Source organism: Mesoplodon densirostris, chromosome 2, assembly GCF_025265405.1.
Source record: "Mesoplodon densirostris isolate mMesDen1 chromosome 2, mMesDen1 primary haplotype, whole genome shotgun sequence".
NCBI classification, from domain to species: domain Eukaryota; kingdom Metazoa; phylum Chordata; class Mammalia; order Artiodactyla; family Ziphiidae; genus Mesoplodon; species Mesoplodon densirostris.
In genome coordinates, this window is record NC_082662.1 from 110393101 (window position 1) to 110443959 (window position 50859).

General features: G+C 43.8%; 8 protein-coding genes across 8 annotated transcripts; 4 read left to right on the plus strand and 4 right to left on the minus strand.

Annotated features, from left to right (window-relative positions):
• Nucleotides 1-1607: 1607 nt before the first annotated feature.
• LOC132482075 (histone H2B type 2-F) lies at nt 1608-2055 on the minus strand. The gene has a single exon (XM_060087111.1). The coding sequence runs from the start codon at nt 2038-2040 to the stop codon at nt 1660-1662; it is 381 nt and encodes a 126-aa protein (XP_059943094.1). The 5' UTR covers nt 2041-2055; the 3' UTR covers nt 1608-1659.
• Nucleotides 2056-3077: 1022 nt separating this feature from the next.
• LOC132503595 (uncharacterized) lies at nt 3078-23299 on the minus strand. The gene is given in 6 exon segments (XM_060120173.1): nt 3078-3496; nt 10922-11058; nt 15877-16044; nt 18970-19164; nt 22451-22825; nt 22882-23299. Coding segments are annotated over 6 exon segments (1698 nt in total). The 5' UTR covers nt 23287-23299; the 3' UTR covers nt 3078.
• Nucleotides 8907-9218, plus strand: LOC132484191 (histone H4). The gene has a single exon (XM_060090435.1). It carries the CDS (start codon nt 8907-8909, stop codon nt 9216-9218), a length of 312 nt encoding a protein of 103 aa, XP_059946418.1.
• LOC132484188 (histone H2B type 2-E-like) lies at nt 22486-27369 on the plus strand. The gene has a single exon (XM_060090433.1). The coding sequence runs from the start codon at nt 25213-25215 to the stop codon at nt 25591-25593; it is 381 nt and encodes a 126-aa protein (XP_059946416.1). The 5' UTR covers nt 22486-25212; the 3' UTR covers nt 25594-27369.
• LOC132484187 (histone H2A type 2-A) lies at nt 24360-24896 on the minus strand. The gene has a single exon (XM_060090432.1). It carries the CDS (start codon nt 24860-24862, stop codon nt 24470-24472), a length of 393 nt encoding a protein of 130 aa, XP_059946415.1. The 5' UTR covers nt 24863-24896; the 3' UTR covers nt 24360-24469.
• Nucleotides 27370-32186: 4817 nt separating the features above from the next.
• Nucleotides 32187-35675, minus strand: LOC132484190 (histone H2B type 2-E-like). The gene has a single exon (XM_060090434.1). The coding sequence runs from the start codon at nt 32946-32948 to the stop codon at nt 32568-32570; it is 381 nt and encodes a 126-aa protein (XP_059946417.1). The 5' UTR covers nt 32949-35675; the 3' UTR covers nt 32187-32567.
• Nucleotides 33265-33801, plus strand: LOC132484186 (histone H2A type 2-A). The gene has a single exon (XM_060090431.1). The coding sequence runs from the start codon at nt 33299-33301 to the stop codon at nt 33689-33691; it is 393 nt and encodes a 130-aa protein (XP_059946414.1). The 5' UTR covers nt 33265-33298; the 3' UTR covers nt 33692-33801.
• LOC132484185 (histone H3) lies at nt 34862-35335 on the plus strand. Its single transcript, XM_060090430.1, has one exon. The coding sequence runs from the start codon at nt 34875-34877 to the stop codon at nt 35283-35285; it is 411 nt and encodes a 136-aa protein (XP_059946413.1). The 5' UTR covers nt 34862-34874; the 3' UTR covers nt 35286-35335.
• Nucleotides 35676-50859: the final 15184 nt, after the last annotated feature.

Here is a 50859-nt window from a genome sequence, read left to right on the forward strand (position 1 = left end):
CTGTATATCCCCATCACCTAGCACAGGGTCTGGCACATGTAAATTCTCACTTATAGAGTGATTTTTCCTACCATAAAGTATGTTGTATAATGATTTTTCTTTCAACTAGAAATTTTAGATTCTCAGTTGAGTCATCTTTCCCTGGTCTCTTGTCTGATAGTCTCTAGGGAAAGATGACTCACTGAGAATCTTAATTTCCCAGTGAAAGAAAGAAATCACATACAGCCCACTTTATGCAACTTTTAATTAGATGTAAATTCGAACTCCTACATTATAAATGAATAAAATTCATTTTAAGCATTTAAAAAATTCATTTTAAATTCCCCCAAGTTTAACCAGGAATGGCTTAATTTCAAAACTCGACTGTCAAGTGAATTGGAAGCTAAGATTTTTCCTTTTGCCTCAAGGGTATATTTTATTTGGTAGAATATCCAGGCTTTTTCGGGATTGGTCTTGAGTTATGCAAGTTTTGAACTGAGAGGGCCTTAGAAATTCATCCCACATGTTAACTGCCCTTTTGTACACCTTGCCCCCAAAATCTGTTCTAAAAATATACACCTGAGAACATAAAAACCACCTCACCAGTCCCCCACCTCCAACAGGACCTTATCAGGGAACTTCAGGAGAGGCACCTGGAAGTATGTTTAGCAAGCTTGGAGGTGGGCCTTATAACCAGGAAAGTTACAGAACCAAGACAAGGTCCTTGCCCTGGAGAAGATAATTTTCCTGTGGAGGAGTGTAAACAAGCACAGTAAGTTAAGTGCTGCTCAGTTTTCACCAAAAGCAGGGTAGGAGTGGGGAAAGGTTTGACCTAAATGAGGATTAAACCCAGAAGGGAAAAAATCCTGAAGGAAGGGAAGTCTTTGGGCACTGGGTCTCTCAACCTTGGCGCAAGGGTCAACGTCATTCACCAAATCTTGGTAGTAGTGGCTCTCCTAGGCATTATAGGATGTTTAGCAGCATCCCTGGCATCTACCCACTAGATGCCAGTAGCGTCCCTCTCCCCAAGTGATGACAATCAAAAGTATCTCCAGATATTGCCAATATCCCATGGGGGGGTGATGGAGGGGGTGGGGTGGGAAATCTATCTGGTTGAGGGTCACGGGGCTAGGTTGGGATTTACAGGTAGACCAACGTACTAAAGCATCTGGCGATGTTGAAAGTTTGTGACAGACACCTAGAGATATATGTTAAAAACAGATTAAAACATTAAGAAACAGCGGGAACTGGGTAAACCATAGGGCTATCTGTACGCTAGAATAAAATAAAACCCAGCTCGCTTACTAGTTTAATAATAAGGGACAGCCCTTCCCCGCTCCTCTGTACCTAAACTCCCATTGAGAACTCAGACTAGGTAGGAACCACCTTAAGGACCAATCACTTGTTACCAGCAACATGACACATACCACTAGGTGGCACCACTGGACCATGGGAGGTCCTAGATTTTAACAGGGCAACCTTCAATCACTGTCCCAATCTAGCCCCAAATCCAAAAGCACTAGTGATCAAGACCCACCCTACCCAACAAAACCCACCCTACCCAACCAACAACTAAACCCACCTTTTATCAAGTGTTTACAGCCACTTCCCCAATAACTTAAGTGGCTCTGAAAAGAGCCTTTGGGGTAAAATAGATGTTTTAGTTCGTCTCTTGCACGCTTACTTCGAACTGGTGTACTTGGTGACCGCCTTGGTGCCTTCCGACACGGCGTGCTTGGCGAGCTCGCCGGGCAGCAGCAGGCGCACGGCCGTCTGGATCTCCCGGGACGTGATGGTCGAACGCTTGTTGTAATGCGCCAGGCGCGACGCTTCGCCCGCGATGCGCTCGAAGATGTCGTTCACGAAGGAGTTCATAATGCCCATGGCCTTCGACGAAATGCCGGTGTCCGGATGAACCTGCTTCAGCACTTTATACACATAAACAGAATAGCTCTCCTTCCGGCTGCGCTTGCGCTTCTTACCATCTTTCTTCTGCACTTTCGTGACAGCCTTTTTAGAACCTTTCTTAGGAGCAGGAGCAGATTTTGCTGGATCCGGCATCTTCACACAGGAGAATCCCCACACGCCAGTAGAAGTGATCCCGACTACACCGAAGCAGCCTGGTTAGGCGCTACTTATAGAGCCTGTATGCAAATGAAGACTAGCACAGTATTACGTTTTTATTGGTTAATATCCAACAGTGTCGCCATAGAGGGGCGGAGTCCATGTAAATAAGGTTCTGCTTGCGCTCCCTCAGAGGCCCTTAGAACAAATGTCTTGTTAACCAATCAAAATGTTCCATTTCACACTAACCACTAAATTATGTAAAGTAGTTTAACCTGTTTGTGGTCTTTTCTTGTTAATTGGTTTTCACTTTTACATGGAGATCTGAAGCGCCAGCTAAAGACAAGTTAACTTTCTCTTATTTTTGCATCATTTTACTCCTCTGTACTACTTTGTGGAAGTTTGATTCTGGTTTTTGCAACAATATCTCAGCCCACATTTTCTTTTTCTTTTTCGCGGTTTGTGCCTTCTGTCTTATGCAACGAGGAAGATGGGTTCTTACACATCCATTCTTCTTAGTTGAAATCCCGAGTAACTACTTGGGGATCGAGGATTTTATCTAACATCCGGCCTAGTTCCAGTAACTGTACAATCGGGCTGAAAACCCAGATTGCCATCCCAACAGTTATCACATAATGACGGCCTTCTAAAGTGTCACTTAATTTCAGTATTCAGATTTGTGCTAACGTTTTGTACTAGCATTTTGGAACGCGTTACAAATGACTGTTAGAACAGATTCTATCCTGTTGCAAAGTTTAGCAAGGTTGGCGCTCTGGACTAAGAAATCAAGCCAGCAAGTAAAAGCAGTACTTGACCGACACGACCCAGACCTTGGCTCTGGTGGTCCCTCTAGCGTCTGTCTGCCTTAATTCCATAACCTCACCACCCAACACGTGCGAGACTCCCCGACCCACTTTACCCTTAACACTTGTGCATTAGGAACTCACCAAACTTAAAGCTGGCACAGCTGCTCTTTATGAAAACGTGGGTGGCTCTGAAAAGAGCCTTTAGATCGTCTAGTTTAAAACGCGTGCCTTAAGCCCGCTCCCCGCGGATGCGGCGGGCCAGCTGGATGTCTTTGGGCATGATGGTCACGCGCTTGGCGTGGATAGCGCACAGGTTCGTGTCTTCAAACAGCCCCACCAGATAGGCCTCGCTCGCCTCCTGCAGCGCCATCACGGCCGAGCTCTGGAAGCGCAGATCGGTCTTAAAGTCCTGCGCGATCTCGCGCACCAGCCGCTGGAAGGGCAGCTTGCGGATCAGCAGCTCGGTCGACTTCTGGTAGCGCCGGATCTCCCGCAGGGCCACGGTGCCCGGCCGGTAGCGGTGCGGCTTCTTGACGCCGCCGGTGGCCGGCGCGCTCTTGCGGGCCGCCTTGGTGGCCAGCTGCTTTCGCGGGGCCTTGCCACCGGTCGACTTGCGGGCAGTCTGCTTCGTACGGGCCATGATTTTTCACTGGTTTTATTCACCCGCCCCTAGGCAGTCTTATTTATAGACATAGCCTCGTCTTGATTGGGCCAGAAAAACTAGGAATTTCCGAAATTGTAATCTCATTGGCTAGAAATCAATCCTATTTATTGGGCAGAAGATTGTTATGCTAATCTTTTATAACCTCCCCTTTCCAGTACTTTTCTATAATCTTATCGATCACAGATTTTTCTTTTCAGACCTTTTCTTTAAACTGCTGTAACGTTTGTAAGAGCAATTTATAAAGTGTTTTTACACGCTTGGGATTTATATATTAGCAGGTTCTTTCGAAATACAAGCATGCCCTAGGTTTCAGCCTGCATTTCCACTTACTAGTTACTGTAACTCCCCTCCCATAGCTAACATTTATTTAGCTTCTGACACCGAGCTAAGCAAGTTAGAGTTACATTATGACTGAGGTTCAACAAAATATGTGGTTGAAGGAACCAAAAACTAAACTTAACGTTTACCTGATTCGGATCTCCGCCAAAGCTGTGTGCTGACCCGTACCAATTTACAGAGTAGAGCCTTCAGCCTTTTCCCCTTGGAATGCGGTTTCCTCCTCCTCAATCCATCAATGGTTAATTTGGTCCTATAGATGGAACGCTTTAAGCAACGGATAAGACCAGAAATATTCATTTCTCCTTTACAATGGTGAAGAGTTTTAAATAAAGTTGCTTATCAGTCAGATTTAAATTTAAAGTGTCAAAGCAAATACATTTTTCGTTGATTACTGAGTTGCTAGCATATTTTCTTCAATAAAGTGTTTTCTAACGCTTAAAGTTTCATATCTTTTCTATTCTCGGTAAGGAAATTGAAGATCCTTTGCCTTTTATTTCATATGCTTTGAAGAATTTCTCGGAAAATTACATGTAATAAAACAGCAGTTACGGGCTTCCCTGGTGGTGCGGTGGTTGAGAATGTGCCTGCCAATGCAGGGGACACGGGTTCGAGCTCTGGTCTGGGAGGATCCCACATGCCTCGGAGCAACTAGCCCCGTGAGCCACAATTACTGAACCTGCGCGTCTGGAGCCTGTGCTCAGCAACAAGAGAGGCCGCGATAGTGAGAGGCCCTCGCACCGCAATGAGGAGTGGACCCCACTTGCCGCAACTAGAGAAAGCCCTCGCGCAGAAACGAAGACCCAACACAGCCATAAATAAATAAATAAAAATTAAAAAAAAAAAGCTTAAAAAAAAAAACAGCAGTTATGTAAGGTTACCAATGCTTTAAATTGTAATAACTGACATAAAAACTTTTACTCGTATGCTTATTTGATTAAAAAAACATTATTGCATCCAAATCTTATAAAAACTCAAGCCTGAGAACAAAAGCAGCCCCAAGAGGCTCAAAACTTACCTCTATGGTGTCAGTATGAATGACCACCTTCCTGAAGTCAAAATAAAATAAAAGTGATTTTGAGGGCCTCCCTGGTGGCGCAGTGGTTGAGAGTCCGCCTGCCGACACCGGGGATACGGGTTCGTACCCCGGTCTGGGAGGATCCCATATGCCGCGGAGCGGCTGGGCCCGTGAGCCATGGCCACTGAGCCTGCGCATCCGGAGCCTGTGCTCCGCAACGGGAGAGGCCACAACAGTGAGAGGCCCGCGTACGGCAAAAAAAAAAAAAAAAAAAAAAAGTGATTTTGAAAGGATTTCCTGAACGTTAAACACAAGGTAGAAACTTATCTTTATAGCAACCTGTGATGTATGGTTGCCTTAGAAGTCACCTTTAATAAGAGAATTCTGATTCATATTAGAAGTCTCCTTAGGCAGCATCAATCTCCTGCTCTAGGGAGAAGAGCTAAACTGTCAGCGCAAAAGTAGCTGATGTGAACAACTGTTACCCCCTCCTGTGGTGGTTTTGTAATAATGTCTTACATATACAGAGCACTACTCAGTATTGTAAAACTCTCTACATACACTATCTCATTTAATCCCAACTGTGTGAAATAGATGTTATTTTCCTCATTTTACAGATAAATAAACTGAGTCTCAGAGAAGTTATGGCTCATCCTGGATAAGCAACAAGGCCTGCGTAATATTCTAAAGCAAAAGAATGAAATTATAATGGATTTCCAGTTTCATCAGGCTTGGGGTATATTTTAAAGCACTGAAGAATCTTCACAACATATGATCGAATTACTCAACTGAACTATTCCCATCAGAAGAGGAAACTACCCCAGGGCAGGTGTCGATGACAGCCCAAAGCTGCCCAACCAAATGACACATTGCTTTGAAATGTTCTTTTTTTTCCTTTCTTTTTTTTTTTAATGTATACACTCTTAGCCAAGCTGTATGGATGTGTTCATTTAAATAAGAAAAAGATTCTCAAGCTATTTATATAGAATCTAACAGTAATGGGACTTATATTACCTTTATAATGCAGAGAATAAGAAAATTCCAAGAGTCTTCCTCTGGTTTAATAAAGAAATTGATAAGAATTTCTACTCAAAAACAGTGATGCCAATTTAAATATTAACTCCAGGGCAACAAATCAAATAAGATAATCAGAATAGTATATCATTATAGGTCATAGGTAACATTTCTCTGAATATAACAATCTGATATATGGTTGCCTTAGAAGTCACCTTTAATAACAGAATTCTGATTCATATTAGTTCAACTTCACCTATTCTCCACATTGGACAATAGAGTGATACTCCTGTGAGCATTCTCAATACACCACTTTATCAGAAGCAAGTTTATAATAAAGAAGAACCTCTGCTTTGCTGCAGCTGTGAGGAAGACGGAATATTTTTCTCCTTTAAAATTTCTGAAGTTTCTTTCATCAGAAATAATAAGAATCTGCAGTTTTGAGACAGCACTGAAATTTCACTATTTAGTACTGAGGAGGGGAAGAAAACAGGGATAAGAAGCTTAAATTTTGCCATAGGGAATAAACAGGCAAGAGAAAATGTTAGTAAGTGAATTATTAGGCATATAATGTTTTATATGCGCATGTGTTTCTTTTTAATACAAAAGTAATGAACTAAATTAAAATATATGTTTCAGGACGACAGTTTGTGTTTAGTTTTTGACTTCAAGCACCGCCAGGGCTTCAAGTACCCCATTTTGAGACTGAATCTTTGGTTTGTGGGTTAGTCTGGCCATGTGCCTGCTTTCCTTTCATTTTGAGTAGCCTGCAGCCCTAGACCAAATTGAGAAGTCATGATTTTGAGCTTTTTTTCTTACCCCATTCTGAGCTAAACTCATTCCCCCAACATCCTACTCATTGATAAACACTTCCTCTTTTCTACCAGTCCTTAACACTACTGCCTGTACTGTACAGTGAGGGGTTGTGTAGGGGAGGAAAATTTTTCCTTGACCCCCTTAGGGTCCCTGGCTGGGTCTGAAAATTAACAGACAGATTAACAGGAAAGAGGGGTCAGGTAGGCCTCTTAGGGAGAGTAAATGATTTCTAGGAAAGATGAATGGACCCTTAGAATAGATGGGAGGTACGATAGTTTGTGACAAAGTTTGAGTTTGGTGTTGAGTTCTAGTCTCCTTTCCTGTGACAAGAGTCAATCTTTCCTGGTTGATGAAACCACCTGGGGATGGGATTTCTGTCAATTGAGTTCCTTTCCAAGGATCTGTCTTTAGGCAGATAAGGGGAGTTCAAAGAAAGTCTGTCCCTGCATTTGCTGTTTTTCAAAGTATTACGGCTCAAAATAATCAATACACCAAAGCAGCATATTTTGAGGTAGCATGTCCTGAATTCCTACAGTCATGTTTTGGGGTGGCATATGCTACTACCCTTCAACACCTATTGTGAATTCCAGGGTGTTGATTTAGGCATGTGATGCATGGTGGCACCATCTGAAGAGCAGAGAGAGACCCCCATTCTTATGGGGTGGGGGAAAGAGAATATATTCCCTCAGCCCCCATGAGAGTCATACCTTGGAGACTTTAAGTTTAAACATTTTGACTTTTGAAGATTTTGAGTTTAAAATGACTAAAGAACAACCAGGAGAATCTACATGTCTGGAGCCTAGAAGTTTGGATAAAGATATAGATTTAAGATTCATTAGCATATAGAAGGTTGAGCTAAAGAAGAGCTGAAAGAAGGAACATAAATTGTTTTTTGTTGTCGTTATTTTAAAAAAAATATCAAAAAAATAATGTCACAGAAAAACATAATTATTTCTGATGCAGAAACCACATCTCCTCCTGTATTCTACAGAAGGCCCTGGTAATGTACATGTTATCAGTAGAATCCCAATTTCATAAGGAAGTTTCTGGTAATGACTCAACATGGAGCAGATGTCCTCTTGTGAAACCCAATCCAGCAAACTTTGCTAGCTCCATGTAGGGCCTCAGTTTGGGCACTGAATTCTAGCTGAAAACAAGGGTCGGATTTAGAGGATCTGTAGAAACGGAGGTACAGAGGCCCTTCAGTCTTCTTTCTATATATATTGCTTCTTTCAGCAGAGCTTTGGATGACAGTGAGTTGGATTCACTGACCTCCATGTTAGAAGTCCTGCAGTATACAGACCAATTTTCCTAGGATCTGATTTCTCCTAGGTGAGGTGAAATTCCATGCCTCATATCAACAAAACAGAGACGAGACTCGGGAATTACGGCGCTCTCCCTGCTTCCCCCTCCACGCACATCCAAGGTGCCGCTGCTCTTAAGATCGCCTACTGGGTCTGTCAGTCTAATTGTGGGAACCACCTTTGCTGCAGTTTTATGTAACCGTGGTTCCGAAGCCTGGGATCCTTCTGTCGGTGTTGTACGCGGCGCTGGTGTTCCGTTCTCCTTTCCGTCTCTGGATTCCATTTGCTCTTCCTCTGGTCATCTCCACTATTCCTTTCTTCCTAGCCTAAATTTAATGCCTTCTGGGGGCACACAGGGAGAGAGACAGAGGCGAAAACAGCGACGGGATCCGGAAGTTGGGATCCGAATTCTCCCGGGGACTCTGGCAAATAGATCTTTTAAAAGATTGGAGTCCGAGAGGGGAGGGGCAATATAAGAGTTAGGGGATTAAGAGATACAAACTACTATATATAAAATAAATAAGCTAGAAGAATATATCGTACCGCACAGAGAATGTAACTGGTATTTTATAATACCTAAACGGAGTCTAATTTATAAAAATATTGAATCGCTGTCGATACACTTGAAACTGATATAAAATTGTAAATCAACTATACTTCAAAAATAAATAAGTTAAATAAATAAATAAAAATAAACGGTGAGAGTCCGTTGGAGGGAGCTGTGGAGGGTGAAGGAGGGATAGGGAAACAGCAGAAAAGAAATGACGAAATGTCGAGCGGGCTGGGCCCATTTAGACAGCTTCCCGCCCGCGCGCTTTCGGTTTTCAATCTGGTCCGCTACTCTTGTATATCAGGGGAAAAGCCGACCTTGCTTGTCTCAAAGGTGTTTTCAGACCTCATCCACGATGTCGGGGAGAGGAAAGGGCGGCAAAGGCTTGGGCAAGGGTGGCGCTAAGCGCCACCGCAAGGTTTTGAGAGATAACATCCAAGGCATCACCAAGCCCGCCATTCGGCGCCTTGCTCGGCGCGGGGGGGTCAAGCGCATCTCCGGCCTCATTTACGAAGAGACCCGAGGTGTGTTGAAGGTGTTCCTGGAGAATGTCATTCGGGACGCGGTCACCTACACGGAGCACGCGAAGCGCAAGACGGTCACTGCCATGGACGTGGTGTACGCACTCAAACGGCAGGGACGCACCCTGTATGGCTTCGGAGGCTAAGCTGCAGCTTCTGTGCTACGTGACAATCTCAAAGGCCCTTTTTAGGGCCAACCACACAGTCATCAAAAGAGCTAGACACTTGCCTGAAGTATAGGTAACTTTGAGTTTGGGGGTTGGTTAGTAGTGGGATCAGGAGTCTAGGAGGTACCGATGCCCAAAAGTGCTAACAGCCCTGAAAACCCGAGTCACTTACCAAAAGCTGCCTTTCACTTGCCTGCGTCAATTTTTGCCAGCCTGAAAGGGCTATACGTGCTCCAGATTTAAAGCATTTTTCAGTTTGCTTTTGGGCGTGTATCTTGTAATCGTTGGACCAGACTGCGGAAAGTGGTGTGTGTGGGCTTCACTTACCAGGTCTACAGTGACGGAGTGCGCTGGGCGGCTTAACGCTGTGTGCACATTGGGTAATTGTGTCATTACAGTCACTTGGAAAGGTGTAAAAGCACTAGCAAAACCAAATCCAGTCACCAACCATTCAAAACTGAAACAAATATAGGTTGTTAGACCAGAGATGAGCTCATTATTACAATACTTAAGTACATCTGGAAATTATCTGGCTAGTGTATGAAAAGTATTTTTGGTTTCCTGTGTTTTTGGTGTTAAAGGCCCCTCCCAATTATCTGCTGAGAGTAGAGTAGTGCCTGTGCATGCACGCGTACGCTACATTTAAGGGAGAATTTAGTTTATGAGGTTTGTCTTTCAGTGATAACATTACAAAGAGACAAATGCAGAAGCAACTAAGTATGAACCTTATATAAAATCTGAGCAAACTATATAACCTTAATGTGAAAGCAAGTCTTCAAGAAACAGTTCGGGTATGTAACTTTTCCATCAGGGCCTGTTGTAGCCTAGAGTAAGAGACCAGCAGAAACATACCCACCATCAATACAGAAAGCACAATTTAATTTTTGACGAGGCAAAAGTAAATTCTCCTTTATATATATATGTGAAGCCATTCTCTATACTCTCACTTCTAAATCGCCTTGATTTGAATTGAAATGTAGGTCCACGCCTCTGATCCTTAAACCTAATTATAGTTTTGCAGCTATTACATTTGCAAGTAAAAGATTTTTTTTTTTTTAGTGTTCTATCTAGGCTTATGATTTTACAGCTAAATTTGGCTTGTATGTAGCCAAGAAAAAATTCTACAGAAGAAATTCTGTCAGCTCCCAAAAGATAAGCCAGCTATTGCTTTATTGGTCACATTGGCAGCTCTCATTAGCACCAAACACTTGGTGAGCTAGGTTTAAAACATGGTGCTTAGCAATGGAGATGCCAGAAAGTCAAAGCATGTGAGACTTGCCTGTAAGAGCTTATTATCAGAATAGAGGATAAAAATAATACATAAATACATACATATACATACATATATAATAACATACACAGCCCAAAAGTACATGGTGGCACATATTCGATATGATGAGAAATGTAGCCGATGATTACTATAGGAGTCTTAACACTACAGAAGTCACTGGCTGCTGGGACATGAGCAAGCTTGGCTGTGGAGGTGGGGCTTGTGTCAGACTGTTAAGAAGGAACAGACGGACTTCCCTGGTGGTCCAGTGGTTAAGACTCAGCACTCCAATGCAGGGGGTCCCTGGGTTCGATCCCTGGTCAGGGAACTAGATCCCACATGCTGCAACTAAGACCCAGCACAGCCAAATAAATAAATGAATAAATATTTTTTTTAGAAAAAGAAGGAACCAAATGCCTGGTATCCTATTAAGAGATACAGTAAAGGTGAGGGGGAGGATCAAGGGGTGAGAGGCAAGAAGAACATTTGTGAAGATGTCCAAGTGAGAAATAAATAAGAGGATTCAATGGTCAAGATGTTTCTTCGTCCCTTTAAATTAAAATCTCAACTGCAACTGATGGCATCTGTATTTCAAATATCACTGTGATTTTTTTTTTTTTTTTAACTTTAAAGGCAATGCAGATTGAATATATCTGATCCTCACTGAGATACTCTGGAGAAGCAGATACCAAAAGTTTGAAAAGAAACCAAAGAATAAAGGAAGGGGGTGGGGGAACATGTCCATTATCTAAACTAGTGGTTCTCAAAGTGTGGTCTCTAGTCTAGGAACATCAGATCACCTGGAACTTGTTAGAAATGCAAAATCTTGGACTCACCCCAGACCTATTGCATGAGAAACTCTGGGAGGTGAGACCTAACAATTTGTATTTTAACAAACCTTTCAGTTGATTCTGAAACACATTAAAGTTTGAGAATGACTGATCTAGGTAACAGTTTTTCTTTAAATCAAACAAAAATATTTAAAATCTGAGTATATATTACCCTAATTTTTTACCATAATGTTAAATTTTGCTTTTTTTGATGGAAAAGAAAAACATTAGGTGAATGATCCTAATAAAATTTTTGTAGCACAAAATATTACAGGAGGAAAAAGTTAAAATAGCTTATTTCCTAAAAGCATTTGGGACAAAAAAGAAGTATGAATTAAAAATGTAGTTAGCTTGTTTTACTAAATATTATTGGTTTGTGGGATTTTTTTGAATATTATTTTATTTATTTTTTTATACAGCAGGTTCTTATTAGTTATCCATTTTATACATATTAGTGCATACATGTCAATCCCAATCTCCCAGTTCATCACACCACCACCCCACCCCCGCCGCTTTCCCCCCTTGCTGTCCATACGTTTGTTCTCTACTGGTTTGTGTTTTTGACAGTATTGAATTTTGTAATCAGTGGATATGTTTCTTTTTTTTATTCCTAAATTTCTCCAAGATCTTGTCCTTTAACCATTAATTATACATCTTCTTTACAGTGATTTTAATAGTGATCCCTGTTCCCACCTCGTCTACTCCACTAAATACTATTATAATAGGACATGACCAAATCCTCTGTTAGCCATATCCAGCCTGTGAATATTGCCGAATTACAGTATATGCATTATGCATATTTTTGTGTTAATAAATGGCTTTTTTGTTGTTGTTCTTAACTATCTGTAACAGTGAGGAATTAATGCTCTGATTTGCTTTTTTGTTTTGCTTGTTTGTTTTTTAATTTTATTTTATTTGGCCGTGCTGCGGGGCATGTGGGATCTCAATTCCCCTACCAGGGATTGAACCCGTGTCCCCTGCATTGAGAACACAGAGTCTTAACCACTGGACCACCAGGGAAGTCCCAGTGCTCTTATTTGCTAACAAAATAATTTCCTTCCCATTTCTACCCCTGAGTGGTTCAAATACTCTCTGTAAGCCAGCCCTGGCTGCCAAGTCTTTCCTTCCCTGGGTGAATTCAGGACTTCCACTAGGATATATGTATACAAATGATTCTTGCCCAGTCTGCATGTCTACTTCCATTACCATCGTCATAGAGGCACTTCAGTGTCCCACTGGCTAATCAAACTTCACAATGGACCAGTTTGAAGTCTTACCTTTCCTTTCCAGGCTCCCTGTTTCTCTGAATAGCAGCATTATCCTCTAGAAGACTGGATGCTCCTGTCATCTTTCACAACATTCTTATTTTCTTCCTTTGAAACCGTTTATTCTGAACTCTATATTCTATCTATTCATGAACATGTTATTTCTCTACTTGAGCCAAAAGGATAGAATTATCATTAATGCAGAATATTACTAGTATATATAAATATGTATGGATGTATAGAGAATTATCAGGAAGAATGTTCACAAAAATTTGAGTGATTTATGGATGTTGGTTTTTGTTATATTCGTTGAACATTTTGAATTTTTTGGATGTCTTAAAATAAGAATGTACAATTCCCCCCATCCCAGATAATCAGAAATATAGATAGATAGATAGATAGATAGATAGATAGATGACACATAGATAGATGATACATAGATAAATAGGAAGATAGCCTGGGCTATATGAACCATGGCAAATCTTAACTTTGCCAAAGTTCAATTTCCTCATGAGTGGCCACCAGCCTTTCATTTCCTTTTCTACCACCTCACAATGCAATAAGACTGAATGCAATAACTTCCCAACCATTAAACACAAAATCCAAGTAGCAAAGGAAGAGATGAGGGGGGGAAATCAATCAAAGAAACACAAATCCAAAATCAAAACCTGACTGAGGAAAATTCAATCGTGAGTTCGCAAAGTTTAGCCCTGAGCAGGGATTCTGATTGGTTGGAGAGGGCCCATGGCCTTAAGAAAGAAACTTTGCAAGATCAGGAAACACCTAACATTTTGCTCATCCTGTCTAAGAGGGACCGTGAGATTTAAAACTAAATTACAAACTGACCAAGTTTAACTGCTAATGTCCAGAGTCAGTTGTACCAAAACTTTTAGATTGGAAGCTTACAGTTTAGCAATACCTATCAAAAAAAACCCTTCAGATATATTGAAAATGTACCCCAATTATATGCACAAGGATAATAAGTTGTAACAGTGTTTTTAGTGGCAAAACTCTGGAAAATACTTAAATATTAATTAATATGAGTCTGAGTAAATAAATTAAGAAATATCCATTAAATGAAAGCTGTGCATCCTTTAAAAAGAATAAAGCAGATTGGTTCAGAGACACTTTTATATCTGTAAGGGTTGAGATAGAAGGACTTCATATATGTATCTCAAGGTCATGCCCCTTGCTTTTTTCACTTTTATATTAAAATATATATATATATATATATATATATATATATACTTTTTTCACTTATATATTTCACTTATAGATAAAATATATTTTTAAGGAAAAAGAAAACAAAGGGCAGAATAGTGTGTCTTCTGTGTAAATTGTCTTAAAAGAACATTGGTAAATAAATAGAACTGTATTGGTAAATAAATAGAACATTTTTCTGGAAGTACATATAAGAAATCTGTAATAGTTATTACCATTATGAAGAGAAAATAAAGTAGGAGACTGGGAAGAGGAGGATTTTACTTTTCATTTTGTTCCTTTCTATACTGTTAGATTCTCTCTCAAGTAAAGTATCACTTTTATTGTGTGTGTGTGTGTGTGTGTCAACAGAAGTAATCTAAAGAGTAGGATTATGAGCCATTTTGTTTTTCCTTTGTAAGTCTTTATTATAAAAAACACTCAATGTTTTAAAAATATAGGAAGGGGGATAAACCATCTCAAAATGGCTAGCATAGTGCCTGGCACATGGCAGACAATAAATATTAGTTAAATCTTAAAAAATAGAATTTTATGAATTGAAAAGGAAAAGAATTTGCTAAAAAGAATTCAATTTTATAAATTGAAAAGGAAAAGAATTCACTACACATATGTCTATTTTTCAGCAGGCAATCCTCTGGGTGATTTTCCATACCAGTCTTTTTTTTTTTTTTTTTTTTTTTTTTTTTTTAGTTAATGAGGGCTGATAATAGGTCTGCTTCTCAGCTGGGCTCACCACACCCTAAAGAGGTGAATCTTGGAGAACCTTGAAATCAGGCAGAGGAGATTAGACACAGTAGAATAGAGCCTGGAGATCTCTGTTGATTCTTGAGCAAGTTGAGGGTGATATTTTGCTAAGGTTAGTCTGGCTGAGGTGTGCAAGGTGGACTGAAGGGGACAGAGAATTAGAAATTGAAATGAGTTAGGAGGCTGTTGCAAGCCTTATAGGGCCCTGGACAAGAATGGCAGCAGAGGATTGAAGGAGAAAAATAGATGGAGATGGAAGGAGGCACAGTAACCTCTGGTTTCTCTAGCCATGAAGTGTCCATTGACGTTGAATTTAGATACCACTCTTTGATTTGAATTAATTTTTATTTTTTTAATTTATTTATTTTTAATTAATTTATTTATTTTTGTCTGCGTTGGGTTTTCGTTACTGCGCGTGGGCTTCCTCTAGTTGTGGCAAGCGGGGGCTACTCTTCATTGCAGTGGGTGTGTTTCTTATTGCAGTGTCTTCTCTCTTTGTGGAGCATGGGCTTTGGGCATGGTCTTTAGTAGCGATGGCGCGAGGGCTCAGTGGTTGTGGCTCATGGGCTCTAGAGCACAGGCTCAGTAGTTGTGGCGCACGGGCTTAGTTGCTCCACGGCATGTGGGATCTTCCTGGACCAGGGCTTGAACTCGTGTCCCCTGCATTGGCAGGTGGATTCTTAAACCACTGTGCCACCAGGGAAGTCCCTGAATTAATTTTTAAACAAGAGAATAATGTGTAATAGTTCCCATTTATTGAATACCTACTATGTACCATTTATATTGTTTTCATAGTTTACAAATCTTCAGAACACCACCAAAAGGTAGTTATCCCCATTTTCAAAGCAAGTAACTGACGTTCGTGCACTTTAAATAACTTGGCATTCTCTGATACATTACGATGCTCCTGAATCTTACTAAAACATTTGCCTAAAATTTGAAAACCCCAAAATAATCTGAGGATCTTTAATACATTTGCTACATTTATTTAATAGAACCATATAATATTGATTCTGGAAAAGACCCAAGAAATCATCTGATCCAATTTCCTCATGATATTTTTCCTCTGCTTTTAGGACAAAACTCTACTCATCTTCCCTTCCCCACCAGATCCCTAAGTGGTGTAGATTCCTGAGAGGCCCCTCCTTTGATCTCCCTATAAGCTCTTCCCAGGCACTCCCACTGGTTCCTCTAGCTCCTCTGGGCAGTTAGGAAAATCCAGCTGGTCTCTAGCTCTGCCTCCCGATCCACAATCCCAGCTGCCTGAAGGACATGGCCACTTGCTTCTTCCCGGTGCCAGCTCTGACCCAGTGTGGCCTGAACGCTTCAGCAGCTCCCCGTCCCAGCCTGCCTATTCCTGTGATGGTGGCCTCATCCTCCCAGTCGCTCAGGCAGGAAGGCCTCAAGACACCTTTGATTACTTTTTGCCATAACCACCTCCTTCTATCCCCATCCAGGTTCAGGCGATCTTCTACCTGCAATAACATCAAAACTTTCCCTCCAGTCCATTGCTGTGGCTGCTTGCCTTGTTCTCCTCATGCTCAGCACCTCTCATCTGCTACATCCCTGAGGCCTGGGACTTGGCCGCCTTCCTTGGCTGCTGCTCACTTCTGACTCCTTTTGCACCCCCACTATGGATTAACCCTCTGTGTACACAGCCCTGATTATGTTACCCACCTGCTTAAGGCATTGCCCCGTTTGGGCATTCCCCACTTTTCTTACTCTTTTGTCCCCATTTCCCTATCTTTTCCCCATCACCCCCCACAGAAAACCATTCTACTATGTTTAAAGTATCTTTTAATTTCTGTGTGTGATTGCAGAATCTATTAATTTTTTAAATTTTCATAAATAATATTCTATTAGATCTCATTTCCTTATTTCTCTCAGAACTATGTTTTTAAGATCTGTCCTTATTGTTATGTGTCCATATAATCCACTGTCTCTTACTGCTGCAGAGCGCTCCATGGAGTGTGTCTACCACATTTTCTCTATCAACTCTTCCAGTGATGAATGCCCACATTGTTTCTAATGTTCCATCATACTCGTCACGGTCTCTGATAGATCTGTGTGAGAATTTATTTTGGATGAATAACTAGAAACAGAGTTGCTGGTTCCCATGATGTGTAACCTTAATTGGTCTAAGAAGTACCAGGCTGCTCTTCAGAATGGCTGCCCTAGGTCACACCCCACCAGCTGGGCACCAACCACCTAAGCCATCCTGGCCAACCTTTAGCATTATTCAACTTTCCATGACTGGCCAGAGTATCGAGTATAAAGTGATTATCTCATTATTGCTTTAATTTGTCTTTCTCTGATTACTAGTATTTATGAGCATCTCTACATATGTATGTTAATTTTGTTGCTTCTTCTTCTATAATCCCTCTCCCTACACTGTTTACAGAGTAAAATTTACCCCCTCCCCAGTTTGGCATTCAAGACCCCCAATAAGCCGGCCTCAAAATCCCACCCCTGAAAAGTCATTTCCCATTTCTGGCCTTGGATCCTGGGGACCAGCCACCACTCACAATTCTCCTTGTCTTTTTCTTGAACCCCACCTGAAGTTGTCCTACAAGAAGAGTTCCGTGGATCCCTCAGTTAAAATTGACCTTTCCCTCTGACCTTCCAGATAATTCATCTGCACCTTTCTCCACTGCCTACCACGGCTCGCCTTCATTATAGTGCACGTCTTCTCACAGAGCTAAGGACCTGGTTCCCATTTCTGCAAACTCATATACATGCCTCCAGCTAAGAACAGTTGCCAGGATTCTTGTTTGTTTATTTATTTATTTATTTATTTATTTATTTATTTATTTATTTATTAAGCTGCGCCGAGTCTTTGTTGTGGCATTCAGGACCTTTTTAGTTTCAGTATGGGGACTCTTAGTTGTGGCATGCATGTGGGATCTATTTCCCTGACAAGGAATCTAACCCAGACCCCTTGCATTGGGAGCACAGTCTTACCCACTGGGCCACCAGGGAAGTCCCAGCCAGGCTTCTTGTTGAACAAAACAGTAAGAATTTTTTAACTTGAGTGATGATTTTACTTTATTCTTTGTAATTTTCTCTATTGCAGTGGTTTTCAGTTGCAGGTTGTAACCCATGAGCAGATGATAAAATCAATTTAGAGAATGGGAACCAGTATCTTTTATTAATGAAACAGAATAGGATTGAAAATATCAAGGTGCATCCCAAACCAAGAACATATCCTTTTGTATAACTTGTTTCAATTTTTTAGATATGTGTGAATGTGCAGCAGGTAGTAATATAAAATTATATCTTTCTATAGTTTGGAGTCAGCAGAAATCAGAGCTACTATACATATATAGTGATAGTGTATCTCTACATGTAATTATTGTGTGTGTGTGTGTGTGTGTGTTTCTTCTGACACAATGAATCTAATACAAAAAGAAAACACAAGACCCAGGCTCAAGTTCCACATCTGCTGTCTTTCAGCTGTATGACCCACGTTCCCAGGTGTCTCTCCCTCAGCAGCTTTAGTTTCTTCAGCTATTCAACAGAAATTTTAAACGCCCTTCTTCCCATCCTGTGATACTGTGAAATTGAATGAGAGTGAAAGATGAGCCATAAGCCATCTAGGAACCTGGGTATTCTTACTTCCTGGGGTGTACAGTCTAGAAGCTGGCTGTGTGTTGAAAATTATTCACCAATTTGTATGTGTGCGCGTGTGTCATTCTTTTTTCCATGACATGATTATTACTGTGACTTACATCAATTCACATTAATGTCACTAATACATCACTGATATTAATGATGATACTAATATTGATTTATGACCATATGTAAGGCTCTGTTCTAAGCACTTTGTATGAGCTGTATTATCTCTTTTCATTCTCACAGCAATCCTGAAGTGGGTGCAATTAGGATCCTGCTTTACACATGAGGAAATGGAGATCGCAGTCTTTTCTCTTTGCAGCCTTTTCCTGGTTAAGGGTCAGGAGCCCTGGCCCTATCCTGTAAGGGGTCTCAGGTATCAGCCCCAATTCATTGCAGTGAGGACCCTAGACTTCTGTTTCCCAACCCCTTTCTCTCCTCTACTATCCTTCCTCCCCTTCCTACTGCTCTTTATACATACTTCACTCTCTGCTCCTGACCACATCCCAATCCCATACCATATCGCCAAAAATCCTGTCAGTAGGGCTGAATCTGATGTCTTTGTGGGTATAGAAACAGATACTCCTCCCCAGATGCTCTGCATTCAGGAACAGCCTGGGGGCACTGGCGGGAATGTAGCTCAGTGAACTCTTCTCTCAGTTCCTGTCACCAGGAGCAGGCTGTCTGGGACTGTGGCCATTCATGGGCAAGGGATACCTGGGCTTTCCAGGCATCCTGCCCACAGACAGTTTCCTGCTCCCATGTTCTGGGACAACCCCCCCCCCCACCACCAAGGACTTCAGAAGTTCTTCCCAGATATCCAGTCCAGGCCAGCTCTTGAGCTGTAACTTCAAGTACTCCAAGAACTGGGAGCATCTTCTGCTCAGCTCCCTCATATAAGACAAAGAGTTGAAGACCAGGAGAATTGGTCCCTCATCAAGCATTTCTTGACCATCTATGGTGTTCCAGGCACTGCTTGGGTACTGGTGCCACAGAGATGAACAAGGACCAGTCCTCACCCTGAGGAATGATGCCAGCCTAATGCCAAGGGTAGGGAATAGGAAGGGGTGTTAGGATAGGATGAGGGAGAAGCAAGGAGGAGGGCCTAAAGAGATAAAAGCAAAGAGGAGAAGGGGAAGAAAGGATAAGCAGGGATTCTCAGCGTTACCAAAAAAGGGGAGGACATTCTGGAGAGAAGAAATGGAGTGTGTGAAGACATTGTATTCTTGGGGATTGCAGATGTTCTGAGGGGCTAGAAACTTCTGTTCAGTTGGCAGGGCACCTGAAACCTGGGGAGGCTCTGGGAAATGCCAGGAACTAGATGTGTATTAAAATAATTTTTATTGGGATTTTTAAATTTAATAACTATTAATAGAGTAACTAAAAGTAATTGAATACTTATTCTGGACCAGACACTGTGCTAGCTACTTTATAGGAACTGTCACTTTTAATATTTCCAACAACATTATTAGCAAGATACTGTTGTCCCCATTTTACAAATGGGAAAATGAGGCTTACAGAGATTTACTTGCTGAAGTCAGATACCTGTTATATGGGCGAGACCAGGATTCAAACTCAGGTTTGTCTAATTCCAGAGTCCCTATCAGTTATTAACCTGCACTGCTCTGACTGCCATGCAAAGGGAGGTGAACTTTATTCTGAAGGGAATAGAGAGGGAGGCAGAAAATTTTTAAGAATGAAAGTGACAGTCTCAAAAAAAAATGCATTTTAAAAAAGACAGCTCTCACACAGCGTGGATGCTTAGTAGCAAAGCAGAGTCAAGTCTGAATATTTAATCCTCTAGAACAGAGCTGGTGAGGGTGTCAGTTAAGACAGGGACCATAGATGGCTGAAGAGAGGGTAATAGACTTGAAAGTCAGATAGAGGATTTGATAATACTTGCTGACCCATGAAATTTGGACAAATGAGAAAAAAAAAGGAACTGCTGACCTGAACAGATGGGGGAGAAGGAGTGAAGGTGCCTTTCAGTAAGATGGGGAATATAGGAGGGAAAAAATAGCTTTGGGAAGCAAGATGATGCAGTTTTGGAAAGAAGCTGAGTTTGAAGTGCCTATTATCCATCCAGAAGGACCTGGCCATCAGGCAGTTAGAAATATTGGTGTAGAGCTCAGGACAGGGTTCTCAGAAGATACCAGTTTGGGAGCACTTGGCAGAGAGCAGAGATATGGAAAGCAGGGAAGCTGTGATCTCACTTTAGTTTCAAGGAGAGAAGAAAAAAAAAAAAAACAGCCAAGGTCAGCATGGGTGAAACAACCAGAAATATTGATGCGGCCTGGAAGAGAAAGAGAACATGAGAAGGCTGAGATGAGGACCTGGAGAAGGAGAAGGATGATCAGGAGAGGGTATGAACCCGAAGGCCAAGTGCTCTTCCAAGGAAGCAAAGGTAGAATCAACAGGGCATGTAGTTCCTCTCTGCACACACCCATGCACCTGTCCCCACTACCCTCACTAAGGCAGACTTAAACCTGAACAAATACTGTTTTCTATTCCTAAAAATCCCAGGTTTGGGGCAGACTTCCCTGAAACCAATCTAACCACATAGAACCTAATCACTAAAGGAAAAGCATTTATTTACCTTGCCCTTAATTTTCCTTTAACTCTCAATCTGAGAGTAGAGAATGATTTAAGTACAGAAATGATTAAATGTTAAGACTTACATTTTAAATTGTTCTCTTGCATTGATGAACTTCTTTTATGCTGGTCTCCCAAACAAATAGATTTGAAAGCTTGCTGTGAGGGTAGGCCTCTACAGTGACAGGAACACAAAATTTTATGCTATTCCTGACTGGATATCAAAAATGCCACTAAACTTCCCTTGAGATTCATACAGAAAGATTTCCTGGATGTTAAGGGTGCCCAGACTGGTAAAATAAAGCAATGTGATCTCAGAGGCAGGCAGAGTATGTGGAGCAGTGACACCTGACACGAAATTGCAGTTTCCAGGGTCTGCTCGGCTGCTCCTGAACCTGAGATGCTAGACAAGCCACTCACCAGAGAACCTCAAGCTGTACCTCAGAGCGCCCTATGTCTGTATGTCCCTGAAAGTTTTACCATGAGGATGGATGAGATGATGGGTGCAAAGTTGGTGCCCCAAACACCCCTTGAATTCACTACTTCTTAACTCAGAGTACAGACCCAGGCCCTGGGTCCACCCTGCATTGGGGGCCTAAGCAGGTAATAAGGGTCTAGGCAGAGACCCAGAGACATGCTCTGGAAATTGCTGTGACCCTGGAACACTGCAACCTGTAGCAGGAGGGGCCGCAGTCCCTACACTGCTCCCCCCTTTTCTGACACATCTCAAAAGACATAACTAAAGCTTAAAAAACAAACAAACAAAAATAAATATCCTTCCTCTTCCCTCTCCTTTCTGTGAATTCTCACTGATCTCTATAATGAATGCTTTTAACCTGGCACTGTGCTGAGACAAAGCAGAAAACATAAGTCTTGGCCTTTTCCAAGTTCAAATAAGTGACTGAGAAGGTTAAGAAGAGGTGTCACCTAAGACCTGTACAGCCTTTGTATCTGAGCTCTGTGGAGATGGGCTCTACAAGACCTTGCCCCACGCCACTGCCCACTAGAGGCCTTGCACTTCCACCTCCCAAATGGTACAAGAATCATTTCTAAGGTCTCCATTCTCACTGTTTCCTAACAGTGGGTAACTTCCTCTCCCCAAAGGAGGACCATGTTCTGCCTGTTTGATCTCTTCCAAACTTGAACTCAGAGCCCCACTTCTGTTCTTTCGCTGAGTAATCCAAAACCTGAGGGCCGACTTCCCACATGGCTGAATAAAATATGTAGAGACACTACCAAATCTGGGCAGAGAATCCAAACACAGGTTGAAGCTTTTAGAGATTACTTCGCGGAGTAGAGTGAGTCTCACTGTAAACTCGGCAGGAAAGAAGCAATACGTTTAACGCCCAGCTCACCAAAGTGGCCTTAGGATCTGTACAAACACCCTTCCATCCAACCCCCGGGTTTTGATTAGAAGCAGAGGGTGGGAGTGAGGCCCCAAATTACCGACACTTGAACCCCAGAAATACCACACTTTCCCCGGCAGAAAGGGGGCGGGAACGACCGACGTGGCGATTTCCCTCCGGAGCCGGAGAGCCACGCGGGGCGGGGCCCTTTCCGGCGCGAGTGAGGAGGTCAGGCCTGCGCGCGGCTCTCAGCTGCCTGAAGGCCAGCGCCCGCGCGCTCAAGCCCGCGAATCCTGAGCGTCCCCTAGTGACTCCGCCTGGTCTAACCTACCCCCCCCCACTCCCGGAACAGATTACAGTTCTGGGCCAAGGTCGAGTACGAAGACGCCCTAGAAGAGCCCGACCCTACGGGAGGACCCGTGGCTGCCTCCAAGAAGCGAAACTGGGCGCCCCGTCCGCGCCCAAGAACGCAGCGGCAACCTCGCCAGTCCAGAGAAGCCGACTGACCAAACTCAAAGATCCTGACACCCCGGAAGACGGCCAGTAAGCAGGGGACCAGGCCGGATACCTGGCCTTTCTTTAGCCTATCTGTCGGAGCCCAACGCTCTGCCCGCTCTAACGGCCTCTCCTCCCGGGGCATGCGAGGGTCCGCCGGGAGAGCACGGACAAGTGGCACAGCTTCTTCCAAGTGCAGTTGTGGGTGGCTCTGAAAAGAGCCTTTGGATATGATGGAACCTCGAGCCGAGCGCACACTTCTTAAGCCCGCTCCCCGCGGATGCGGCGGGCCAGCTGGATGTCTTTGGGCATGATGGTCACGCGCTTGGCGTGGATAGCGCACAGGTTCGTGTCTTCAAACAGCCCCACCAGATAGGCCTCGCTCGCCTCCTGCAGCGCCATCACGGCCGAGCTCTGGAAGCGCAGATCGGTCTTAAAGTCCTGCGCGATCTCGCGCACCAGCCGCTGGAAGGGCAGCTTGCGGATCAGCAGCTCGGTCGACTTCTGGTAGCGCCGGATCTCCCGCAGGGCCACGGTGCCCGGCCGGTAGCGGTGCGGCTTCTTGACGCCGCCGGTGGCCGGCGCGCTCTTGCGGGCCGCCTTGGTGGCCAGCTGCTTTCGCGGGGCCTTGCCACCGGTCGACTTGCGGGCAGTCTGCTTTGTACGGGCCATAGCGAACCGACACACGAGCTCACCGGCGCAGCGATGCGCAAGGAGAGGAACCGGGGTCCGGCCCGCCGCAGCGGTCTTTATAGGCACAGTCTCTTTCCCGATTGGGCGGGACAATAATTGAAAGTCCCGCGCTGGCTGTCCATTGGCTGTGACGTCATCGGCCCTAGCGCCACTGATTGGCTTGGGCGGAATCCCCCCTACCCCCGCCCACCCGCCTCCCTTTCTACTTTCCGGTTTGCCAACGGTTTTCCCTGCCTTGCTTTTCCTTTCTTTCAGGGTGAGAGTCAGTTTTGAGCGTAACTGTGTCAGAATGTTCCCCCTCAACCCTTCGCTCCCTTGGAACGCGCTACCCGCGAAACCCTCTTTCTACGCTTTCTAGCTCCCGAATTGAACCTCAACCTTCTGTTTGGCCCCGCCGCCCCCGGAACGCCTTGTTGCCTTCTCAGAGCCCCCTAGCTTAGTTGGCATGACGGATCGTTGTGGGGTTTTTTGTTTTGTTTTGTTTCCGCCTTTCGGTGCTCTTCGGATCGGAAAGTTATCTGCGCACCCCTCCGGGCGCAAGATTCCGCCTCCGAATGCCTAAGTGGGTACCTGTATCTCCGCTGCGAAGGCGCCTTTTTTTCCCCCTTTGAGACAGTCGACTCACTTAAGCCAAACCCCAGGTCCGCCACACTCCCGAAAACTGTCCGCTCCCCTAACCGACTGGGGTGAACGGGGCGTGTACGTGTGTGAGAGAGGGAACGTCCCCTTGGTACTAGACCTCAAGTGTTGGGCAAAGGCCTGGGGGACAACTATACTATAGAGTTGCTCACTAGGCATCCGACTCCGAGTTAAGGCATCGCGGGTCGCCTGACGGAGTACTTAGAACTGAGTCGACCCTGGCGCCCAAGAGGCTTGCTCCCTTCACCTGAGTTAATTACCCTCCCGGATTTACAACCCGTCGCCACCCACCCACGCATAACACCGGTAAGGTACTCAAAGATTCCAGAAGGTGGGTGAATGGCACTCCCTCCCCCTCTGTACCCCTGGGCCGCACGTCTACTACTGAGAAAGCTGAAATTGAGCAAACTAGGTGTTGGAACAACCCTTTTTATTTGAAAAAGTGGGTGGCTCTGAAAAGAGCCTTTGATTTCACAGGTGCCCCTTCGAGTAGGGGGCTTGAGAAGGCTTCCGGAGACCAGCCTCACTTGCCCTTCGCCTTGTGGTGACTCTCCGTCTTCTTGGGGAGCAACACGGCCTGGATGTTCGGCAAAACGCCGCCCTGGGCGATGGTGACTTTGCCCAACAGCTTGTTCAGTTCCTCGTCATTACGAATGGCCAGCTGCAGGTGACGAGGAATGATGCGCGTCTTCTTGTTGTCTCGGGCCGCGTTGCCCGCCAGCTCCAGGATTTCAGCGGTCAGGTACTCGAGGACTGCCGCCATGTATACGGGCGCGCCGGCCCCCACCCGCTCGGCATAGTTGCCTTTGCGCAGCAGGCGGTGCACTCGCCCCACTGGGAACTGCAGACCTGCGCGGGACGACCGCGACTTGGCTTTGGCACGGGTCTTACCTCCTTGTTTGCCACGACCAGACATGACAGCCACTGGCAATACAAACCGCTCTCGCTTGACGGCTAATAAATTCGCTCTCAACAGCGCCGCTTCACCCTTTTATAGGCAGAACGGCGATTGTCTACGGAACAATTTGATTGGATAAAACACCTCTTTGTCCTGATGACCAATAGGATAGCTCAACCAGAATCCTCTCATTTACATAACCTCGTCCCCCTCGCAAGAGAGCCACTGAAAACTCGCGAATCGCAACGCGGCGTAATCCGAACCCTAATTTGCGTACAGCCTCTATAAGTACCGAGTCGCTTCCGGTAGCCTCGGTGCCGCTGCTGTGTTTGCGTTCGTGGTGGTCTTTGCAGCTCGTGCTTCCCGTTATGCCTGAGCCGGCAAAATCCGCCCCGGCGTCCAAGAAGGGCTCGAAGAAAGCTGTCACCAAAGCCCAGAAGAAGGACGGCAGGAAGCGCAAGCGCAGCCGCAAGGAGAGCTATTCTATCTACGTGTACAAGGTACTGAAGCAAGTGCACCCGGACACCGGCATCTCGTCCAAGGCCATGGGCATCATGAACTCGTTCGTCAACGACATCTTCGAGCGCATCGCGGGCGAAGCGTCGCGCCTGGCGCATTACAACAAGCGCTCGACCATCACCTCCCGGGAGATCCAGACGGCCGTGCGCCTGCTGCTGCCCGGCGAGCTGGCCAAGCACGCCGTGTCCGAGGGCACCAAGGCGGTCACCAAGTACACCAGCTCCAAGTGAGTCCCTGCCGGGATGCGGCGCTCGCACGAGTCGCCGAGCCGCTTGACTTTCCAAAGGCTCTTTTCAGAGCCACCCACCTTCTCAGTGGAAGAAGCTGTTATCCAATTTATTTTCATTTTCTGTTATGGTTCTTTTCCGTACCACTTACTCCTTTCGTGGTGTAAATTTGCCATTTTCCTTAGGATGAAGGGCAACACCCAAGGTAGGACCAGATTTTGTCTATCGATCAAGAACTAGCTAGAGTAATTGTTCATTCTCATGCAAGTAACTTGCCTTTTCCAGTGAAACGGTTAGCGATGGGTGATGATCAGTGTAAATCTATCTACTCAGGAGGATGGGGTAAAAAGTTAAGCAGTGGTTGCTCTGCAGCAATTAGATTGGGTCGATACTTTGTAAATGCATTTTTCTTGAGCTCAGAAAACCAAATTAATGTTACTGTTAAAAAAAAAAAAAGCAATACTTTGAGACCACGCCCCAGCACGTATAGAAAATCTATACGTCGACAAAAAAAAAAAAAAAAACAATCTGCGTTAAGAATCAAGAATCAAGTTTTATTCGGTGACTTGCTGAGGACTAAGCCCAAGAGACAGCCTTTCAGATACCTCTGAGGGTCTGTTCCAAGGCGGTATGGGAGGAACCAGAATATATACCAGTTTTGCAAAAACAAACCAGGTAGTTGAACGTCAAAAGAATTCTAATTAATGAAAAAAACACTAAAGTTAATGAATTTAGCACTTCTCTATGTGAAGGTGAAAGAGTGGGCTGACTGAATCATTCATTCGATATGCACCTTAACTGTCTAGGCCCAGTATCCTGTTTTTCTCCATCCTGAATCCCCTCAGGGTGCACAGTTGGGGTAGCTGCAGTGGCTGATGGCTTGATGGCCACAACATCCTTTGATTACTGATATGGCAGGTGACATTTTTCATCCACATTTCATCTAGACAAATTTTAGTCTAGACGTACGTCGTGTCTCACTTTGCTATTCCTTCTGGTTAATATTTGAACAGAGGCCTGAATGAAGAAAGTGAGCCATAGGATATCTTGGAGAAGAGTATTCTAAAAACAAAAAACAGCAAGTGCAAAGGCCCTGAAGCAGGCACAAGTTTGAGGAGTTCAAGGAATAAGCAAGGCCACTGTGGCTAAAGCACAGTGAGCAAAGGAAAGATCTGCAGGGAGATGTGATCAGAAAGGTAGTTGAGAGTCATTATGTATGCCATTGAAGGGCCTCTAGGTCATTGCAAAGATTTTGTCTTTAATTCTAAGTAGGTTAGAGAGCCTTTGGAGAGTTTGATCAGAGTAATGACATTATTCGACTTACGCTAAAGCTCACCCAGGATGCTATGTTGAAAAATAGACTATAGGTGAACAAGAGTAGAGGCAGGGTGAATATCAAAAGGGCTACAGTAATAGCTCAGGAGAGAGATGGGTGGTAGCCATGGAGATGGTGAAAAGTAGTCAAGATATATTTTAAATGAAACATGAATTGTATATAGATTATGACAGAAAGAGAGAAATCAAGGATTAATTGCAGGTTCTTGGACTGAGCACTTGGAAAGAGCTGCAATTTACTGATACGAGAGGCAAGTAGGTTTGGAGGGGGAAAGCCTAGAGTAATGTCTTGGACAAAATTTTGAGACTACTGGTAGCTATCCAGGTGGAAATATCAAATAGGAAATACCAAATTCCCAGGTTGGGAATACGAAATATGAGAACTGGAGTTCAAGGAAGAGAAAGGACAAAGGGGTAGATTCTAAAACCCCGATTCTTGCTCGTTTGTAGGTGATCTATCGTTTTTTTTTCTGGATGCTTTTAGAATTGCTATAACATGTCTAGATATGGTTTTTTCGATATCTAGCTTTGGTCTCAGTGTTTCACTAAAATCCCCTATCCAACATCAGTTTCAACCTCCAACCTTAGAAGGCAGAATAATGAAACGTCTAAATCAATGTTAATTGGGCATCCCTTGGCTATTGCAACCACATAAATCACTGTTACCTCTAATAAGTGTAGCAAAATATGAACAAAGGATATCATTAAGAGTTCTAGTTAATATATAGATGATCACTCTCAAACATACATAAGACTTAAATATAATGGAGTAAAAAAATCTTATATGTTCATATGTTGAAATTCTATCAGTTAACATTATACTGTAAAAATAAAATGGAATAATTAACGTCTATGAAAGTTTTCTGTACTAGCTTTTTAAGTCTGATTACAAGTTTTTTAAATTTTCTCAATTTTTTGTTTTGTAAAATTTAAACCTATAGAAAAGTTGAAAGAAATTGTACAATGACCAGCATTATCTTCATCTAGTTTCACCAATTGTTACTATTTGCTGCATTTGCATTTTCTGAACGATTTGAAAATCAGTTGTAAACATCTTGACATTTTTCCTTACTTAACATTTTTTAAAATTTTTATATAATTTTTGAAGTTTATTTTCCACTTACAGTTATTACAAAGTATTGGCTATATTCACCGTGTTGTACAATACATCCTTGAGCCTATCTTACACCCAGTAGTTTGTACTTCCCACTCCCCCACCCCTAAATTGCCCCTCTCCACTGGTAACCACTAGTTTGTTCTCTGTATCTGTGAGTCTGCTTCTTTTATATTTACTAGTTTGTTGTAATTTTTAGATTCCACATATAAGTGATATTATACACTATCTTTCTCTGATTTATTTCACTTAGCATAATGTCCTCCAAGTCCATCCATGTTCTTGCAAATGGCAAAATTTCATTCTTTTCCCTAAATACTTTACGTCTCTCTTAAAAATAAGGACAGTCTCCTATGTAACTACAGTACCATTATTACGCCAAAAATTTAATATTGATTCAGTAATATTAACCAATATGCAATCCATATTCAAATTTCTCCAGTTGTCAAAAAAGTATCCTTTAAAGCAGCGGTCCCCAACCTTTTTGGCACCAGGGACCGGTTTTGTGGAAGACAATTTTACACGACGGGCGTGGGGGGCGGTTTCAGGCGGTAATGCAAGCAATGGGGAGCGGCATTTGAAGCTTCCCTCGCTCGCCCGCCGCTCACCTCGTGCTGTGCGGCCCGGTTCCCAACAAGCCGTGGACCCCCACCGGTCCGCTGCCCGGGGGTTGGGGACCCCTGCTATAAAGGTGTTGCATTAATTTCCTACGGCTGCTGTAACAAATAACTATAAACTTGGTGGCTTAAAACACAAATTTATTCTCTTAAAGTTCTGGAGATCAGAAGCACAAATATTAGTTTCACCAGGCGGGTCTCAAAACTGCTCTCTCCAAAGGTTCTAGGGGAGAATCCTTTTCCATGCATTTTCCAGGTTCTAGAGGAGCATTTCTTGGCTCATGGTTCCTGCCTCCATTCTCAAAGTCAGCGTCGTACCATCTTCAAATCTCTCTATGCTTCCATCACCTTCTTCCTCCCTTGGCTTTTTTTTTTTGCCTCTCATGAGGACACTGATGATTACATTTGGGTCCACCCAAATAATCCAGCATAATCTCCCTATCTCAAAATCACACCAGGAAAGTCCCCTTTGACATTTAAGGTAATATTCACAGATTCTAGGGTTTAGATGTGGACGTATTTAGGAGCCCTATTCAGCCTACCCCAGCTGTTGACTACTGTTACAGGTTGAATTGTGTCCCCTCAAAAGATATGTTGAAGTCTAACTCCCCAGTGCCTTAGAATGTGGCCTTATTTGAAAATAGAGTCTTTGTAGATGTAATCAAGTTAAAATAAGGTCATTAGGGTGGGCTCTAATCCAGTATGACAGGTGTCCTTATAACAAAATGTAGAAATGCACAGGAAAAAACTGAGACAAATGTCAGGGTTTGTTGTAAACCAAATAATACCTGGGGCTACCAGAAGCTGAAAGACAAGGAAGGATCCTGGCCAAGAAGAGCCTTCAGAGGGACAGGGGCCTGCCAACACATTGACTTTAGACTTCTAGCCTCCAGAAATGATGACAGAATAAATTTCCGTTGTTTTAAGCCACTCAGTTTGTGGGAATTTGTTATGGCAGCCCTAAGAAACTAATGCAAACTAAAAATTTTAATAATAGAATTATTTAATTTTTAAATAAAATTTCAGACTTTTAAAAATCCTAGACTGTCCTTCATTTTAATGGTAATATTAATCTTTGGCCCTGGTCAAATATTGATTTTAAAACGTGGACATTTAGTCCAAATGTGTAGTTGGAGCAGCTCTATTTTTCCTTATCTACCCTATTTGGCCTCTTTGAGACCTTCCAAGATAAAAGGTCTATCATCTTTCCTTTTATTCTGGGAAATTATTTCTCAAATATTTCAAGATCCAAGTAGGGCTCTGTAGGGCTCTGAGGCTGGCTGAACTCCATGAGTGGCTCAGCCTTCCAATTCTTCCTCTCAGCAGTTGCCCTCCTGTGGTCTACAATCATTCTTGCCTTCACACCCACATAACACTACATTCTGCTGCAGCCTCTTGAAAACAAAGAAGATTCTTTACCAAAAGATAAGAGCAATCTACATTCCCAGTAGTTCAATTTCTGAAATGTTTGTGCTGATTAGATTGGTCTAGATTCCTGAGCTAATCAGTGTGGGAAGTGGTTGGGACTACATTTAAACCAATCATGCCAATCATGCTAAGAACTGTAGATAAGATCTGTTTTCTGGGAAACATGTGGCAATGGTTCTCAAACTTGACTGCTCATTAGAGTCACCTGGGGAACTTTTTTTTAAAATTCCAAGTGATGACTGTGTCTCAAATCACTTAAATCAGAATTTCTGGGGATGGCACCCAGACATCAGTATTTCTAAAAGTTCTCCAGGTACCTGTGGGCAGTCAAGTTTGAGCTCCACCTACATAAGGGATTAGGTGAGCTCCTTAATGAAAATCAGCATAATATTAGAAAAACAGAATAAGAAAAATGCTACATAGTCAATAACATATGTTATAGGGCTATCAACTACTAAGTTATACTACATAAACATACGAAATCAAATCTCAAAGACTACATTAAGGAAACATATAAGGAGAAATAAAGTCTAGAAGAATAAGGTGATAGCCTTCATCCCCACTGCTGTGTTTAGAGTGTGGACAAAGAATGTCGCCTGCCATTTCAGTAAGCAAAAGATGTTGTGGCCAAAAAGCCCTCAGCCACTGCAGCCACCCCTGACGGTGCACCCTGAGGATATTCAGGATGGAGAAAAACAAGATAATGGCCCTATATAGTTAAGGTGCATATCAAAGAAATGGTTTCAATAAGCCCAAACTCTTGTATCTTCCCATACCTAGGAAAGCACTAAAATCATTAACTTGAGATGTCTGTTTTTGTGATTAGCAGTAATCTTTTGATGTTCGACTATATGTTTGGTTATTTTTTTCAGCAAAAACTCCTATATATCCTGGCTCCTCCCTTACCTCTTTGGAACAGTCCCTTGGATCTGAGAAGCTGTATCCCAGGCTTAAGTCCTCAGCTAAGTCCACCGAATAAAACATACTTCTCAATTTTTAGGTTGTGCACTTTTTTTTAAAAGCAGGTTCATGTTCTCTTCGCTGAGCCCTAGATGCATCTCTCACACTGCCAACTCCATTTATCGAGTTGAATGTTGAATGTCAACTCCATATATTGAAGGTTCTCAATCTTAAATCAGAATTCTGGATCTCCCTTCAATGCCCCAATCTATCCCTCCTCCCAGTATTCAATCCTAATCAACAGCACCACTGTTTACGCAGTTGCTCAGGCTAAAAACCTAGGGGTTTTGCTCCTATTCACAGTACTACCTCCAAAATATAATCCTAATCACAACATTTCTCACCATCTCCATTATTATCACTGTTCTCCAATCCAGCATGTCTAGACTACCCAGTGGTTCTCACACTTTAGCATGCATCAGAATCACCCAGAGGGCTCGTTAACACAAATTATTAGGGTCTGAAAATTCCACCTTTAATAAATTCTCAGGTAATGCTAATACTACTGGTCTGGAAAAGAGACTTTAATTGAGTCACTGCTCTAGCCTGTAACACTGTAATAGCCCTTTTCATTGGTTCCCTTGCTTCTACTATGGACAATCTAGGATCTTTGATTCACCGTAGCAACCAGAGTGATCTACTTTAAGGTTAATGAGGTCCTGTTATTCATGTCCCTACAGAAAGCAATCCAAGGGTTTGCACCGACACTAACCTCTGAAGCCAGTCTCCTTTGCATTCCTAGCTATATTGGGGCTTTCTGCTCCTCGAAATTTCAAATATTTTCTTGCTTTGGAAATTATGCATATCTTATTTCCATTGTATGGACATGTCTTTTAAATTGGGCAAGCTTTTCTAAGTAATTCTCTGGGGAGAACACTATCACCGAGTATTAGCCAAGTTTTATGTGATTTGACCTAAGATGAGGCAGACAGAAGCCACCAGAATAGTTAATTCCTAGGTATCAAGACCAAGCTCCAATTTCCCTATTGGGGAATCTACACATAAACTGGGTACGCAGGTGCTTGTGAATGCAAGATACACAAACGCAAGGAATTTGTTAGTAGTAAGTGAGGGTTGAGTTATCCCTTTTTGTAAACAACACCGAGCACACAACACAAAAAATTAATTACCACCACTGTTTTACCACTTGGGAACACCATTGGTCGCACCTTTGATATTCGAACTTTACCTTGCATACATAAGTTCATAAAAAGCAACATCACTGAAACAGCGTTTCAAGAGTTGACAAAACGCAGCACATTTATACGCCATTAGGTCCTCCCAAACTAGGTAAGAACACCCCGTCACTTATCTGGAAGAAATGGCTGTGTTTGTACTTAACGACTGTGAATGCTCTTAACGTTAACTAGGTGAGGAAACCAAAAAGCAAAGTAGAACTACAAAAAACCCGTGTAAAACAACATGACAGCTTCTTCCACTGAGAAGGTGGGTGGCTCTGAAAAGAGCCTTTGGAAAGTCAAGCGGCTCGGCGACTCGTGCGAGCGCCGCATCCCGGCAGGGACTCACTTGGAGCTGGTGTACTTGGTGACCGCCTTGGTGCCCTCGGACACGGCGTGCTTGGCCAGCTCGCCGGGCAGCAGCAGGCGCACGGCCGTCTGGATCTCCCGGGAGGTGATGGTCGAGCGCTTGTTGTAATGCGCCAGGCGCGACGCTTCGCCCGCGATGCGCTCGAAGATGTCGTTGACGAACGAGTTCATGATGCCCATGGCCTTGGACGAGATGCCGGTGTCCGGGTGCACTTGCTTCAGTACCTTGTACACGTAGATAGAATAGCTCTCCTTGCGGCTGCGCTTGCGCTTCCTGCCGTCCTTCTTCTGGGCTTTGGTGACAGCTTTCTTCGAGCCCTTCTTGGACGCCGGGGCGGATTTTGCCGGCTCAGGCATAACGGGAAGCACGAGCTGCAAAGACCACCACGAACGCAAACACAGCAGCGGCACCGAGGCTACCGGAAGCGACTCGGTACTTATAGAGGCTGTACGCAAATTAGGGTTCGGATTACGCCGCGTTGCGATTCGCGAGTTTTCAGTGGCTCTCTTGCGAGGGGGACGAGGTTATGTAAATGAGAGGATTCTGGTTGAGCTATCCTATTGGTCATCAGGACAAAGAGGTGTTTTATCCAATCAAATTGTTCCGTAGACAATCGCCGTTCTGCCTATAAAAGGGTGAAGCGGCGCTGTTGAGAGCGAATTTATTAGCCGTCAAGCGAGAGCGGTTTGTATTGCCAGTGGCTGTCATGTCTGGTCGTGGCAAACAAGGAGGTAAGACCCGTGCCAAAGCCAAGTCGCGGTCGTCCCGCGCAGGTCTGCAGTTCCCAGTGGGGCGAGTGCACCGCCTGCTGCGCAAAGGCAACTATGCCGAGCGGGTGGGGGCCGGCGCGCCCGTATACATGGCGGCAGTCCTCGAGTACCTGACCGCTGAAATCCTGGAGCTGGCGGGCAACGCGGCCCGAGACAACAAGAAGACGCGCATCATTCCTCGTCACCTGCAGCTGGCCATTCGTAATGACGAGGAACTGAACAAGCTGTTGGGCAAAGTCACCATCGCCCAGGGCGGCGTTTTGCCGAACATCCAGGCCGTGTTGCTCCCCAAGAAGACGGAGAGTCACCACAAGGCGAAGGGCAAGTGAGGCTGGTCTCCGGAAGCCTTCTCAAGCCCCCTACTCGAAGGGGCACCTGTGAAATCAAAGGCTCTTTTCAGAGCCACCCACTTTTTCAAATAAAAAGGGTTGTTCCAACACCTAGTTTGCTCAATTTCAGCTTTCTCAGTAGTAGACGTGCGGCCCAGGGGTACAGAGGGGGAGGGAGTGCCATTCACCCACCTTCTGGAATCTTTGAGTACCTTACCGGTGTTATGCGTGGGTGGGTGGCGACGGGTTGTAAATCCGGGAGGGTAATTAACTCAGGTGAAGGGAGCAAGCCTCTTGGGCGCCAGGGTCGACTCAGTTCTAAGTACTCCGTCAGGCGACCCGCGATGCCTTAACTCGGAGTCGGATGCCTAGTGAGCAACTCTATAGTATAGTTGTCCCCCAGGCCTTTGCCCAACACTTGAGGTCTAGTACCAAGGGGACGTTCCCTCTCTCACACACGTACACGCCCCGTTCACCCCAGTCGGTTAGGGGAGCGGACAGTTTTCGGGAGTGTGGCGGACCTGGGGTTTGGCTTAAGTGAGTCGACTGTCTCAAAGGGGGAAAAAAAGGCGCCTTCGCAGCGGAGATACAGGTACCCACTTAGGCATTCGGAGGCGGAATCTTGCGCCCGGAGGGGTGCGCAGATAACTTTCCGATCCGAAGAGCACCGAAAGGCGGAAACAAAACAAAACAAAAAACCCCACAACGATCCGTCATGCCAACTAAGCTAGGGGGCTCTGAGAAGGCAACAAGGCGTTCCGGGGGCGGCGGGGCCAAACAGAAGGTTGAGGTTCAATTCGGGAGCTAGAAAGCGTAGAAAGAGGGTTTCGCGGGTAGCGCGTTCCAAGGGAGCGAAGGGTTGAGGGGGAACATTCTGACACAGTTACGCTCAAAACTGACTCTCACCCTGAAAGAAAGGAAAAGCAAGGCAGGGAAAACCGTTGGCAAACCGGAAAGTAGAAAGGGAGGCGGGTGGGCGGGGGTAGGGGGGATTCCGCCCAAGCCAATCAGTGGCGCTAGGGCCGATGACGTCACAGCCAATGGACAGCCAGCGCGGGACTTTCAATTATTGTCCCGCCCAATCGGGAAAGAGACTGTGCCTATAAAGACCGCTGCGGCGGGCCGGACCCCGGTTCCTCTCCTTGCGCATCGCTGCGCCGGTGAGCTCGTGTGTCGGTTCGCTATGGCCCGTACAAAGCAGACTGCCCGCAAGTCGACCGGTGGCAAGGCCCCGCGAAAGCAGCTGGCCACCAAGGCGGCCCGCAAGAGCGCGCCGGCCACCGGCGGCGTCAAGAAGCCGCACCGCTACCGGCCGGGCACCGTGGCCCTGCGGGAGATCCGGCGCTACCAGAAGTCGACCGAGCTGCTGATCCGCAAGCTGCCCTTCCAGCGGCTGGTGCGCGAGATCGCGCAGGACTTTAAGACCGATCTGCGCTTCCAGAGCTCGGCCGTGATGGCGCTGCAGGAGGCGAGCGAGGCCTATCTGGTGGGGCTGTTTGAAGACACGAACCTGTGCGCTATCCACGCCAAGCGCGTGACCATCATGCCCAAAGACATCCAGCTGGCCCGCCGCATCCGCGGGGAGCGGGCTTAAGAAGTGTGCGCTCGGCTCGAGGTTCCATCATATCCAAAGGCTCTTTTCAGAGCCACCCACAACTGCACTTGGAAGAAGCTGTGCCACTTGTCCGTGCTCTCCCGGCGGACCCTCGCATGCCCCGGGAGGAGAGGCCGTTAGAGCGGGCAGAGCGTTGGGCTCCGACAGATAGGCTAAAGAAAGGCCAGGTATCCGGCCTGGTCCCCTGCTTACTGGCCGTCTTCCGGGGTGTCAGGATCTTTGAGTTTGGTCAGTCGGCTTCTCTGGACTGGCGAGGTTGCCGCTGCGTTCTTGGGCGCGGACGGGGCGCCCAGTTTCGCTTCTTGGAGGCAGCCACGGGTCCTCCCGTAGGGTCGGGCTCTTCTAGGGCGTCTTCGTACTCGACCTTGGCCCAGAACTGTAATCTGTTCCGGGAGTGGGGGGGGGGTAGGTTAGACCAGGCGGAGTCACTAGGGGACGCTCAGGATTCGCGGGCTTGAGCGCGCGGGCGCTGGCCTTCAGGCAGCTGAGAGCCGCGCGCAGGCCTGACCTCCTCACTCGCGCCGGAAAGGGCCCCGCCCCGCGTGGCTCTCCGGCTCCGGAGGGAAATCGCCACGTCGGTCGTTCCCGCCCCCTTTCTGCCGGGGAAAGTGAGGGATTCCTGCAACCTGGCTGCGCGTTGGATGTCGATAATGACCAGGCGTCACTCCTCAGCAAAGAGTTTAGCGGAGGCCATTCATCCCCTCACTCCACCCTCTCTTTCTCAAAACTCCCTCGCGGGCCTGAACGATTTCGCCTGTTATTTTAAACCCTTGACATTCTCACTTTCCTCAGCCTTGCTCCTTTTCTTTCAAATGCCAACCCCACTCAGACAAGTACCGGTAGCTCTGTGCAGGAATAGACCAGAGGACGAGGAAGGATCTGGTGTCTGCGGCCTGGCATTCAGTTCATGCAGTCGGGTGGGTTTGACCAGCCTGAGCCAAAGGAGCAGCTGTGGGGAAGAGGATAGACGGCCGGGAGCTCAAGGGCCGCCATAACCTAGGCCACTCCCCGGGGACTCGGTCTTGTCGGTATTGTTCTCGGCTCCACGGCAGGAGACTGATTCTTGCTGGAAGACATCCCGAGAGGCATAGGCGTGACCTCTGTGTAGTTATATGAGAAGTTATCCAGGTCAAGGCGCTCAGAGTTCAAGCTGTGGGAGGCAGTGAACCAATGGAAGGCAGAACAGACCCTGCTCCTCTCCCTTGCACCCATTTGCTGGCCCCAGGATCTGTGAGGGCAGAGATTTGACGTGGTCTCAGAGGGGCAATTCCTGCACCAGATGAGAGCAGAAGTCTAAGGTCTCTTACTGTCTTTTAGGAATGAACCTCTTCAACTGGGGGAGTGGGACAGTATCTTGTAGAGCCCACACTACACAAGACTCAGATAGGAGCTACTATGTGGGTCTCATGACATCTCTTTTTAACCTTGATCATCGCTTGTTTGCACCTGGAAGAGGCCAGAGTTTGTGTTTTTGTTGTCTCAGCACAGTTGATAGATAAAAGCACTACCAGAGATGGGTGAGAATTCACTGAGGGGAATAGAAACTGAAGTAGACATACTTTTCAAAACTTTTTTGCCCTTTGCAAGGAGTGTGGGGAAAAAAAGAAGAGCAATGTGGACCGCAGCTTCTCCTGACAGTGGGTCCCCAGTTTGCAGCCCCAGGCTCACAGAGATTTTCAGAATAGGGCCTGTTATGGGCTGAATTGTGCCCCCCAACAATTCATATGTTGAAGCCCTAATTCCTTGTACCTCAGAATGTAACTGTACTTGGGGATAGGACCCCTAAATAGGCAATTAAGTTTAAAATGGGGTCATTAAGATGGACCCTAAATGAGTCGTGTCCTTATAAGAAGAGGCAATCAGGACACAGACAACACAGAGGGATATCCATGTGAAGACACAATGAGAAGGCAGCCATCTGCAAGCCAAAGAGACAGGTCTCAGAAGAAATCCAACCTGCCCACATCTTGATCTTGGACTTCTAGCCTCTTGAACTGTGAGAAAATAAAATTAGTTGTTTAAGCCACCCAGTCTGTGGTATTTTGTTATGGCTGCCCTAGAAAACTAATACAGACCCGGGGTTTCATTCCCTGCTCAGACCAACACTGCAAGATGGGATCCTGAGGATCTATACTCTGTGAGATATAAGCAGAAGCAGCAGTGACTCAGGGCTGTGCAGGGATGGCACATTTGCACCCAGCATCTCATCCACTGTAGTTTGTTTTCAAAGAGGCAGCCTGAAGTTCTCAGACAGTGAGTGACTTTCCAGCATGTCTGAGCCATTAGTGGCTCAGCAGACCCCTGAGCACATGGATTTCCATGTCAGGGCTCTTCCTCCCCAGGATCATACTCCCTGAAGGGATACTACATCAGATTTAAAAGCAGATATCTAAGATCTCCCTGTGGCCCTGAAATTTGGGATCAGCCTGGGCATCTGTCATGGCTAAGGCAGGTCAGGGGTTCCTAGCTTAGCAGGAATGTCTATATCCTGCCTTCACCCCCTCCTCATTTTTCTACCCACCTCTGTCCTCCTGCCACAGCAGTGGATTGCTCACTTACCAAACTCAACGCTTGCAGGTTGTGGAAGGATAATGATGAAAGAAAGCAGAGAGAGAGGAGCACTGGTCTCTTGCTGGTGGAACAGGGGAGGCCCTCCCTGGTTGGTCTTTCCTGGTTTCCTGTCAAAGGTGAGCCCCTTAAAGGCAGGGCCTTGTCTGCATCATTGATCCCTCTTCCAGGGCTGCTACACAGCCGGGCTCTGGGCCTCAACCATGGAAGTGTTCTCTACTCAGCTGACAGCCCCCTGCCCTCACATGGGGCCAAGAAACAGCAGGCAGTGGAAACAGGTGTGTACACACTCACTTTCTGAGGAAGTGGGCCTGTCTGACCCACTCCCTCTCACCCAGTGGAGAGCCAGACCTTAGCAAAACACTGCTGCCCCACCAATCAGCAGCTGTTTGGGGGATTTGCCGCACAAGGCCAAGACAACAGAAGCTGGTTCTCACTGTGAGCCTGTTCTGGGAGGCGTGAGGAGTTCTCCAGTGCCTTCAGGGCTTCCCAAACTGCCACAGGCATTTTAGCTTTGACACCTTTTGGGTAATAGGACAAAGATGATATTCCTGCCACTGTTCTGTGAAGGTCAAACTTCCTAGGCCTAATAGGAAACTTCTGGAATGTCTTCATTGGTTTAAAAACCTAGTGTGAAGTAGTACCCAATTTTTTTAATGTCAATATCAAAATTTAATTATTTTAAGTACTTAAGTAATCTTCCACTTTCAGATTACAAAAAAGAAAATCAAGCAAAAAGAAATTCACATTCTTTTTAAAAGTTTCATCATGTCCAGCCTGTTTCCAGAAAAAGTTGGCCATGGAACTGGATTGTTTATTGGACTTTGTGTCCTTTAATCAGAGCTGTTGGGGGCCTCAGTTAAGGCAGTGGCTAGGAGTGGACAGAGATACAGTGATGGACTTGAGGGAATTGTAGAAAGTAAATTTGATAAGATTTAGGTATTTGGAGAATGGAAGAGAGGAAGGAGCCTCTCCTTGGCTTGAGAAGCTAGGAGATAATGGTAGTTTTCACTAAGGTGGAGAATTTAAGGAGAAGAAATTGCTTTTGGAACAAAGAAGCTGCATAAAGTCCCTTCCAACATTGAAGTTGAGATTCCTGTTATCCATCTAGGATACATTCACTAAGAGTTAGGAATATTAATTTAAACAGCAAAGGGGCTCAGCTGGAGCTACTTTGGGGGAAGCCCTTAGCAGATAGATAAGGGTAACAGAAGGCAAGGAATGAGATGAGATCTACCCAGGGGTCAAGGAGAAGAGAAGAGGACTGAGGCAGGCATCCTGGGCAAGCAGGACCAGTGATGGGGCTGGTAGATGAAGAGAACACCAAGAGGCAGAAGGAGAGCTGGAAAGAGAAGAGGACCACCAGGAGAAAGTGTCCCAAGGGGCAACTGTGATCATCATAGGGACATATTGTACACTGAAGTTCAGAAATAACAACCACTTATGCATTAAGCTCAGTCTCTTCTAACTATGCTTTATATTTTATATCTCTTTTAATCACCATGACAACCCTGCAAGGCAAGTAGATGGTCTATCATCCTCATTTTAGACTGGGAAGCTTTGAGTATTTTGCTCAAGCTCTCACAGCTAGTGAGTGCCAGGGCCAGGGATTCTGACCAAAGTGCTGGGACTCCAAAGTTCATATTAAGCAGAAAACACCAAGTAAAGGGCACATACTGGAAGCTGGGAAGGGAAATGACAGGAGGTGCCTGATTGAACACAGGGTTGAGGGCCTCATTGCTTCAGTGGACTCTCTTCCTCCTGCTTACCCAGAAACCCTGGCTTCTGAATCCTCACTCAAAAGGACCCAGTATCCAGGCCCCTCCCAGCTCTCAGGGAACTCTCAGGAATTTGCAGGCCAACAGCATGTCTGGCAGGAATTTCCTGCAGGTTGGCTCCAGAAAAGGGCAGAAGGTAGCTTCCCTGGGCTGTAACCCTTGCCCACAGATGGCTAAAGCCAACCACTAAACTGCTTCTGGTGAACTTTGCTGAGGGCAGAGTTCACCACTAGTGACCTGCTTAATGGGATCAGTGCTTGAAGGGAGGTGCTTTAGGGAGGGGTTCATATTTGTGGTAGACTGAATAACAGCCCCCCATTAGCATGCCTGCATCCTAATCCCTGGAATCTGAATATGTTACCTTATATGGCAAAAGGGACTTTGCCAATGTGATTAAATTAAGGACTTGAGGCAGGGAGGTTATCCTGGATTATCTGGGTGGGCCCTAAATGTAATCACAACAGATCTTATTAGAGGGAGGCACGAGGCTCAGTGGGGAGAAGGTGATGTAATGACAGAAGCAGGGGTGGGGCGATGAGGCCAGGAGCCAAGAAATGCCAGCAACCTCTAGAAGCTAGAAGAGACAAGGAGTGGATTCTCCCCCACAGAGCCTCCGGAAGGAATCAGTCTTTCTGGCGCTTGATTTTAGCCCCTTAAGATTCATTTTTGGCTTCTGACCTCTAGAACTACAAGAGAATACATTTGTGTTGTTTTAAGCCACTAAATCTGTGGTAATGTGTTAAAGCAGGAATGGGAAACTAATACACCATCCTGTGTTCATGAAAGACACTAGTTTCTTTTTATTTGTGGGAAGGGAGATTTGAGTGTGATAAGCAGAGTATGCAGTGTACTTGGAGGAAAGGTGGGAGGGAGGGAAGGGAGATGGCAGAGAAGAAAATGCCTCAAGAATGGGAGACTTGGCACTCCAAAGCTATCAGACTGGCCCCTTCATGAGCCCCTTGACCTGCTCAACCCAGAGTTCCTCAGGGCATCTCCATCTTCGCAAGCGGCACTGAGGGCCTCTAGACACTGGTTGACCTCTCCCATCCATGGATGTCTGTAGGGCTCCCTGAGGCCATACCAGGGAAGGAAGAACCCAGATTGACTCCGCTGTGGTCTGCGGCAGTGGCAAACTCTTCTTGCTCTTCAGGACAGCTCACACCCAAACTGTTGCGAGGATGCTGTGTTCGTTTCCTTAGGGCTGCTATAGCAAATTACCACAAACTTGCTAGCTTAAAACAACAGAGATTTATTCTCTCACAGTTCTGGAGATCAGTAGTCTGAAATCAAAGTATCAGCAGGGCCATGCTTTCTCCAGAGCTTCTAAGGGAGAATCCTTCCTTGCCTCTTTCAGCTTCCAGTGTCTCCTGGCGTTCCTTGGCTTCTGGCAGCATCACTCCAATTTCTGCCTTTGTCTCCACATGACCTTCTTCCCTGAATCTCTGTGTCCAACTCTCCCTCTCCTTTCACTTATCCCACCCTCAATCTAGGATGATTTCATCTCAAGACCCTTAGTTACATCTGCAAAGACCATATTTCCAAATAAAATCACATTCTGAGCTTCTGGGTAGACATGAATTTGGGGGGAGGACACTATTCAAACCACTACGGATGCTGAGCCCTGAGCCCCTAGGGCCCTCTGGAAGCAGGCCCAGACTTCCCCTGGTTTCCCTCTGTCTAGGTGCCCATGAACTCTCCACCTCCAAAAGGCCATCTGTCAGTCACTTGCACCTGAGTATTAAAACTTAAGAGCAATAGCTTTGCATTTTTACTAATGCTCTCTGTGCCCATGAGTGTGGAGCCTAGAAGGGAGGCTGTATCTCCACTTGGGGAAGTCCAGGCTTCAGGGGCAGTGCAGGGAAATGTCTTTGGCCCTTGGTTAGATGCCTCTGGTAATAATGAGACAGCCTGAACTGTCTGGGCAATAGTAGAATGTTCCCGGATTCATTTGTCTGGGAAAAGCTGGAAGAGAAAAGATATGGAGCTAGAATAGGAGTTCAATGTCTCAGTTTCAATATCTGTAAAATAGTGACAATAAATGTAGACACCTCATAGGATTACCATAGGGATAAAATGAGATAAATACAAGTATTGCAAAAGACTTAGAGCAGTGTTTCAACATGGCAATAAATTAATAATTATTAGTCAATTTAATTAACATTATGATAAACACTAATTGATACAAGTCCTAAATCTTTCCTTTGGGAACATTACAATCATGTTGTGGAAAGAAAAACTAATACATAGGAAACAATTGGTACATTATTTAATCTCTAGATGATTAGCATCTTGAGATTCTGCTAGACTGTGGCCCAGACATTAAGAATACTTGGGTTCCTGAGTGCCTTATGAATCACAAAAGCCATTCACTTATGTCCTCTCATTTGATTCCACAAGAACCCAGGAAAGGAAGAAGAGGTTTGTTTTCCTGTCTTACAGTTAAGAAAATTTCTGGTGAAGATGAGACACCTGGGTATGTGGATCACCAAGCTAAAAAGCGGCCAGGATGGAATTTGAGCCTAAGTTTTGTGTTTTAAAATCTTAAAATTTGTGTGGAGACACAATAGACCCCGAATAGCCAAAGCAGTCTTGAGGGGAAAAAAACGGAGCTGGAGGAATCAGACTCCCTGACTTCAGACTATACTGCAAAGCTATAGTAATCAAGACAATACAGTACTGGCACAAAAAAAGAAAGATAGATCAATGGAACAGGATAGAAAGCCCAAAGATAAACCCACGCACCTATGGTCAACTAATCTATGACAAAGGAGGCAAGGATATACAATGGAGAAAAGACAGTCTCTTCAATAAGTGGTGCTGGGAAAACTGGACAGCTACATGTAAAGGAATGAAATTAGAACACTCCCTAACACCATACACAAAAATAAACTCAAAATGGATTAGAGACCTAAATGTAAGACTGGACACTATAAAACTCTTAGAGGAAAACATAGGAAGAACACTCTTTGACATAAATCGCAGCAAGATCTTTTTTGATCCACCTCCTAGAGTAATGGAAATAAAAACAAAAATAAGCAAATGGGACCTAATGAAACTTCAAAGCTTTTGCACAGCAAAGGAAACCATAAAGAAGACAAAAATACAACCCTCAGAATGGGAGAAAATATTTGCAAATGAATCAGTAGACAAAGGATTCATCTCCAAAATATACAAACAGCTCATGCAGCTCAATATTAAAAGAACAAAAAATCCAATCCAAAAATGGGCAGAAGACTTAAATAGACATTTCTCCAAAGAAGACGTACAGATGGCCAAGAAGCACATGAAAAGCTGCTCAACATCACTAATTATTAGAGAAATGCAAATCAAAACTACAATGAGGTCTCACCTCACACCAGTTAGAATGGGCATCATCAGAAAATCTACAAACAAATGCTGGAGAGGGTGTGGAGAAAAGGGAACCCTCTTGCACTGTTGGTGGGAATGTAGCTTGATACAGCCACTATGGAGAACAGTATGGAGGTTCCTTAAAAAACTAAAAAATAGAATTACCATATGACCCAGCAATCCCACTACTGGGCATATACACTGAGAAAACCATAATTCAAAAAGACACATGCACCCCAATGTTCATTGCAGCTCTATTTACAATAGCCAGGACATGGAAGCAACCTAAGTGTCCATCAACAGATGAATGGATAAAGAAGGTGTGGCACATATATACAATGGAATGTTACTCAGTCATAAAAAGGAACGAAATTGAGTTATTTGTAGTGAGGTGGATGGACCTAGAGACTGTCATACAGAGTGAAGTAAGTCAGAAAGAGAAAAACAAATATCGTATATTAACGCATATATGTGGAGCCTAGAAAAATGGTACAGATGAACCGGTTTGCAGGGCAGAAATAGAGACACAGATGTAGAGAACAAACTTATGGACACCAAAGTGGGGAAAGTGGGGGTGGGGGTGGGGGTGTGATGAATTGGAAGAATTCAAAAAAAAAAAAAAAAGAAAATGAACTAAGCAAAGAGATAGGTTTTGAAAATATTATTCATGAGTTTGCTTCCATTAAAGCCAGGGGGAAAAACAAAGTTTTGTGTTTTACTTTTTTTTTTTTTTGTATTAGAGTCAGTGTTTCAAGGAAAAGTGATATACACAATAGATACAAATAACATCAATACATGTACTGTAGGGGAGGAAAACTAATTTTCCCTCTGACCTTTTGAATTTTTAGGTGAGACCCCCATAATAAAAAGAGAAATTAACAAGAAAAAAGCAAACAGAAGATTACTAACAATGTATACCTCATGTATACATGGTAGATACTCAGGAAAAAAATGAGTAACACACCGAGGTGGCTTAGAATTCAGACTTAAATATCCTTCTTAATAGGGAAAGGGGACAGGGGACACAAGCCTATTAGGGGAGAAGAAATGACTTTGAGGAGAAATGAAGAATAGATGAGAGGTATGATAGTTTGTGACAAAGTTTGTCTGAGTGTGGTCTCGACTTCTGGTCTCCTATCCTGTGAAGAGTCAATGTTCCCTGGTCAGTGAAACTCTCTGGGGAGGGCATTTATGACAATTAAGTTCCTTTGGAGAATCTGTCCTTTAGCAGATAAGGGGAGTTCAAAGAAAGTCTGTCCCTGCATTTCCTGTTTTTCAAGTGCCTACAGCTCAAAATGATCAATATGCCAAAGTGTCATTCTGGGATGGCATGTTCTATGACCCTTTCAGTACAGTAGAACAGACCTCTCCTGACTTCCAACCCCCAGTTAGAAACACATTTTACATGGCCTCCTAGTCACATTCACAAAAGAATATAAACTGCAACAGGTTTTGCAAAATGATACTTACTATTTGTGATATACTCTGATATTTTCTCTTCTCTTCTTCTTAAAAAAAGGGAGAAAAAGGTGCTCTCTATCAAGTAAACCGATTTCATAACCCACTAATGAGTTACAACCTATAGTTAGAAAAACACTGGCTAGAGGAAACTACAAAGAATAAAGTAAAAATCATCGTACTTATTCTTTAAAGTCAATATTTCTCTGAACATGCCTTATGAATCTTTCTGTTCTTGCACACATAACCTGATGCCTGTCTTTATGGGGAGGTGATGCCCACATGAATAACAAAAGTGGAAGGCTTATTGTAGTGGATGATAAAGAGAGTCAGGTTGAGCTCTGTGGGAGCTGAGAGGGAAAGGTCAATTCCAGCTGAGCAAACAAGGGAACCCTTCCTGTAGGAGGTGATATTTGAGGTGGGTTCTCAGGAATATTTAGGATCTGAGATATGTTTAGATTGGGAGCTAAGGAAGGTGGTGTAACCCAGGCAGAAGGGAAAGTGAAAACAAAGAAGAATTGTTGTTGGACCACAGGTAGCCTGGACAAAGGGCAGTAATGAGAAATGAGCTCTTCATACTGGGGACATCAGTGACCAGTTTTAGGGGCCTCAAATGCCAAACCATGGAGTGGCTAGGTTTTACTCCATAAACAATGTTGGGAAAAGTCTATAAGTAAGCAATATACAGAAAAGCAAACACAGAAGCTATCAAACTCATGTAGAGATGCTTGAACTCATTAATAATCAAAGAAATGAAGATGAAAGTAAAGATGAGATATCACTCTACACCAGATAGTCTGGCCAAACTTAGAAAGTTGGATGACCCAAGCGTTAACCTGGAAGTGGTCTCATGGGAGTCCTGATGCCTTGGTGTTGGAAGTCTGAGCCTACCATTCTGGAGCGGAGCCTGGTACTATTTCATTCAATAAAGAATAAATGACCCTAGTAATGAGAGTTCTTATCCAAAAGATATTCTTACATAGGTCCATAAGGGAAATGCACAATGATGTTTATTTATAACAGCATGTTTGTGATGATGGGGAATTGGAGCAAATGTGGATGTCTGTCAGTGGGAGAGTGGGAGGTAAAATGTGGTGTTTGCACATCCTGGAGTTTAATGCAGCACTTCAGTCAATAGAGTGCATGTTCACATCACAACATGGATAACAAAAGAGAGATGCAGGGTTTTGTGGGAGTTGAGAAAGAAAAGCCAATTTCTAACATATACGTTAGAAAGGGGGAAAGTAAAAAATAGAATAAAATATAAAACACAATACCACTTAATGCATTCTGAGAAAGTAGACATTTGCTAGGACTGAGAAAGTAAAAAATCTGTTCTGCCATTCATCAGGCTGCGATGAACGTCAAAGAATTAGTCAAAAATTATCAGGAAACACAAGTCCCAAGGACATGCTGTAGCTATAAAGAGTCAGAATCCCCTTCTTTGAGGGACCACTGCTTTCTTATTCCCTGAGAAACTTTGTTCTCTTAAAAATCGTAGATTATCAGAACTTTTGCTGTGTGAAATCATATCAGTAAGAATGAAATATCCCCCTCCTGCCCAGAGGACCTAAATCACTCTGACACAGAGAAGCAGCCTTGGTTTTCAACCCAGGTACAAAACTTCAAACAAGAGATTTCTAAACACAACATTCCACCTTCATCAATACTTTGTAGTTTCCAAGGAAACAGGACCCTGAATGCACTTGAAAGCCTAGTTCTGATGTCCCTCCTTTCACACAGCCCTGCTTTGCTTTAAGCCCATCAAAACTCTATAGTTTATCCTTCCCCACAGCTTACAATAACTCCATGTTTTTCTTTTGTTAGTGAGACACCTCACAGTTTTTTTGGTGTGTGCTCTCCCTCCTTGAAAACAAATCAATAAACTGGGCTTGTTAGACTAAGTCTAACTACTAATTTTTTTTCCCTTAGAGTTGATATAACTTATTTCAGCATTCCTAAATTGTTGATTATTTCTAACATTGTTAACTGCTATAAATGCTGCATCAACATCTTGCTTCTTTGACATTAGTGGTGTAGTACAGTGACTAAAAGGAGACTGAATTTTTATCTTGGCTTGGTCAATTGGCTGATAGGATATGATTCTTGCTGATATGACTGGGTGACTGTGGGCACATTACTTAACCTCTCTGTGGTTCCATCTCTACATCTGTAGAATGGAAATAATAATACTACCTACCCATAGGGTTATTGTGAGGATAAAATGACTTAATACATGTAAAGTGTTTAAAACATTGTCTGGTACCAAAGAAGAGTATATAAGCAGTAGGAACAGAAAAAGCATATGCCATTCTAGTTTAACTTTGCATCTATTTAGTTAGTAGTAAAGTATGTTCTGCAGCTTTTTAAAAATTTTGTTTTGAAATAATAATAAATCCACAGCGAGTTGCAAAAATAGTATAATCCCATGTACCCTTCACTCAGCTTCCCCCAAGGGTGACATGATTTAGAGTTGTAGTACAATATCAAAACCAGGATAATGACATTGGTACATTACCGTTAACTAGTCTACAGACCTGAATTACTTTTCACAGTTTCTTTAAACTGCATTCATATGTGTGTGTGTGTGTGCATGTAATCCTGTGCAATTTTATTCCATGTATAAATTCTTCTAACCACCACCACAATCAAGATACAGACCTGTTCAATTACCTCAAAAGAACTCCACAATTCACTCCCAACCACCTCCTACCTCACACCCACCCCCTGGAAACCACTAATCTGTTCATCTCAGTAGCTTTGCTATTTCGAGAATGCCACATAAGTGGAATATATAGTATGCGAGGATAATTTTTAATGCATAGAAAGCAATACACTTTTTGCAGGAACACAAAGAAGCGAAATTAGAATGATTGTCTGAAAGGGAGCAAATAATGAACATAAAAAGGAATAATAAATAAGAACAGGGGAAATGGTTCTATTAAATGCATACAGCAAATACAGTAAGAGATCCTCAGATTGTTTGTGATTTGCAAATTTTAGGAAAAAATTTGAGTAAAATTCAGGAGCATCAATTTATCCTGCAAGTCTCAGTCAGCATAAAGATTTAAAGGTCAGAATAATCCTCCCAAAATACTGCTCCTGACTTGCTCAGTAACCCACAACAACTCTCCCAGGCACGTTCTACGCATTGTCTTCACCTGATTTTGTTTCGCTCTGTGACCCAGTCTCCTAGCCTGGCTGAGGACCAAATCTGTAGCCTAAGCCTCATCAGTGAAGTTGACCAGTCAGGAAAATCGCTTCAGAGAATACCTTCTTTAAAGTGGATGTTCACAATTTAAAGTGATTGTTTTTTTCGCAGGATTGGGACTAGTGGAGTCCCAGCCCCAGAACTGTAGGTCAGTTCATAAATCCCAAGGACCTTTGGAGTTTGTTGTTGTTGTTGTTATTACTGTTTAGGTTATATTATTGAAGATTTTAAAAACTGTTTTTTACAATTAACTAAAAAAGTTAAGGATCTGCTGTGTGCCAGGCACTAGGATAGGTATCTGAAATACATTATTTTCACCAAAATTATTATCACATCACTTGGGCTTTTTTTATGGCCAATAATCCCACACTGCCCAAATAACTTACTTCTGTTGACAGAGTTTTTAAGTGCACATTAATCAAACATTCAAATGATATTGAAAGATGTAAGGAAAAAGTAAAAGCCTCCTTCTGGACTAACCAAATTCCTCTCCTGATGAGTAGCCACTATTATTAGCTTTAATATATGAAATTCCAGAAAAATGTTTTACTTACTTACCAGTGCAGACACACCAATTCATACACACATATCCTTTTTTACTTATACCAAAAGGGATCCTACCACTTTCTTTTCACCTGCTAATAGATATCTAAGTAGTTTCTATGTGTTTATTATTAAAAATAATACTGCTTTCTCTTAATTCCAGCTAATAAAAGAGAAGTGCTAGAATATTATTTTGCAGCCCCTAGTGATTTAAAGGATCTAAGTATTAAGCATCAATAGGTGTTGTTATCACAAAAAGAGAAGCAATTAGTCATTATGTCCCCTGATATGAAAAAAAATATATATGTGTGTGTGTGTATGTGTATGTGTATATATATATATATATATATATATATATATATATATATGGCACTATCTATGAAGTAGTCTTGCCAGGGAGTGGAGAAGTAAACCTAAATCTAATCAAGCCTCTGATCCAACTACTAATTTACAGGAAATATAGAGACAGAAGATCATGATAAACTACATCAGGAAGTAATTGGCAAAATCTGAATTGAGAAAACTCTACAGGAAAAACAACCCAGTTTCTTCAACAAAGAAATTACAAGAAATAAAGAGATGGATGGGAAACATACATTAGAGTTAAAAGGCATCACCCAACCACTGTGTGTAGATTTATTTGGATTCAGATTCGGATAAAGTACTTTAAAAACATATAGATTACATTAGATAGGTAGATTAAAATTAAAAATTTGAGCACTAACTAGATATTTGATAAATTAAGGAACTATTGTTAATTATTTTAGACATGATTTGGTACTACAGTCCTTATCTTTTAAAGAAACATAAGGAAATTTTTATGGATTAAATAATATGGTGCCTGGGATCTGCTTCAAAATGACACAGGACGGATGGCCTTGAGTTGATAATTGGTTTGAGTTGATAATTGGTTTGAGCTGATAATTGACCTTGAGTTGATAATTGTTGAAGTTGGATAAGGGGTACATTGGCATCTGTTTGTGTATATGTTTTAATTTCTCAATTATCAAGAATTAAAAATACGTTTTTTTTAAAGCTGCTATTTACAATCCCTGCACAAATATCTTTGAGTGATTTGCTAGGGGCTTTTGTTTTGTATTCGTATATAAAAAGAGAGTTTTGATAGTTATTATGAAATTACCCACTAAAAAGTTTGCACCAAATTCTTCTCTCACTACTAGTGTATGAGAATACCTCATTTCTCTAGCCCAACCAGCTCTGGGTATTGGCAAACCTTTGCATTTGGCCAATTATGAATCTCACAGTCCCCCTCAGAACCTCATGGTCCCCTCAGAGCATGATGGTGGCTGGCATCAGCCTTCATGGCCTGATGAAGCCATTTCCACATTAAGGGAAGCCACTGAAATGAATGGACACTCTTTCGAGGGTCAAGGTGTCATCTGCAGTAGAGGTTGCTTGAACGGGTACAGATGTTTCCACAGTCATGCTGGCCCAGAAGCTAATCAGGTTCTTTAAAGTCCGTTTCCATATGTCTGGGCCAATCCCTCAAGGTCTGGCTCTACCTGCCTACCCCTTCACCCCCTAAATACTACCCATACTAAATTTCTTGCAGTTCCTCCTATCTCCCTGAGCTTGCTGTCTTTCACTCTCCTTCAAGTCTTTCTTCAGAGAGACCTTCCTTAGCCCCATCGGTGTTAAGTTAGGCCTCCCTCCATTACACTCTCTGTACCTGTACTTCTCCCATCTTAACACGTGTCACATTTTATTATAGTCACTTGTATAATATCTATCTTCCCCTCTAGCCACTAAAAGTCCAGGAAGGCAGAAGCCACTCTGTTCCGTTTAACCTTAAACCAGATTGCCTGCTATCTAACAGATACTCAATAAATCACTGAATGAAAGAATGACTTAATTATATCATACCTAACAATGCTCAGGAGTCAGAGTGGTCCTAGAGAGCCTTTCTTACAGAACTTAATAATATTAATAGATACTTAATAATTATTTATTAAGTTAGCAGATACAGATTTTCAATCACCCATATTAAATGAATGATTAAACCTAGTCTCCCAAGCCACAGGGACAGTCTTCTAGTTAAGGGTCAGTGTCTGAAACCTGAACAGAGCTGCCCCTCAGGCTTCCTCCCTGTGCCACAACCACTGATTAGCCATATTGTGAGCTATATTAGCCTCCCTTTTAAAGGAGCGGAGCTCCCCAGACCATGTTGTGAGACCAAATATGGTATAAGAACTGCTGATAGTTTTACATTTTTTACTCTCATGTTTTTCTTTTGAAGGCCAAACTGAGTCAGCGAGGAAGGCCACCGTCTGTGCTTTAGATGACTACTCTGGCCACAGGACATAAAATGGATTAGAGACGTTCTGAGCCTCGGAGAACAAAAGTGAAACCCTAATACTTTCTCCCACTTGAATAGAATAAGTATTTGTGTATATGGCTCATCCACCATCTGAGTTCCTTCCCAATTGAAGGCAGAAAGTTTATTGTGCTCATCTGTGGAACCAACACGACACAAAGTTGGAGTGCATTAAAAAGTGGAGGAAGGGGACTTCCCCGGCAGTCCAGTGGTTAAGATTCCACGCTTCCACTGCAGGGGGCGCGGGTTCAATCCCTGGTCGGGGAACTAAAATCCCTCATGCCATGTGGGCGCAGTCAAAAAAAAAAGAAA

Bases quoted from the DNA above. Each gene is read 5' to 3' on its own strand.
- LOC132484187 (XM_060090432.1), bottom strand. From the start codon at position 24,862: ATGTCTGGTCGTGGCAAACAAGGAGGTAAGACCCGTGCCAAAGCCAAG.
- LOC132484188 (XM_060090433.1), top strand. From the start codon at position 25,213: ATGCCTGAGCCGGCAAAATCCGCCCCGGCGTCCAAGAAGGGCTCGAAG.
- LOC132484190 (XM_060090434.1), bottom strand. From the start codon at position 32,948: ATGCCTGAGCCGGCAAAATCCGCCCCGGCGTCCAAGAAGGGCTCGAAG.
- LOC132482075 (XM_060087111.1), bottom strand. From the start codon at position 2,040: ATGCCGGATCCAGCAAAATCTGCTCCTGCTCCTAAGAAAGGTTCTAAA.
- LOC132484186 (XM_060090431.1), top strand. From the start codon at position 33,299: ATGTCTGGTCGTGGCAAACAAGGAGGTAAGACCCGTGCCAAAGCCAAG.
- LOC132484185 (XM_060090430.1), top strand. From the start codon at position 34,875: ATGGCCCGTACAAAGCAGACTGCCCGCAAGTCGACCGGTGGCAAGGCC.
- LOC132484191 (XM_060090435.1), top strand. From the start codon at position 8,907: ATGTCGGGGAGAGGAAAGGGCGGCAAAGGCTTGGGCAAGGGTGGCGCT.